At 39.3% G+C, this 72,089-nt stretch overlaps 4 protein-coding genes across 11 annotated transcripts in view; 3 read left to right on the top strand and 1 right to left on the bottom strand.

The window, feature by feature from the left end:
- Nucleotides 1-3,591, top strand: part of zgc:153675 (uncharacterized protein LOC768179 homolog) — a 6,520-nt gene extending 2,929 nt beyond the window's left edge. The window contains exons 2-3 of the mRNA XM_067586430.1: nt 11-98; nt 2,123-3,591. Coding sequence (XP_067442531.1) covers nt 11-98; nt 2,123-2,409 — 375 coding nt within the window. The 3' untranslated portion in view covers nt 2,410-3,591. The remainder of the gene's footprint in view (nt 1-10; nt 99-2,122) is intronic.
- A 2,087-nt stretch (nt 3,592-5,678) lies between these two features.
- hgh1 (HGH1 homolog (S. cerevisiae)) lies at nt 5,679-14,249 on the top strand. Its single transcript, XM_067586428.1, has 10 exons — nt 5,679-5,835; nt 7,028-7,150; nt 8,391-8,529; nt 8,740-8,877; nt 9,412-9,563; nt 9,939-10,039; nt 10,262-10,360; nt 11,581-11,672; nt 11,771-11,893; nt 12,730-14,249. The coding sequence occupies exons 2-10, from the start codon at nt 7,041-7,043 to the stop codon at nt 12,955-12,957; spliced, it is 1,182 nt and encodes a 393-aa protein (XP_067442529.1). The 5' UTR covers nt 5,679-5,835; nt 7,028-7,040; the 3' UTR covers nt 12,958-14,249.
- A 16,014-nt stretch (nt 14,250-30,263) lies between these two features.
- On the bottom strand, nt 30,264-32,062 carry wu:fb55g09 (uncharacterized). Its single transcript, XM_067586427.1, has one exon. It carries the CDS (start codon nt 31,591-31,593, stop codon nt 30,922-30,924), a length of 672 nt encoding a protein of 223 aa, XP_067442528.1. The 5' UTR covers nt 31,594-32,062; the 3' UTR covers nt 30,264-30,921.
- A 3,148-nt stretch (nt 32,063-35,210) lies between these two features.
- nisch (nischarin) lies at nt 35,211-71,595 on the top strand. 8 transcript variants are annotated; one of them, XR_010928114.1, is made up of 30 exons: nt 35,215-35,447; nt 36,935-37,018; nt 38,061-38,243; nt 40,340-40,388; nt 41,080-41,243; nt 41,337-41,432; nt 41,963-42,058; nt 42,153-42,305; nt 43,010-43,078; nt 43,407-43,592; nt 44,115-44,243; nt 44,446-44,559; nt 45,942-46,137; nt 48,026-48,144; nt 48,773-48,861; nt 50,211-50,510; nt 51,327-51,613; nt 52,110-52,321; nt 52,445-52,923; nt 53,120-53,304; nt 53,437-53,500; nt 56,061-56,199; nt 56,616-56,766; nt 57,799-57,918; nt 58,028-58,189; nt 58,372-58,544; nt 59,590-59,777; nt 61,037-66,286; nt 66,834-66,875; nt 67,300-71,595. XR_010928114.1 is itself a non-coding variant. In XM_067586425.1 (28 exons), the coding sequence occupies exons 1-28, from the start codon at nt 35,367-35,369 to the stop codon at nt 61,362-61,364; spliced, it is 4,596 nt and encodes a 1,531-aa protein (XP_067442526.1). In that variant the 5' UTR covers nt 35,215-35,366; the 3' UTR covers nt 61,365-71,595. The 8 variants fall into 8 exon arrangements, 2 of the variants coding, with proteins under 2 accessions (XP_067442527.1, XP_067442526.1); XR_010928109.1 differs by having other exon boundaries at nt 66,834-71,595; XR_010928110.1 differs by having other exon boundaries at nt 61,037-66,875.
- Nucleotides 71,596-72,089: the final 494 nt, after the last annotated feature.

Raw genomic sequence — 72,089 nt, 5'->3', positions numbered from 1 at the left:
TGTTTTCCAGAATGTGAACAGCGTTAACGTGGAGCCCCAGCCTGGGACCAGCGTGGCCTCGGACGAAGCCGAACCCGCCTACAGTCAGCCTGCAGAGGGTAAGCTGCCAGCTCCCTAGGCTGCGGCTAAACGCTGAAACATCAGCAGGGGATATCGTGCAATCTGTGCTCACATGTTGCCTGCTGCTATTTCAGAAACAGTCGGTTTGTCAGGGGAATATGCTTGTTTGTGTAAGAGCGGCTTCAGCTCCAACCTGCTATTTGTGTCCAACATTGAGACACTTTGCCCCAGTTTAGTCCCCTGCTGCTGCTCTCAATCGCTGTTGCTTTATTAGATAAAGAAGATTTCTGTTTTTAGTTTTGCTCGCTCACAAGGTGAATTGTAAAGATCAGACCAGCAGAGTGTGTGTGTGTGTGTATGTGTGTGTGTTAAGAAAAAGCCCAAACTTGCAGATACACTCCTGGTTATGTCATAGCACCAACAGCATCGCCAAATAACAAAATTTAATCTCAGTTCACTGTTTTTGTGCTCAAAACACGCTTGTATTTCACAACATTAGCCATCTGGTGAAAACATCACAGACAATATCAGAAATACAATGAATAAATCTGGTGTTATTCTAGATTTTTGTAATTTTCATGTGTTAACCCAAACCAACAATGAATTGATCCTACTAACATGTCAATGTCTGTGTATCTAAAGCCTGATATATCTGTATATATATATATATATATTCCTCTGTGCTGTAGAGCTCCATTGTTGTCCAAAAACTATAGAAAAAACATCGATAAGCTACACTGTCCCCTAAAAATGCACCATTTCCTCCTCTTTAAGTATTAATTGCTTGAAAACTACAGTGACCGGCTGCTTTAGGAAATTACTGAGCCTTTTTAAAAAATACAACTATGTATTTGTGATCTGTTTTTAAAGACTTACGTCTTCATCAGGAACCAATGGGCCTGGGCCTGAGTGCCACAGATATAGCAAAAAGAAATCAAAGTATTGGGAGATGCACTAACTTCTTATTTGTTTTGGTCTTTTTCATGAGATTTGTTGACAAAAAAATGTAACACATTGCCTTAACCTTTAAAGGACGGGTTCACAATTTTTCCAGTCTGTCTTTAAACAACAGTCAGGTGTCCATATGAACATATGAAATAGGTTTTGCTTGCTGTAACTGTTCCTCTTGTTCATACTGACTATTTAAAGATGCACTTAATAATGCAAGTGACAGGGAACAAAATCCACAGTCCTCGTTTTGTGCAAAAATGTATTTAAAAGTTTATCTGAAGATTAAAATGAGGTTTCAGCCGTCTGAGTCAGTCAGATGAAGTGGATATCCTCCACAGTTAAGAGTGTTTTTCTGTTCAACAGTGGAAGGATTGTAACAAAAGGAGGAAATTTGGCACTAAAAAGACTAATATTGAAAGCTGATCACTCCCATCTCTTACATTGTAAGTGCATTATGAAGGGATCCTCTAATGGTCAGTATGAACAGGAGGAATTATAACAGCAAGAAAATCATGTTTCACTGTTCATTTGGGCTCCTGACTGATGTTTTAAGACAGACTTTAAAAATGGTGAACCTGCCCTTTAAGTTTAAGCTTCATTATGAGTATATATTCCCTCCTCTCCTCTCTCCCTCCTTCTTTCTCTCTTAACCCAACCGGTCAAGGCAGATGGCCGCCCACCTAGAGTCCAGTTCTGCTTGAGGTTTCTGCCCGTTAAAGGGGAGTTTTTCCTTGTAGCGTTGCCAAGTGCTGCTCATGGAGGAATCGTTGGGTCTTTGTAAATTAAAGGGTACGGTCCTGACCTGCTCTATGTGAAAAGTGCCCTGAGATAACTTTTGTGACGATTTGATGCTATATAAATAAAATGGAATTGAATTCAAGAAGAAGAAAACAGCATTGTTTTTATTTATTGATCTTTCCCTGCCAGCAGTCGCTCTAAATGCTCACAGTGAAACCAGAAAGCCTTGATCCACCATTATTGATGGAGACAGTTGATCAAATCAAACATGTCTTCTATACACTGCAGGGGTTTTCATCATTGGAGTACATGTATGACAATGAAAAACCTGCCTGTTCATTGATGTTTCATGTATGTTTTGATTTGTTTTCAGACTCTGGTAAGGACCATGTGGCGCCCGCCCCTGGCATGATGTGGCGGGTGACCGGCGGCCTCTTCAACGTCACCAAGGGCGTCGTGGGTGCAGCCGTGGGCGGGGTGGCTTGGGTGGGTGGCAAGAGCCTGGAGATCACCAAGTCGGCTGTGACCACGGTGCCCTCTGTTGGGGTGGGGCTGGTGAAGGGCGGGGTGTCGGCCGTGGCCGGCGGCGTCTCCACGGTGGGTTCGACGGTAGCCAGCAAAGTCCCCTTCACAGCCAAGAGGAAAGACAAGGCTGAGTGAAGAGGAAGAAGAGGAGGAGGATGGTGAAGATGATAATGATGATGATGATGATTATGATGATGATGGACTTGCCCCACCCTGAGCCAACAAGAGAGGCTGTCAGCTGATCACTGTCTGCCAATCAGACTTTCCCACAGGGTCCACAGTTGCCTTCTGATACCTTTCTCGGTCTTGAACATAGTTTTCTCGCCACCACACCGAGATCGAGACTTTTTCATGCAAATACTATGTTCAATACCATAAAATTCAGTAGTACTGCGATACCATGGCAACCCAGAACACCAGCAAAGAAACATTAAGTCACCAAAATGCTTCATATAAAGTCCCTCATGTGACCTGGACTGGGTTTTGGATGGCTCCAGGCAGATTACATGGACTGGAATCCACATCAGCACGTGGTGGACTTGAATATTTTTATCTGTTTACGATTCAGACCGAGGCTGCTCCAGCCTTCTGTCTTCTCTCTCTTTACAATCTACACACATTTGGTGAAATGTTTCTGAATTAAAAATGCTGATTTTTAGTCTTTTTTTTTTTGTTTCTTTTTTTTTGCGATGGTATTGAAGTAATATTGAAGTCTGTGTGATAAGAATAGTGCGTGTTTGAGGAAAAATAAAACATTTCAGCGTCGGAGGCGAGGGATCAGCAGCGTTCTTCAGTCTGACCTTCTTTATCGTTTGGAAGAGCCCGAGGCGGTGTTTGTTTTTACCCAGCAGCTTTGGATCTGCATGTAGGAACAATTCTCTGAAATGCATATCTGAAGACTGTAGACACACTCACAAAAACACCAACGCTGGGCTCAGGTCTTTTCCACAGCTACATTATTGTTGAAATGTTTTGTTTTCCGTATGTATGAAATGTTAAAAAAAATGCTGTTTCGGACATTTAAAGTTGAGTTTTAAGATTTAAGAAGAACAGTTTCAGCAGCTTTTGTTTCATTGACGGTTGTGTGAGAGGGGAAAAAGTGCCCGATGTTGTCTGAACCGGTCAGTCTCTACCTGAGGGTTAACACTGAACCGGGGCGGAGGCAACATTTGTGAACGTTTATATGCAATATCAACATTTCAATGCAACATTTGGAGTGAGTGGGCGCTGTTGCTGATGGGACTTAACTATGTGAATGTCTTGTATGTGTTTTCTTTTTTTTTTCAGTACATCAATAAAGTAGTTTGGAAAGTTAAATATATCTAACATACTGACTGGAATCTGTCCTGCTGTCTGAGTGTGTGTATTATGGTTTTTTATAGATTTATTTTTAAGCATATTTGCCTTTGACAGTGTGAAGTGTCGAGACTGTAAATTGGGTAAAGAGAGAGATGACAAGCAGCAAAGACCCACAGCTGGAAATGAACCGCAGACACTGCAGTTATGTGATATGTGTCTTAACCAGTAGGCTACTGGGGCATCCTGTCAACATTAAAGGTGTCCTGTGTAGTTTTTTTTTGGAAGCAAACAAAGTTTCCAGAAGACACTGTGTGTATCCTTGATGTGTAAAAAACATGAATACGTTTTCTTCAAATCAAATCAAAACAACTTTATTGTCCACCTTTGTTGCACAAGAGTAGAAGTTTGTCTTCAGCTTGCATCATAATCAACATCAGATATCACAAAAACATTAAGTAAAAAACATTTTTCACTATATTAGATGCAACTTCTTAAAAAAGCAAGAAATAAATTGTTAAAAACAATTTAAGACCAATTTAAGAAGTAGAGTGCCAGGCACATGTAATTCAAAACAATATTAGCATGTCCATTAATTACCAGTTTAACTGATGTATAGCATGTGGGATGAAGGGTTTTTTATAGATATTTTTCTTTACACACAGACTCTGTGCCGTCCTGAAGGCAGGAGCTGAAAGTGATGATTCAAGGGATGAATCCTCCAAGATGATGTCTGTCATTCATTCAACGGCTTTGTCATAGTGATAAGATTGTTTACAGCCAAGTTTGACTATTCTAGAGAATTTGGCCTTGTTTTTGACAGTCAGGTATTTGAACCAGGACACAATGTTGAATGTAAGAACACTTTCTCAGCCCTCTTTCTAGCTGTTTCCTGGCTCTCATTTTTGCATTTATTAAACTGTCAACTAAATGCAAAAATTTCAGAAAACAAACAAATAAAACACTTGTAAAAACATGCTCCATAGCGCCCACAAGTGGTGAAAAAAACTTCATAGGGTACCTTTAATAACTAATAACGCTCCTTGTTTTTTAATTCTTACTGATTTTCACTCAAGAATAAGCTGCATAGTCTGGATATCACCTTAGTTTAAAGTAGTTTTATTGTAAACTTGTTATCAAACAGCCGCTTTCTTCCACATCTAGCAGGAGTCCTGTTTTTGTCCACCTTGTGAGTCCAATCTTCTCTTCTTTTAGCTCTCGTTTGGTCTCTACCTCATGCACCATATGTACCAGTGATACTGTCAATACCGGAGTGAAGGAGGATTACCTGAATGCTTTATTAAACAATTGAGCAGCACATGGATAGTAAGATACTGTGGCTTAATTACTGAGCTGCATATGGTCGAAACAACACAAACTGTTATTATAATCATTATTATTATTTCAAGTTTCAAACAGCACAATAAAATTCAGGTAACAACATAAAAGTAAAACATTTTCAATCTAGCAGTATACTCAAGAGTGGTGGCAAGAGTGATGGAAAATACCTCATAATAAATATAAAATAATCTAAAATAAAATAATAAGCATAAAAAGGAACAAACCGTATGTATAAAAACATCTCATTTACATTTTATTTGGTGTGTGGACACATACATTTCCTTTTGAAACAATAGCTGTGATGTTAGATTACCCACAGTTAAAATAAGTTTAATAGAGTTTTGTCATGTTTGTTTCTGCCTGTTTGTGATAGTACAACATGTCCTCAAAGTCAATTTTGGAATATTATCAACAAGCTTGACGGAGACTCATCTCTGGATGTCAAACACTGGATGGCAGTAATGTCCAGACGGAACCTTTAAAGTGATAGAAAAGGAAGAAACAGAGGCAACTAACCCGGAAGAAAGGCGGGACTAAGGGGTCGATGGTAATCCTAGTTTTGCGAAAGATCTCGCGAGAGTGATCATTTTAACCCAAACCATGATCTTTCCCTAACCCTAACCAAGTGTTTTTTGTGCCTAAATCTAATCAGACCTTAACCACAGAGTCGACACACTATAAAACATTATTATTTTGTACAATGACAAACAACGCACACACTGAATGAACAGCGGGTACAAATCTCGCGAGAGTTCCGCAAATCTAGGGTTACCATCTAGAGCGACACGACGGGATTGGTTCAGGTTGAAGTTGCAGTCCTGTAGCGTCCACATGTGCCTGAGCTGATGTGTGATGTTAGTAGAGAAATATAGAGGAGGTCTAACTGAGACATGAAAACTGGACAAACCCTATAGCTAAACTAAGGTAAGATGTTTTTTATACTGGAAAAAAAAAAGATAACTGAAGGCTAACGATTGTGTCAAACTTGTACTGTCTACCTGAAAATGTAGTTTTGTACATGTGTGAGAAGCAGGTAGCCAATAATTTAACTTTAGCTGTTGTAGCTAACATGTAGTTAGCCTGTCCAACATGACAACAAACCATGCTGAAGTAAACAACAGCGTGGACTGAGCTGCGTTAAACACACACGTTATTCTTTACAGCGTCTTTATTTAATTAATATTCAAGCAGTTATGTTGAGATAAAAGCAGAAATGATTCGCTGTTTTATGACACAGATATCAGCTGTTCACACAGATCTTTGAATGTAATGTCAGTGTAGAAAGAAAAACTAATAACAGTGTTAACAAGCTGAGTCTGTAACAAACATTTTCATAAACTAGTCTTCATATACAGAGGTAGAAAGTAACTTAAGTACTGTACTTAAGTACAATGTTGAGGTACTTGTAGCTTTACTTGAGTATTTCCATTTGATGCTACTTAATACTTCCACTCCACTACATTTCAGTGGGAAATATTGTACTTTCTACTCCACTATACTTATTTGACAGCTTTAGTTACTTCTCAGATGAAGATTTGACACAATGGATAATATAACAAGCTTTAAAAATACAACACATTGTTAAAGATGACTTACAAAAAGCAGCGTGTAGTCGGGGTCACATTTCAGGGAGGGTGGACTGAAAATTGAAATAATTTGTTTATAAGGTTTGTGATATTATGCATGTTGGTTTGATATTCCAATTATAGTGACTGTTATAAACTAATTATTACAATATTTTCTCGTATTAAGTTTTAGTTGTAGAAATATCAGGCCACAAGGTCATCAGGTTGTCTTAAATTTGAATTTATCAGTGAATTTCAACTTTACTCTTAAGTCTAAGTTTATTTTTCTCTTTGTCAAAATCAGAAGTTTTAATGGCTTATAAAACTTACCAACCTAATGCAGAATTAAACACCAAAATGCAGCTTAATACAAGCTTATGTTTGAGTTTCATATCAGACTGTAGCAGCCATGGATAATATATGGTATGTTATATTATTATGGTTTTCATTCATGCTGAGTTTGGTTTTTACTGATTTCAGTGAGGCTTGTATAAAGTATCAGTACATTAAATGTTGTCTGTGCTGATGTTGGTTTTCTTGCTGTTTATCAGACACAGTTAGAAGATGCTGAGTGATTCTGAGGCTGCAGAGCTGCTCTCCTTCCTGACCCCCAGTACACGACCTGATGTCAAAGGTCACGCCACCGAATACCTCCTGGGACTGTCTGGACACAGGTATGAGGAGGAGGAGGAGGAGGATGATGCTCTCAGCTCTGATACAAATGCTAGACTAGTCCTGAACCTCGTCTACTGCCTTACAATGTGATCCACATGATGGTTGACAGGAGAGGTGCTCAAAAGTGCATTAGGATTGTATAACTGAACTATGGGCAGGACACTCATTATGAGTGTGTGTTTTAATGTCAGAGAGTGTTTTCAAATGTGATTTTGGGCTTTCTGAGACAAAAGTTGACGATTGTGAGAGAAACATGGTAAAATCTTTGGTTGTCAATCAAAAACGGTGCTGTTAGCTCGCACCGTGAGACTCGTCCACAGACGACTGAATTGGAGTTTGGTGACCAAAAACAGCCTGAGGTCAAAATGTGACAGTGTCAGAAATTTAAGACCAAATTCTCACAATGTGACGGCTGCTATAACCCACATCTACAAACAAACCAATCAGAACACAACATGAAATGACAGAATAAACTGTCCAGCATGACATTTGTCCAAGTGCAGTTTTTTTTTTAATAAAGCTCTGGGAGAAAACACTTGTTCTCCTTAATATGTTCACAAAAACCAAAACAATGGAAGTGAAAAGGAAAACAAGTTTGTGTGCCATTGCTGCATTTTTAAAACACATGAGCGGCTCAGATGGACGACACGAACTGATGTCTCTGCTTTCATTTACTTTTTCTGTTTACATCACATCGCTATGATTCACCACACATTCAGCGCACAATCTGAAAGCCTCAAGTTATCATCGTACAGTCTGACACAGATTGTGACCAAGATTTTATTGTAGGCGTCTCACACAATGTGACATCCGATGAACTTACGTGATCGTTGTTGTCGCACAGTCTGAAGGTAAAAAATGAGACTTGAAGTAGGATCTTTTTAAGGGGGGCGGCTACTCTGCAGGTGCGCTGAACTGTAGTATAATTGAACTTAGGAGATGATTTACAGTTTTTCTCATGATTATTGGTAAAGTGTATTATTTTAAAGAACTAAATTTGTAAAGCAAACAAACATTGACTCAAATTGGCAAATCAGAGTGAACCTTGAAGACTTAATGGAAGAATAATCACTGTGGTTATTCCTGTTACTGTGGTTACATGTAAGAAAAGCTCCTCACCGATGTTTGCGGTATTTATTTGGATGGATTTACATCCTTGTACTCTGTCAGTCAGCTGATAGTGCACCACCTTAACCTTCCCTCAGTAACTCATTTGTCTTTTTGTGTGTTTGTTTTCAGAGATGGCTGCCGCTTCCTCCACTCTAAACCTGACTTACTTGCTGCCCTGTTTGCGCTGACCTCTGACCCGTCTGTTGCCATAGTGAAGGACTGTTACCACATCTTCATCAACCTGTCAGCTGACGAGACTCTGCACAAGGTGAGCAGCCTTGATTGATCAGCGTAGTTGGGTCTAAATTAACTCCTATTGATGAATTGTGAAAAACTCCACATTCCCAGTGTGATTGGTTGTTGTGATAACTGGTATTTGACAAATAAAACAGAACAAAAAGAGCCGTACAGCCTTCAGAGATGTTGCGTGTTCAGCGCTGATCTCATGTACGGTGTTTTTGTTCTCGTCTCGGTGTAGGTGCTGGTGACAGATGTCCAAGTTCTTCCAGCGTTGCTGAAGAACCTTATGGATCCAGATTACCTGTTCTCTGATCAGATCTGCACCATCCTGTCCAACCTGACCCGCCATGAGAAGACCTGCAAGACTGTGTTCAAGGTGGGTCCCAGTAATAGAGCTGTACTCCATTAATACTCCAACAAACCATAAACCCATTTATACTATTACTTTATTCAGAGCTGTCCTGTTTATTTATACCCTTTTTATCCTGCTGTAATGGCTGATTCATTCATTTTTACTTTTACTGTGAGCTTAATTACTGGTAAAGCAACAGAAATGTGCATATATAACAGTAAACCTTTACAAAATCTAGACCCTAATGGTTTATATCACAGGCAGACAACAGAAAATATGTATAACCAAGATGCTGTAACACCATCACTTTTAATTCAAAATTCCGCTGCACAATAATTAACTGAGACTCCACAGTGTTCTCATTTTACCTCAGGGCTATCTTCTCTACACTGGCTTCCTGTTAAATTTTAATTCAATCACTTTAAGGCCTGACACAGCCGGACTGCACAGTAAATCATAGTCCATGAGTCCTCCCAGGTCATCAGAACAAGGTCTCCTGGTCGCGCCCTGCTCACATTGCGGCATAATGAGAGATTAAGTGTTTTTTTCCTGTTTCAGGTCCTCCAGGAGGATGTCGGTCTGGCTCAGCTGGTGGAGATCTTCTGCACTGAAGGTTACAACAAGAAGGCGAAGCTCCACTACCTGGGTCCTCTGCTGTCCAACCTGACGCAGCTGCCCGATGCCAGAAACTACATGCTGGACAAGGACAGGTGACTGATGTACACTGCAGGAGAAGAGCTGATCATCAGACAGATGAGACAGACCTGACAGATCTGATATATTGTCGGTTATGTCTGTTTTTTTTTGCTGCAGTTAGCCAGATGTGCTCAGGTTTGAAGGCTCTGTGTGTTCCACAGGAATGCATTAGCCTCAATCAGTAGTAATATTTGGGTCATAGGGCATACTGAACCAAAGAAAGCCATAAACCAAACTGAACAGTACTGAACAGTTCAGGACAAACACACATACCGTTACACCCTTAATGTTCACAGGAAGTTTGATCGTAATCTATAAACTGGTATCATTTGGCCCTGCAGCTGCTGCAGCATGTAGTAATTATATGTGTGTGTGTGTGTGTGTTGCAGGTGTGTAGTCCAGAGGTTGTTGCCCTACACTCAGTACCAGGCATCAGCGGTGAGGAGGGGCGGAGTCATAGGCACCCTGCGCAACTGTTGCTTTGACCACGGTGAGACACACACACAGAGACTTCATGAGTGTCGGGCGGATGGGAAACTTATCTGATGTCAAAACAGCTTCGTGTAAAACATCCAAGAAGCATTCGAGACTGATTGAAATCCAAACACTTTACTCTTCCCAACCGCAACTACGTCAGCAAGTCGTCAGGGGAAGTAGCCTCTACTAAATGCGAATAAATCATGTGATCTAAACTTCTCTTCAATCTGTACAGCCCATCATGACTGGTTGCTAAGCGACGCTGTGGACATCCTGCCTTTCCTGTTGCTGCCGCTGGCAGGTCCAGAGGAGCTGAGTGAGGAAGAGAATGATGGTGAGCGTGTGTTTATAATAGTTAATTAGTTTATTCAGTCTGTCACATTTAACCCAACTGCATTCATAAAGTGTTTCTGCTGTAAAGTCACAGTCAGTAGCAAGAACACTTTGCACAACAGAAATGGAAACACTAATGTTTAAACAAACTGTCAAGTTAAAGATGTTAACTGAGTGAGTCAAAGGAAGTTTACATTTATTTTCACACTCTGCACGTGTTCATGTCTCACAAGAAAAACACACAAATATACAGTCATGTATACACATTTATGCCTTTTCCTGTATCTCTACATTCATTTGCTGTATATAAACACACACACATGCATCTATAAGTAGTATTCAGCAAGGTGATTTATTTAAGAAAGGGACAAAACTACCAAAGCAGCCCCCTCCATCTTAAAGTTCTGCATCTGTTCAGCCAGACAGAAGTAATGTGGGGAGTGATTGGTGTCATTTGCTATGTGTGTGATGAGGCAGCATTCAACATCCTCTATATCCATAGACCTTTGATTAGAATTAGAAAAAACTTCCCCAAAAGACTTTAATAGTGAAAAAATGGAAGAAACCTCAGAGCGAGGAACAGAGGAAGGATCCGTCTTCCAGAACAAACAGACATCAATCAATGTTGTATAAATAAATAAATTTGATTAGTGTTGCTCTCACATTACCTGAACTTTTATTATTCCACACGAGGAGCCACAGATTACATCATTCTTCATGTAATAAGAGTTTGGGGTTTAGAAGAATATGAATTTTTGTTTGGTTTTGTTTTGTTTTTAATATCACACTGAAACACAAGGACACATTCTTTAACATCAAAGCAATGAAATACATTTGTCAGTAATAAATATTGATTGACAAAATATATTTAAAAGAAGGAGAAAAAGACAAAATCTTTTTTTTTATCTGTCTCATGACTCCTGCATCTTTATGAAAGTGCAGCACTGAACAAACCAGAGTTATTCTTTTAAGAATGGATGATGATTTTCAGTTTTTCTTTATTTCTCCTTGAAATGATGAGCGGGACAGTTATTGAAAATTAGAGAAAACCCTCACATCTAATTGGCTCGTAGCTACTGTACGTATTAGAGGGTAAAGTCCTGCTCAGAGCTAAAGCAGAATGAAGTCGTATCATCTGTGTAGTGAAACCAGCTTCGTTTAGTTTCAACTCTAATGAGACGTTTAATTTTATCCAGTAACAAACGTTGATGTGATGTTCAGGTCTGCCTGTGGACCTGCAGTACCTCCCAGAGGACAAGGAGAGAGAAGAAGACCCCGACATCAGGAAGATGCTGCTGGAAACGCTCTTTCTGGTACGACACAATGAACGCTCACAACCAACACTCACAACAAACGCACATTTCTAGACATGTTTCCATGTTGAGCTCTTCACTGCTTGTCTCTCGTGCAGCTGACAGCGACCAAAAGTGGCCGACGGACGCTAAAAGATAAGAACGCTTATCCGATCTTGAGAGAGTTTCACCGCTGGGAGAAAGACGTCCACGTTGGAGCGGCCTGTGAGAAACTGGTCCAGGTAGGAAGGATCTAAGTTTTGAAAACAGACTGAAAATCAATTAATCTTTTCAGGTCATTATTAACATTCTCAGGTTGCAGCTCGTCCAATGTGAAGATTTGATATTTTATGTCAAACTAAATATCTTTTTAGTTTAAGAAAAGGACACATCAGGGCTTTTGACTTTTCAGACACAAAACAATAAATTGAAAAAATAATCTGCAGCTTAATTAATAATAAATATAATTGTTGCAGCCTTAATGCAATACAATAGGCCTTTTTCACTGAAGCTCCTTTGACATGTCACAGTAGAAAAAACACAGTTATAAATAATAAAATTGATAATGACTGAATTCCTTTTAGATGCTTCAGTTTCAGGGTCCAGATATTGTTCATACTGGTCTTGACTCACTGGTACACTTGATTATAACAGAGCCACTGTTAATTGGCTTTTTCGTCATTGATAGAAGTTAGTTAGTTAGTTAGTTGTGACATTCATATACAAGTTCCCAGCCCTCATCATCTTTAAGACACACAAAAAAAGAGATGAAATATTTGTCAGACAAAAACAAAACTTCTTACATTAACAACATCACACACTGCAAACAAAAAACTTTTCTGTCCCAAAATCTACAAATAAAATCTGCCACAATAAAAGTTCCCTTCCTAAAACACAACTCCATTTTTTGTAATCATCATCCAGAAGAATTAATCAGAAATTAATCACATTTTACTAGAAAGTGCAGCTCTTAAATCATCATATAATGAACAATAAAACTAATTTTCATACTATAAAAGTCAAAATGTCTGCTGCATTTGTCAAGACGTAGTCTGATCCCTCCGTCTCCTTCCTCCAGGTGCTGATAGGAGACGAGCCGGAGCAGGGGATGGAGAACCTGATGGAGGTGGAGATTCCCGACGACGTGGAAGAGAAACTGAAGGACGCCGACGCCAAAGAACAGGAGGAGCTGGATAAAGAGCAGAAGAGGATACAGGAGGAAGAGGAGGAGGAGGAGAGGAAGAAGAAGAAGAACGGTGCTCCAGAGGGGACAGACAGAGGACAACAGGAAGGACTGATACGATAAAACCAGTTTTAGACTTTGAATCTGTAACGTTTCTGACTTCAAGTGGATTTTTGTCATTCAGACATAGGATTTAATCAGACATGACGGGACATTTAGAGAAAGAGCCGCACTGCTCGGTGATGTTTGTCAGCTGGTTCACAGAAAGGAAGTGATGTCACAGCTGGAGAACAGCGGTGAGAAAAGTAAAAGTAAGTAATGATATGAAGGAAGAGGGTTTTCTGTCCTGTCAAAGGCTGCAACTGTGATGGATTTTGAATTTGTAGTGTCACTAAATCTCATGTGCAGAGCCAATTATCATACTTACAAGTGTTTTGTGTGTATTCAAACTAACATGACTGCAGTCTTAAGGGTGAAGGAACACGTCACCCAGAGCAACAGTGAGGCTCGTTGATGTGTTTTAAATAGTTTTCTGGACAACAACAGAGGTCTGCAGCACAGAGGAATGAGATATATCAGGCTTTGGATACACAAACAATACTCTGCACATGAGATTTGTTCACAATAAGAAAAATATAGAAAATGACCTTATCCTTTAAAACTTTAATGACCATCATGAGCAGGAGGGATACTCATCTCTTCTTCTCACATCGAATCCATTGATGACTTTTCTCATCACAGGGGTCGAAGTTCTCAGACAACATTAAATTCATATAATACTTAATTCAATATATTGTACACATTTCCTCCTGTGAAACTTTTCAGGCTCACAAATCTTTTCTTGCTTTAATCCCTGTTATTAGTTTCATCATCTGCCTGTTTTTATAATGTCTGACTGGGAGGAAACATACAATGATGAAGATGTTTGGACTCTTCCGTCCCACACCACAAGAGAAAAATCCTTAAAACTTAAGTTTGGCTCCTTTTATTTCATGCATTTAAAAATGATTTAATGGAAAATGTATTACAGTGCTCCCAGTTGTCAGAACAAGTTGGAAGTTACAGGTTCGTCCTTCTGTAAGGTCATGACTTTTACATAAAGATGTTTATTCAGATAAGAGCCGACATGTAAAAAACAGGATGTATTCTGCCTTCATGAGGACTGAGATCTCACCTTCTGGTTGTCAGACTGAGGGAAACGTTATTTTATTTCAGTCTGTCTGACAGTATCATATATATACTGTGTATCACGTTGTTCCAGCTCTATATATAAGTTATATCATGTTTTTGAATGGCTGCACCGTTCCATCATATCGACATATTCTACATGTCTTCTGCATCATTTTAGACACATTTTCCCAAAACTTTGAGATCTCCAGAATACGTTTAAATAAAAAAATGGCTTTTGAATTTTACCTTTTGTGTATTCTATTTACTGATGTGTCTGCCTGTCACATTTCATTTGTTCTCTGCTTTAATATTTATGATCACATTTATCACAATTTTAAGACGCCTCTCTTCTGTTTTGTCCACCTCAAAAACCTCCTAAACTTTGAAGATAATCCATTAAAAAACATTATTGTATTATTATTGTATATATTGTGTGGACGCACTGTGATTTTGGCCTCCATCACTTACGTTGAAAGCACATTTGAAGAGAATCTTTTAACAGTCAGTAGGAACAGGAAGAATGATTACAGCGAGGACAAACCTCTTTCACTGTTCATGTGGACCTGACTGTCGTTTTAAGACAGACTTGAAAAATTGTGAACCTGTCATTTAAGGTTTTAATTAAGGTAAAAATTAAAGGATACCTGTAATGTTATTTTATACATTTGAAGGACTTAAAGCCTTTAAATAACCTGAATCTGTGCAGAAAATCCTTGTTGTGTCACAATCCATTAAGTTATCCATTAATTTACTCCTGATTTAGTACCTGAATACTGAATAAGATTTCATCTGAAAATATTTCAGAGCACTGAAAGAACTGAAAGTGTGGCCTGATGTGGGTTCATCTTAAGTATAAATAAAAATGTTAATGCTGAATTACTCTTTAATTAAAGTGAAACAGACATGTTTTCTTGTTTCTATTAGTTTCCTTAGCAGATGAGTTACAAGTCATAAATAAAAGAGTAAAATAATCTATTCTCTGTCTTTCATCCTCTTCAGTCCTTCTGCTCAGATCTTCACCAGATGTCAGGAGAGGAGGACAGCTGTTGCTCCTTTTAGGCAGTTTTTAAATGACTCTGATTGACCAGAGGAGGGCGCCAGAGTGTTTACAGTTTCTGTCTTTTCTCTCCGAACGGACGTTGATCTAAAACGAGCCAACAATTTCACCACTGCTCTCTTCTGCGGAAGTTTATTCTTAACTTGAAAATAAACAGACGAATTTTTAAGTGTCACATGTTAAAGTCATCAGCATCTCATATTATGACTCAATAGTACGTCAAAATGCGTAAAGTCAAACCATTTTGACTTAAGTGGAAGTTATGTAATAATTTCGTAGCTCAGAATTCTGACTGAGATCATCTGTCAGTAAAAGCTGAGTAGACAGATAACCGCAGTAAACTCTTGATATGTAGATGAACTGAATGAGACTCACGAGATAAAACCAGGAACTGACCACAACTGCCCTAAACTCTGTGTGTGTGTGTATGTTTGGACATGTGTGTGTGTGTTTGGACACCATAGTGGTGAGAACATTTCTACATTGTGAGGACATGTTGGCCGGTCTCGACAACCTCAAAGGGCTGTTTGACTTGTTTCAGGTTAGAATTAGGTTCAGGTTCAGTTTAAGGTACATGTTGAGCGTTTAGCTGTGATGATCAGGGTCCTCACAAGTATAGAAGTACAAAAGTGTGTGTGTGTTCACTCTCTGTGTGAGGACCAGTTTGAATTTTAGACCCTCAGTTTGAAGACATTTTTGAAAAGTGAGGACATTTTTGGAAAAGTGAAGACCTCTTTTGGAAAATGAGAAGATTTTTCTGAACATTGAAGACAATTTTGAACATTGAGGACAAATGTTGGAGATTTTTAGATAATTAGGACATTTTGTTCGGTCCTCACTTCTACAAAAAGGGTTATTTGAGGGCTCAGATTTGGTTTGGGAGTTCAGGTTAGAAATAGGTTTAGGTTCAGTTTAGGGTTAGAGAATGGATTACTGTGTGTCGGTAAGGGTCCTCACAGGTGTAGAGATGATAATCTGCATGTCAGTAGATTATCATTGCTGCAGCCCGTAGAGGAAGTGTTTGCAGTTGCTAATCTACTTTATGTAAAGTTTGGGTTAGAATAGGGGATACACTGTGTTATTTCTTCTAGGGTCATTACATAAGTACAGAAGTTGAACTGTATGTGTGTATATATATGTGTGTGTGTGTGTGTGTGTGTGTGTGTGCTGACCAGGTGTTTCTTTATCAGCATCTCTGTGAGTTTTTCCACCTCAACAAGGTCAGAGACAAACAGTCCAGAAAATCTTCTCGTTTCACGCTGAAACATGTCGGTCATCACTTACGCGGAGAAGAAAAAAGGACGTTAAACTCTGCTCTTTGAAATAATATTCTGATGTTCAGAGTCAATAACCTCAGTAGGACTTTATCAAAGTTTATATAGAAAGAATAGAAACATGCTTAGTTAACTATGATTCATTCATTGTCACCAAACAGAACTATGTTGGAATAATGGCTTGTAATGGTGTAATGCATTCAATCCACATTGGCAGGATGTACTGTAAATTTAGCTTTTTGTACTGAGCATGTCAGTTTCTACAGTACATCCTGACATTAGTCAAGTGAATCTCAGAAAACACTCTCAACTCTTCCAACAAAATTCTCTCCAAAAAGCTGAGATTCTTAGTTTTGTTTAGATGTTTGCAGTAGAGCCACCGTCTGGAGAGCTGCTCCCAAACCGGAGTACATGTTGAGACGGAACAGACTGCTGCATTTTGGAAAAAGAAAAAGAAAAGAAAGACAGTCTTGTATTGAAGGAAGTTGAGAAACTAGGCAGGTCTCAGGTCTGGTGTCTAAGACAACCAATCAGATACTGAGGTTTCCGGTTTCACTTGCATGTGTCTATCCTCAAAGTACACACAACACACACACACAACACACACACACATATGCAGTACGTGTCAGACGAGTCCTACACACCACCGGTTGTGTTTGTGTTGTCAGATGGTACATATGACGCACTTTATCACAGCGGGAAATTAAATTTTATTTCTATATATATATATATTCTCTCAAGTCTCTCAAGATAGTAGCGCTGCCAGTAGTGGAGGATGCAAAGTCGATGATAAATAATAAAATAAAGTTAAATTTGCATCGTATCTCATGAGCCTCTGCAACAACTACAATGACTTCATTTCCATACTGTTCACACTGTTATCTGATCTGCGGACACAAGACACTCTACTCATCACCCAACTTCCATGTCTCAAGTGACATTTTGTATTTATTTAGTGGATTTACCACTTTATCGATGTGGTATGGTGTTTTTTTGTACGTAATACCATGATGATTTTGTGCTGCTTCCTGTACATAGTGCATCTCAGAGTGTATCTAGTGCATCTCGGAGTGTATAAAGTGCATCTCGGAGTGTACAAAGTGCATGTCAGTCACATGACTTGGACTTGAATCAGACTCAAGTCATGACAGTGACGTTTTTAGACTTGACAAAATCAATCACTCATAACTTCATTTGGCTTGATATCCATCCCCCAAGCCCCCAATTTTAAAGTGATGGTATGAAAACAACAGATATATTTTGCTTTGGGGAATTTGACTCAGTGCTTGTTGTTCTTAACTTGGAACTTGATGGTCTTGACTTTAGGACTTATTGTTCTTGACTCAGGACATGTTGGTCTACTTGAATGTAGGACTTTTAGTTGAGTATTTCTACACTTTGGTATTGATACTTTTAGTTGAGTAAAGGACCTGAATGCTCCGTTCAACTCTGAATATGTAAAATATAACTTTGTTTGGAGTTAATAAGTATGTCTGTGTAAAATATTTTTTCATGTATTCATTCACTGCCTCATTTGTTTTAGGATGGTTCTTAGAAAAGGAATATAAAAGTAAAGGGTTACTTATTCACTGGCTTACCTCAACAGACTCAGCAGATTTCATAACTGGATTATTCAGCTGCTATCACGTCCACTTGCCATTGATCATTGTGTGTTGTCAGGATCTTTGTGAAGCTTGTGAATGATTATACTGTAAAGCTGCAACAGGCAGGAGGAACCGTGATCTCTTAACGGCTGGTATGTGAACGGCAGCCGTTCACATACCAGGGTTCATTTAGAAAACAGATGAAAAAAATACAAACAATAACCAACCAATCAGCAGTGAGTATTCGCTCTCCGTCTATGATACAACAGTAGATCTCCAATCCAACATGGATCTTACAGTCTGAGCTTCTTGCCCTGCTCTCTCTCTCTCACTCTCTCTCTCTCTCTCTCGGAGCTAATCACACACAGCCAGTGGAATGTGTGTGTGTACCTCGAGGAGATTGTCAGTCCTGTGAAACATTCACCACACGGCTGAAAGAGAGAGCAAGGGGGGGGGGGGGGGTAGAAAGATTGAGTTCATGCTACCAGAATAACAACTCCCCCCACCCTCTCTCTCTTCTTGAATAGAGCTCTTCTATGTGTGCATGTGTGTGTGTGTGTGAGTGTGTGTGTGTGTGTGTGTGTGTGTAGTGAGAGCTGCCAGGTCAGTGGAGCAGCAGGAAACAGATCACATACTGGTCAGCCTCACAGACTGTATGTGAAAACACGGCCGACATGTTGAAGCCTGGAGGCTGGTTTATTAAAAATGTGCGTAGACCACATTCAGATCTGTGAGTGAGTAAGAACTGTGTGTTCTCTTTCCTCTGTGGTTAGCCTAGCTTAGCGTTAAGACTGGAAGCAGGGGGGGGGGGGGGGGGGGGGGACAGCTAGCCTGGCTCTGTCTGAAGTTTCAGAGTACAGGTCATGAATTAACCATGTATGTCATTTGTTTAATTCAAACACAAACGACACAAAAAATATGTTTCTCTTCTTGTTCCTACAGTTAGATGTTTGAGCAGAGTTTGACACCGGAAGACTGTTTTTACATTCATCTGCTGAAAGTGGAAAGTTTCTCTGTGCTCACTGAAAATCTGATTTTTTTTTAGGGGGCAGGTCTAAAAGCAGGTTTCGTACCATGACAACCGGTTTGGAAGCCAATCATGGTTCAATATTTAACTTACACATGCGTGATGTGGACATTTGAAGCCTCAAGTACACAAACACTGAGAATAGACTTCAGTTAAGTAGGAGACATTGTGTCCAGTAGTTAAACTTGTGAAATGAAATGGATTTTTTAACGATTGAGAAGGACTAGATGCCATTTTAAGGATTTTAATGTGGTAATTCTTTTTTTTTTTTTGTAGAAAAACCATATCAGATACAAATTATTGTTCCAAGCAGAGTATTTTTATATTTCTTAGTACATGTCTGGAGGCCAATGACGTTGCCAATTGTGAACTGTGATATGAGTAACAAGTGGTAAAAAAAAATGGTAACAAGGCATATGACTATTTAAATGCTATTTAAAAGAAATATTGTCAACATTTACATCTTAGTGAAGCCTAACCGGTTCTACTCAAGGTTTCTTCCCGATAAAGTGGTTGCTCATGGGAAAATGTTGGGTCTCTGTAAATTAAAGAGGAAGTGTCCTGAGATAACTTCTGTTATAATTTGGCGCTATATAAATAAAATTGACTAAACTGACTTAAGAATTCAGTCAACTCTAAATTGACCCTTCTGAGATACACCTGTCAAGCTTCCTGTTCTAGCACTGCGGTTTACGATGATAACAGAGGCAGATTTACCATCGAAATTCATAGTCATTTCTGAAATAATGGGTCCTTGACTTCAAACAGAAGTAGACAAATGCAACTTCTAATTTTTAGTCAGTGAAACCTTTATTTTGCTGTAGCGCTAAATATATCTTGACTTAACCAATCAGAACATGTCCTCCAACCATGTTGTAAATCATACAGGCCTATAGTTGTTCTGAACGGCTTCATTCAAAGGCAAAGTGAAAAGCCGACTGTCAGAGAGAGGGGAGGGGGACGCGGAATGACCCGCTGCCTCAATCTGCCTCTGATTGGCTAGTTCTCATTGCCTTCATTGGTTAGGTTGGGCATGTTTAGACATAAACTTAGACATAGACTGTATAAAAAAAATGGAAGTAGCCACGTGACATCACCTATTGGTTTTTGGACGCGTGTTTTAAAGCCTTGAATTTGCATTTTGGCCGTCGCCATCTTGGATTTTTGGAGCCACAAGTGATGAGAAGCGACCATATTTGGAGAAGAGGGTGGAGTTGACCCTAATGCTAGTCGCTAGCTTGGTTAGCATGGTGCATTTACAGTCTATGGTTAACTTTGATAATGCTAATGCTAATTTTTGCTCGTAAAAACAGGCTTAAAATCATCAAAACAAAATGTACTTACTGGAAAAACTGAACATCTGACCCTTAGAGGGACTTTGAGTGCAACCAAATGTTGAACAAGACTTTGTTAGGTGACCAAAGTGTTACAACTAACTTTCATGAACTGAAAACACACTGAAATAGCGACGGCTACGCCTATACTCTGTCGATCTCTGTTTATGACATGTTTACATTACCTAACCAACGTTGTTGCCGTGGTAGCAACTTATCAATCACAAGGTAGCCACACCTTAAAGCATGCCCTGCTTTATCATCAAATATAAATTAAATGGGACCATAAATTACAGAATGAACATCATGCTGTATTAAGGAAGACTTGAAACTAGTGATTGAGGCCATAAACTCATTAGGAAAGTGATTACTGAGGTAATAAATCAAGTGAGAAGTAGGGTCATTTTCCCATAGACTTCTATACAATTGGACTTCTTTTTGGAGCCAGTGGAATTGCCCCCTGATGACCATTAGAGAGAATGCAGGTTTAAGGCATTTCCGCATTGGCTTCCCGCTTGAGCATGAGGAGTGACATGGTTAGGGTAAGAATATCAGGGTCAGAGCCAATCAGAGGCAGAGTCGGGGCGGGTCTTCGCAGAAAATTCTGTCACCATCCTAGAAAAAAAAGTATTGTGAGGTCAATGGAGGAGACGCAGTGTCGTTTAAATACTGGGGTAATGGCGCATATTTTCAGACAGTCTCTCCTGGAAGGCAGTCATAGTTGTACTTGGTTGTTCAAAAAGTGACATAAATAGTTGTGTCATGAATGAAAATGGAGGACTAGAGAGAGAAGTTCAAATCCTGACTCCTTTCTCACCTCCACACAGCTGACTTATCACTGCATGAAGAGAGTGTGGATGTCAGCTTGTCCATTTCAGAAAGCTACAGAAATGGCCCTACACAGCAACCCCTTATCCGCTGTTGGAAAAGGTGCAGGGCAGGGGGTTTAAGGGGCATTTCTACCATCTGACAAGCATGTCTGAAAGACTATACAGCCACTTATACATTAAAGGTACTCTATGGTGTTTCTTTTACTTTTAGTGGCACTAAAGAGTAGGTATTTTTTAAGTGGGTCCCCCCAAAGTTTACGAAAACTCGTCTAGTTTGCAAATGTTTTATGAGGAGAAATGCATTCAACAGGTTGGTTTGACCTTAAGGATACAGGCAATGCATTTTAGTGAGTAACACTCTGTCAGTCACCTCTAGCTGACTGTTTGGTGTTGAATAAAATATGCATAAATTATTAATTTGAAGGCTACGTACATGATATCATGCTAATTCAGCACCATGTAATGACACAAAAAAGACTGAGGGTAAAAGCTAACAGGCCCCAGGCAAAAAGTCAACATCGTCACCAGTGGAAGATCCATGTAGAAGATGTTGAGATAAAGGAGAAGCTTTCTTCATGTATTGTAGGGTAGTTAGCCATAATAATATACAGTAGAACTGTAACATGGAGGTTAGATTTATGCTGTAGGTCTACTGTTAGTAAGTTACTAGTAAGGACTAACCAATGAGTTTAGACAGTGTATCTCTGAACTCTCCAAAATCGAATGAAGGGCAGAGCAGATTACACTGGCCCAAATTCACTGCTACACTATCTCCAGGACTGGCTCACACACAGTAGATCTTCCAGTCCTAAACAGGATTTTTCCAACCCCCCCCCCTAATGCAGTTAGCTATATGCTAAGTCTTGGTCTTAAAGCTAGGTTACTACTGTGGGAGGTAAGCTAATTAGCTGGGCATGCTAACGTTACCAGCTTACTTTACGGCAGACAAACACACTGTTTCATCCGTTCCTTACACTTCTGTGCTTGTGCTTTTAGTTTCATAAATGTGAGTTAAAAATACACCACCCTCTCAACTCTTTGTATAAAGTATCTCTCTTACTACAGCTCCATGTACTCCACTTCATCATTTGGAGAATCCAAAGACTGACAGTCCTGTTGTTCCTATTTATGGTTGCCCAACTATGACTGGATAATCACTGTTTGGGGGAGGAGTTTAGGGAACACTCAATTCAGTTTCCATTGATTTCATCATGAGAAGACTAAAATCGCCATAAATGTGTGAAAAATGTACCTTCAAGTACTAGTTACTGAATAACATAAAACAATCCTTCAAAAAAAAGAAATATCAGCCAATACTTCTGGTATCTACAGATCTGCTGATGTAAATGTCATATTAACTTTTTTAAACAACTGTTAAAACAACAGTCAGGAGCCCAAATTAACATAGAAATAGGTTTTTCTTGCCATAATCATTCCTCCTGTTCATACTGACCATGAGAGGATCCTCTCATAATGCACTTACAATGTAAGTGATGGGGGACAAAATCCACAGTCCTCCTGTGCAAAACTGTATTTAAAATTTTATCTGAAGCCAATATGAAGCTTCAAAATTAGTCAAACTAAGTAGATATCTTTCAACGTTACAATCTTTTTAGTGCCAAAGTCCCTCTTTTTGTTACTATACTTCCACTCCTCAACAGGGAAACGCTCTCCGGGGAAACACAAAGAGGGAATTTGATGCTAAAAAGACTGTAAATGTGGCAGATACCACTTGATTTGACTAACTCAGACTGCTGAAGCCTTATATAAGCTTCACATCAACTTTTCAATGCATTTTTGCACAAAAAGGATTTTGTCCCTCATCACTTACATTGAAAGCTTATTTGAAGGGGCTCTTTTAATAGTCAGTATGACCAGGAGGAATGATTACAGCGAGGAAAACCTCTTTCAGTGTTCATATGGGCGCTTGACTGTTTTGATCCTGTCCTTTGATCCTTTCTAAAATTACTGTTTCACTTTAAAGGAGAATCTTTGTGACTGAAGCTTCTTATCACATTCATAAAACTTAAGAAGAAGACAGAGTTGAGAGCTAGAAGCTCACTGATGGTCTGTCATGCTGCTGAACACTGGTGTCAATCAATGTGTTTTTCTGTGTTCTGATTGGCTGTTTTTTGTACTCAACAGTGAAGTGTCCGCCTCCGGAGAAGACAGCTGTACTTTTCCACTCCAAACTGAGTTTAGCATCCAACTCCGTCAGCTCCTCCCGCTCCTCCCTCCTTCACTCCATCTATTCATAACACACACACACACCCTCCCCAATAACACACACCGAGGTAACCATGGTTTCTTCCAGGGTTTTTGGTTGTGTGCAGAACCACAACGACTGAGGTTTGTCTCTGATTGGTTAAGATTCCTGAAAGGGAAAACAATCCAAAATGCTCCATTTCAATGTGGTTTCACCGCAGATGTTCTGAAATGTAACAGTAATTCATCATTTGCATTTGTTTTTGTTATCTTGAAGTTTTTCATGTCATGTGATCTGTGAGCAAACACCAGGCATAACCAAACATCATTATTTCTATCCATCCCGAAAGGATTCAAGGCAGCATTAGAGTTCTTTTTTTTTTTTTTTTTTACAAGTAATCAAGACCCAACCCAGGACCCGAGTATGGTCAAAGTTTTCTCTTTAACTAGTGTTTCACATAGCATTGACCCCTGTGGTTATAGGCTTAGGTCTACAGTTATATTAGGTGTTGCAGAGATAACTGGTTCGGGTTACAGGTAAGGCTGCTTTCAGGTTCAAAGTAAAGAGAAACACAAATTAATGTGAAAACAGACTTCAACACGTCACCAGGTCCAAATGATATTCAGTCCAATCAAGTCTGGACTGCTGTACTGTTGCAGGTCTCAGGTCTATGTGTCAATATAAAGATATTAATAAACTTTATTTGTATAGCATCACACATGAAATGCAGCTCAAGGTATTTCACATAAAGTTTCTAAAAATATTTAAGGTACAGCTAATGTTGCATCTACATTTACTGAAGTAGAGTACTTAAGTACAAATGTGAAGTACTCCACATTATATGCTACTTTGTACTTCTATATTTCAGAAAGAAATGTTGTACTTTTTACTCCATTACATTTATTTACCACTTATAGTTACTAGTTACTTTTCAGATTAAGATTATTAGATTATTTTACATAAAATAATATATTTTAATATTCTAACTGCAGTTTATGTTAAATAAATAATATATGATATAAATAAAGTGTATTATTATTTTAAAAAACGTGTGATACACTTAAATAAAATGATGCAGTACTATTACTAGTAATCTACCTAAAGTATCTGAAATTGGCTCCACTTTGATTAACTACAACATTAAAATGCTCTTACATGTATTTGTTAATAATAAAAACAAACAATCTAATATACTATAATAATATAACATGTACTTTTACTAAAGTAACATTTTGAATTCAGGACTTTTACTTGTAATGAAGTACTTTTAGACTACAGTATTTTTACTTTTACTTAAGTAAAGGATCTGAATACTTCCTCCACCACTGTTGAGTGTATATATATATATAGAGAGAGAGAGACAAAGTATGGAGGTGTTCAACCATTCAGGGCCTTGTGAACTAGTAGCACAATTTTAAAATCGATAAAAGAGACAGGAAGCCGGTGTAGAGAAGCTAAAATGGGTGTGATGTTTTCTCTTTTACTTTTGTATCAGCTGAAGTCTGTTTATTGATTTCTGGGGAAGTCCAGTTAAAAGAGCATTGCACTAGTCTAGACAAGAAAAGACATGAATTCATTTCTTTGCATCATCAAGTGTCAGGTATGTTCTGACATTGCCAATATTTCTTAGGTGGAAAAGTGTGGTCTTATTTTATATGGTGACTAGTACCATATAAAATATGTCTAAGACAAGCTAGGATCCAAGCAGACTTTCTGTCAGCTCTAATCACATGATCCTTCATCATCATCACAGGAGATTTTTTATGTATTTTCGCCTTTATTGGACAGCTGATAGTAGAAACAGACAGGAAACCAGAGAAGAAAGAGAAAGAGAGAGAGGAATGTCATCCATGAAAGGTCACAGACACCCCAAAGAGTGTTTTTTTTTTTAGTTTTTTTGTAGAGTGAAGGAAAAATGACATGTATTGCTCCCAGTGTTACTCCTCTCTCTCTCTGATTGGGTCTTTTCAGATCAACCGCATTCTTGATCAGGTCTAATTATCCTCGGGTCTCTTACCACAGGTCAGTTTTTGGATCAGTACCAAAATTTTGGGAGGTGAAGAATGCTTGACAGCACTGTCAGGCTTTGAAGTCTTTCTACCATCAAGGTTTGTTCATGTAAAACTTATTTTGAACATCTTAAGAGTTGTTTTATGCTTCAGGTGCCTTGTGTGTATGGAAAAAAATGTTCAGCTCTGAGTGGAAAAAGGCTAACGCGTCTTCCAAATTAAACCACAAGATATGTTATTTGTAACCGGCCTCCAGACCGACACACGTAAGAGTTTTCTGATCTGACGCCCTAGAATGAATTGATGACATAACGATCAGTGCCTCTCAAAACCGTCACAAATCAGTTCGAGCTTGCTTGTTCAGGTTTAGGCACAAACATAATTTGGTTCGGGTCAGAGCAGGGTTTGGGTGAAAATGAGTACTTATTAGAGAAATTCTAAAACTTACTGGAAGCCAGTGTAAAGAGGTTAAAACCAGGGTGATGTGTTCAAACCTGTTTACGCTGGCTGAGTTCTGTACTGTCTGCAGCCGCTCTACAGTTGTTTTTTTTTTAGGCATGTAATAAGGCTGTTACAGTAATCCAGGCGTGATCAGATAAAAGCATGTAAAATGGTTTCTGTATCTTTAAAACTTAAAATAGGCCAAATTCTGGCAATGTTCCTTAGTTGATGAAAAAAAAACATGTTTATACAAGTTTCGTAATGTGCTGCTCAAAGATTTCTGGCAACAAGCTTAATGAATCAGTGATCTACGACCTTTCAGTGACTAATCCGCATGATCGTTAAATACATATTAATATAAGTATTCTATTTATAATGTTATGTTCTATATGTATGTTACATGATATATTCCTCAATACATTGAAAAAGTATTTTGGGGTGCCCCCGTGGCCTGTTTCCTGTCATCTCTACACTGTCATTATTTAGTGAAGACATAAAATGGCCAAAAAATAACAGAAAAAAAAGAGAAGTATTTCAAAATGTACTCAGAGTTGAAAATCATGTGGAAAGCCTTCCCAGAAGAGACGAGGCTGTTAGCAGCAGATTAACACCCATGGTTTTGCAATCATGTGTTTTAACTATCACACATGGGTTAGATATTCAGCTGTCCACATACTTTTGGCCATGTAGTGTATATCTCAACATATTTCTGTTCTGTTTAGATGTTTTATTTGCAAAACTGTTCATGTGAACATCACCAAAACACAGCTGAAACCCACCTGCCACCCCTGGAAAAAAAAAAAAGTTTCCATATTTACACACAGTGACATGATTGAAGATTATAAAAAAAAGATAATAATTCACACCTATAATGTCAAACTGTATCCGAACACACAACATAGAGTCTTGCAGATGTCAACAACTAGGGCATAAGAGTGTGTGTGTGGGTGAGTCAGTGATTTTTCTAACCGTCGTTCAAACTCTAACTCTGTCTGTACATGTTTGGTGGTTGCCCCTTCACCAACAATTCACACTTCTCAATATGAGTGTGTGTGTGTGTGTGTGTGTGTGTGTTTGTGTGCTCTTGTACACATTTGTGAGGACCAGTTTGGTTATTTTTCTAAATGTCTGGCCACTTTTAGAAAGTCTAGACATATTTTTAAGAGGGAACATTTTTGGAAAGTGAGGACATTTTGTCTGGTCTTCACCTTTTCAAAGAGTTGTTTGGGGGTTACGACTTTGTTTTAGGTTAGTATTAAGTTCAGATTAACATTTGGGTTTGTAAATGTATTATATCAGCGAGGGTTCTCACAAGTATAGACGCACCAACGTGTTTGTGTGGGTCAGCAGATTAGCATTAGTGTAGCTAGCAAAGGAAATGTGTGCAGGTTACTGATCTACTCTTTGTAATCTGACACACACACCACCTTACTGCCATGTTCTGTGTGTGTGTGTGTGTGTGTGTGTGTGTGTGTGTGTGTGTGCGCGTGCGTGTGTGTACGTGTGTGTTTGTGTGCGTACCAGCCAGCTCACTCTCTTTTCCTGTTTGGCACTGTCAGCTGACCCATCAGAGCCAGCATTGCATAACAGCTCAGACTTTAAAGTAGAAGCTGCTGCTGACTGATGAAAACAGCAGAAACAGTAGAAACAGGAACCACAGTAGAGACAGTAGAGAAATAAACAAGCGATGAAAACATAGTGTTTGATAAGATAAAAAGTGCAAACACACTTTCGGTCGATGTGACTGTCTCTTTTTGTGCATGTTCTGGGTTAACATAACTGCAATGAGAGTTTCACTCAGTGCTAATCGAGCCGGTCAGCTGATCTACAAGCCAAAGGTCAGACTGAGGAGGTGAACTGACTGCTGGCATGAAGTCCCTTTTTTACCACAGATGATAACAATAAGGCAGGTCTCTATGGTGACATTTACGTTTTTTATTTGCATAAGGTTGTAGGAGTTACCCTCTGTAGAGATAAGAATGGATTAAATCATCCTAATTGAAGGTCACCAACCACACAAAAGTTACTGCATATAAAGGAATGTCATATAGGATGTGTAAAGAGACATGCTTTTGTACTTTCTTTCTGTATTGTTTCTTTTTTATCTTTATTTTATTTTATGTTGGTTGATAACTCTTGTTTCTGTCTTTGGGTTCTTTTGTGAAGAGAGTCCCGGTGCACACAACCAAACAAGCAAATCAGTCAAAAACAGTTAAAAGAAGCATAAATAAGCCCAGAACAGTATTTAAATAGCTCTCATAATTAAAAGGCGTGTTAAAATCTAAAAGGTCATAAAGCTCATGTTATAAGTTTGGAAACAGGCTGTATCTTCTTTCCAGTTTATAGTGTTGATTAATCAGTTGTTAAGTCTCGAGGCCCTGTCGTAGCACCTCAAATTACAATTTATTTTTAATGCCTTCATTATCTCATTTTACACTGTGCTAAAAGGATATATATTCCTAAATGATATTGTGCTTGATCAAATTTCCACAAACTAATAACTAAAACAAACAGTCAGGGGTCTACAACTAATTTTACCAGGTTATTCCAGATGAGGTCTTTTTTTTGCTTTATAACCTTTTAACAGCTCCTCACACTTTCAAAATGAAGTATTATTGTACTCTGTGAAGTCATTCAGTGTAAATATGGTTTGGAAGAGAAAAAAAAAAACCTGAACTGAAACCAGCTCAACTGTCCGATCATCCTATGAAGTCACACACAGTAAAGTTAGTAAATTCAAAATTGGGTTAATTTATTTTTTTTAACAAGTTTGAAATTATTATGCAAAGAAACATATAATTCAATTGAAAACAAAAAACATGTCAAATTGTAAGTAATTACAAACCAAACTGAACTCTCTGCTACAGAGAAAAAACTAAACAGCTACAACAAGTGAGCTGTATCAAGTTAAGCTAACTGAAGAGACTGCCATAGCTAGCTTTAGCTTAAGCTAAAGATCAATTTACTTTCTCCTCTACGCTTTAATATGTTGCAACATATCAATGTTGATGAACCAACATCTTACTAATTCAGTTTGTTATCCCATATTACTCGAGACATTATCTTTATTCATGATGGAGACAAACTAACTGCTAAAAGCTAACTAGCCAGCTTAGCAGAGTAGCAGTAACTGGCATTTCAGATTCTGACTCATTCATCTGATTTGGTGAAGTTCAGCTGACTCTAAATCACACATTTACATATATTAAACGGTAGATGAATGTATTATTTAGATTTCGATCATATTATTTTCTTATATACAGTAGTTCAAAAGGACAAACATGCTAAAGGCACAAAAATATTGTTTGTTTTATCTGTTGTGCAACCTGAAAACTTTACTTTTTCTCCTTTTCACAATTGCTCTCTAACTTTGATTCATATAATAATAGATCTTATAAATCAGAACATGTATAACCTGCCTGTTCCCCACACTATGACCCTTTACCATTATTAGTTTATGACACACCAACACAAAGAGGCTTACACCTCCCTGCCTGTCCTGAGTGGGTGTGACCAGCCCACTTCACTTTATGTAATCCACTTTAACTGCTCCGCATTCGGGAGCACAAAGCTTATCCATATACTTCCTGCTTTAATTCCAGTGTAAAATGTATGAATAGATTCATAAAAAAAACAATAGTAGTGCCAGTAACAAGAAGATGTTACATATAAGAACTGATTACATGTAATTTCTATTACAACAGCCTTTCTAAGCAGGAGCTTCTCACTGGTTGTATAAGAAAACGTGATAGCCTACATTACATTTTAATAGGGTTACTGTAAGTCTGTAGCAGCAGAGCATGTGTATGAATGCCTAAATGACTCTGCAACAAACTAGAGACCAACATACAGATGATTTAATGATAGTAAAAAGAGGATGTTTGCATGTTTTAACATCTACTAATCTGCATGTCATTGTCACAGACATCAGTAGTCTTTTACTGTCATGATTTTGGATGGCCGGGACCACTATCAAAATCAGTTACATAGTAACATATTAACTTTTGTGTCATGTCTCAGTTTTATTTATATATGCACGTCCATGTCGGATTTTATCTGTTTTTGGTTTTCTTCACTTCTTTTTTCCTATTTTGTGAATATCAGGGCAAGTGTGTTATGTGTGTGATGTTTTATGGCAAAATAAAATCAAACATCATCTTTTAACTTATGCATCATCCAAACCAAAAAAGTTTTTAGATGCTTATTTCTGTGCTTGTATATTTATTATTTCTTTAATGTTTTTCTTGAGTGCCCTTCTCTGTTCCTGCTGCTCCTCTCACGTATTGTCATGTGACCTGTTATTATTAAAATGCATTTGAAAAACACTATTTACTTTACATATTTTAACTGTGTGCATTATTCACTCTGAACTATCCTGATGACTCAGTGACACACTGACCCTGCTGACTCAAACACTTGAATGAAAAAGTAATTCAGACTCATTTATATCCACACAAAAACAATCAGTCAGCCCATATTACACCAATCAGATATTTATTTCCATTTTTTCTTCTTATTGTGTACATAAAATGTTTTTTTGTTAATGACAGTCTGCATCAACCAATCATCTGCAGCCTAATCTGGCCAGCTCGATGCTGATTGGCTGTTTGGACTCACTCCCACTACCCAGCCCATTTCCCTTTGTGTGCATAACAACAACAGAAAAGCAGCACTTTATAGCACCGTGACACACTGAACATGACCAAACATGACCTGTTAAAAAAACATCCGTCTTAATAATGTCATTTAATCTTACATTCTTGTAGCTTAAGTTTTATTTTCTTAAACCTAGAAAAATACCAACAAGTCTTCCACTTATTCTCAGTGCAGTTCCCCTTGTTGTTCCCTAAACAGCAGAGTCAGAATCTTGAAAAAAGACTGAATAAGGCAGATTGCACAAAATAACATTTGATTTTAAAAAAAGTAGTCTTTTTAAAAACTTAATACTGCTGGAAACTGGTGGAGTTATCTCACCTTGCATGGCAGATTGTTAAAATCTGAAGTCTAAATGACTTGATAAGACGGAGATGTTCTTATTTACTGTGAACGTGAAGCAGAACAAACCTGTTTCCGTTCAGTCTGAGGTTTTGACTTTTACACTGATGAGAACAAAATAGTTCCCTGAAAGTTTCCCTTCAGGACGTCAGGATGTCACAGAACTCAACAAAGTCCCTCTGCATGAAATTTTGACTCTGCATGAGGTCGTCCTCTGAGGGGAAATACTGCATGCTGTCCTCCTGCAGGCGCAGACTGTCCTCCTGCAGACGCAGACGGTCTTCGTGCAGTACCAGGACTTGTCCTGGTGGCGTTGTTGAGCCGTGTGGGTTAGGACTGTCCAGGAGGGCTCCTCTGGCATTCTCCAGGACACCCAGGTATGAGTCCATGTCAGTGAGCTCCACGTCACTGTCTGAACAACTACCACTGTCACTCCCCACTGAGTCGGAGCGCATGTGCAGCATCTGGTACTTCTCGTGCATCAGAAACTGGTTAGTGTTCTTGGGGGCCCGCATCCCCCTCGCTCTGTTTCCCTTAACATTGATGGGACGGAGGGACATCGCCGGCCTCCGAAGGTGTCGGGGATGATTATGAGGATGATGACGTTGAGGGTGTTGGTGGTGGTGGTGATGATGATGGTTGCGCCCTCTTGGCCACCCTCCCCCTCCTGTCCTCCGCCCCTGCAGGCGCCCCCTGCAGCTCTTGGACCAGCCTTGCTTCCTGCGGCTGGCAGCGTCCTTCTGTGGTGCCGCTTTACCAGCCTGCTGCTGCTGCTGCTGGCAGCTCTTCGTGCATATCATCTCTGAAAGCATTTTCTTGTCTTTCTTGCAGTCGCCTCCCTTCCTCCCTGCTGCTCTCCTTCACATCCTCCTCCCCGCACGGTTGCCCACACAACAACAAAGAGAGGCTGGTCTCTATTTTATGGCTCAGATCACAAATGACCTCTCTCTCGCTCAGAGTCTACCTTTTTACTATTCTTGAGCTTTTTTTCTTGACTTCTGGCTTTGGCTGGTGCATAGCCTGCTCTTCCTCCCCTGGCAGCAGCAGCTTGCCTGCTCGGCTATCTCTCTGTCACGCCCTCTTCTGTCTCTGAAATCTCTCTTCTTTACCTCTCTAAAACTCAAATTAGCTCCTTACCGCTCTGATTAGTTATTTGAAAAGAGCTGCTGGAGGGTTTTTAATGTCTTCTAGCTGATTTAAAGCAGTTTTTTTCTCAGTTTTGGACCAGCCTGTGTGACACTTAGCTCTGATCAGCACTGACTGTGGCTCTGCCTTCTCCTCAGAGCCAGGATAAAGAGCTGGAAGGATCCATTCACAGGTTTAGCAGGGGAGGGGGGTCAGTGCTGGCAGGTTTCCCCACTGATGGTTAATAACATTGTAATATGACAGATTTTTATAAGATATTACTTCTACATATGAGTATGGGATATTATAACATATTTACCTGCCTACGGATGCCTCATTTGCATGCTTTGGTTGTGAAAAGTAGAAAGCTGCTCCCTGCTGCAGGATGGTTCATTCCGCTTCAGTTTTAGCAGCTGAAATCTGATCCACAGCTGCTGCTGTTACTGCCCCCCTGTTACTGCCCGCCCTCTGACAACAGACACACTGTACAGAAACAACCATCAGCACTGCAGCAGGACAACTGTTGTAGCCGTGGTAACACTGGATAGTTAGCTAGTTAGTTATGCTATGTCTTGTGTCATTTATATACAAGTACCCAGAACACATGAAGGCATAGGACACCAAAAATACCATTGCACAGGTGAAACAATTGTCAGACAATAACATAACATTTCTTACATAACATATTACATTGGAAACAAAAGCACTTTGTCTTCTGTCCCAAGCCTTACACATTAAGTCTGCCAGTGAAAAAGTTTCTTACCAAAACACATACTTTTTATCTTGTTTCTAGCTAGTTTTTTAGCTAGTTTTTAGCTTATCTTGATGGTCACCAGAGGATGAATAGCAATAGACTTTAGTGACCAACAGCAGGTTAATGTTTTCATATATCCAGTGAAATATCTATTAGATCTACTAGAGGGCACTGATATGGTTCCTAGATGACAAATGCTAATCGCTTTGGTGAGGTTGACGTCGATGATGATGAAGATGAAGATGATGATGCATCTAGCGCCTTCATCAGGTCAAAATTGTAACTTGTTACTTCTTTTTTTTTTGACCAGATACTTGCAAAACAAACATTCCCATCAGCCTCAGCTTTATTAGCATGCCAACAACGACATGGTAAACATTATACTTGCTAAACATCATCATGTTATGTTTTCATTGTGGGCATGTTGCTGAAGTTAGCATTTAGCTCAAAACACCACTGTGGCTAACCACAGTCTCTCAGAGCCTCTTGGCTATAAACTTCTTGTTTATAGTCATCCAACCAGAAACCATCAGAAATGAAAGACGTTTTACTAAAACATACATTCTCTAAATCATGTAATTAGCAATAAAACATGAACTTCCATCTTAAATGTCACCACACAAAGCCTTCCTCTTCAGGGAGACCGAGCTGCTTCCTACAGTCCTATCAGTACAACTGTCCCCACTGTTTCAATTCAATTCAGCTCAAATATATTGAAACCTATTCAGTTCAACAAAACACAGACCATAAAGACAATAACAAGCCTACAAGTCTGCAGCTGCACTAGTGACCCCACATGGCTGTGATGTATATTACACAGCTGATGGTTTGGCTTTTAAAATTACTGACAGCTCATACTGTAAATCAAAGCCAACTTTTTTGGGTTTTTTTTGATGAGATTGTTGTTTGTTTGCAATTCTACATCAATCTTATGATACTTGTGAATACACCAAGAGTAAAAGCTCAAATCTAAATACAAAGTCAGATGTGAGATGAAATCACAAATTTCCAAAAATGTGCGACTCATAGTTTCTAAATGATAACAAAAGGTGCACCTGGTGCCCGCAGAGCTCTTAAATTTCTCAAATAGAAGATTAAGATGGAGATGAGTAACATGGAGTGACATGTATGAAGTATTTATATGACAACACTCCTGCTTTGTATCAGCTGATTACCATATTGGTCAAATAAAATATATTTTTTCAAGTATATCTTAAAACAGTAAGACAGAAAAAAATCCAGCCCTCAATTTTTTCTCCCATCACTTATTAAAATCCCTGTAGGAAGGGGTCCATTTACTGCCAGTATATGAACAGCAACTATACTATTTCAGTGTACATGTGGGTATGTCAGTATGTTTTAAGATAGTTCTTGTGAACCTATCCTTATTTCGCAGACACATATAAAACTAGTCTCAGTTGGTGTTTGTGACTTAATGCTACTGGAATGGCTCTGTTGATCCAAGGGCTGGTCCTTTTCTGGTCGACAGGCCATAAACACCACACCTCATCAAACATGGATGTATTAAGTCTGTGACCTCATACTACATCTATGTTTACCACTGTCACGGTTGCTACTGAGCTGCTGTCAAGATAAAGATTTAAAAGATGAGGCATTGTTCTATTATCAGACAAAGATGGAGGGATGAGACGATGCTGAAATCAGCTTCTGATTCGAGGTTAAGGGAAAAGTTAAGGGGAAAGATATAAATAATGATATTTAACGGCTGATTCTCCGTTTTTTCACCACCTACACTTATGAAAGAGTGTTAGACATCATAGCAAAAGCCTTAACACTGTTTAAACCCACTTTCAGATTTGTAAAACCTTTATTTTGCTTATCAAAACAGAAAAAATGGCGATTTCACTGCTTTTTTCCCTATCCATACCACATCAGACCAGGTCCAGATCAAAAAACACTATATTTAGACCTGTCAAATCTGGACTAGATTAACAAGAAGACTCTAGAGACTCATTTAAACATGGTTTCAGATTTGTGAAACCTTTGTTCTATTTCTGAAAACAGAAAAAACGGTTATTTAATTTATATTTTAAACCGTGTTTTAATGAGTCTCTGGAGTCTCCTTGTTAATCTAGTCCAGATTTGACAAATCTAAGAATAAGGTTTTTTTAATTTTTTTTTTTTTTATCTGGACCTAGTCTAATGTGGTCTGGATGGGGTGGAAAAAGCAGTGAAATCGCCCTTTTTCTGTTTTCATTAGTAAAATATCTGAAAGTTAAGGCTTCCCTACATTTTCTAACAGCTATTTCACAAGTGTAAATGATACAAAAACGAAGGATCATCCGCTAAATATTATTATTTATGTTTCCCTTAACTTTTACCTTAACCCTGAATCTGAAGCTAACTGCAGCGTAGTTTAATTTTTTTTTGGTTATCTTCGGTTTTATTTGGGCTTTTTCGTTCGACTTGTCCACTACCTATGTCCTGACTGCTCATACAATGCTCGCATATCTGATAAACGTTTAACAAAACTGAAATAAAAACGCAGTCACAGAAAAATGTCTCGGAACAACTGTAAATAAAGTTCGGCCGTTTTGAAGCAGTCAGCTGCTCCCGTACCACAACAAATATGGCGTCGGGTGGCGGCTAACTGAGTGGTAGAAACGCTGGACATTCTCCAAAGCTTGTTTTACTTAACAGTTGTATAGTTATTAACAGATTATATTTGCTCGTGTTGCTCTAAAGATGGAGTCCTCCCCTTTTCCAGAGGAGGTTTCGGAGAGGAAAGTGTGTGTTGTCGGCTCGGAGCTGGTGGAAAACTACACTGTAAGCTACGTCCGGGTTCAACGGCATTTAGCTTAGCTTGTAGCTAGCCTAGCTTCAGATCTGTCAAAGTGACAGCGAGTTAATGTCGGTGAAGTCCTTCTGATAGTGCATGTTACATCTAGTCCGTTATTGTATATATATATATATTTGCGCCAGCTGTTATGTCTTTATTGTCAAGAGGCTGGACTAAATTAGCCCCTTACCCCACAAGCTAACCGCTAACTGTCGAGCTAAATGAGCTGTCACAGTTTCAGAGCGACATTTCAACATTTCCTCTGATGTTTATAGACCTGACAGCCCTCTACAGATTCTGTTTTCTCTAACAGGAATGATATTTCGTTTATATATCGTGTTAGTTCAGTACAGTTAAGTTTGACAGACAGTAGTTACTCACATAGCTCATAAAATCACGATTGCTCACTAGAAGCAGAGCAAAGCAGCTGCTACAGTCTTATTTTGTTCTCTCAAATTTAAACAGTTGTCTTGTTTGTTTGTTTTTTTGTGTGGATTTCTTCTTTTTTTAGATACCGTGTATTTATTTATTTTTTCTTCTTTGTATTTTATTGTACTATGGACCCCCAATGAGCTGTGTCCTTAATAAAGTCTGAATTGAATTTAATTAAAATCTAATGGAAACACATTTCTGCAAGGAAAGGAACAGTTGAATTATAAATGATAATATCGAAGACAGTCCAGGTCAAAATTATGAGAAAATAAGACCTAAAAATAAGACTCTCTAGTTAAAAATCTAGTCATCACTGACTATGCACATAGTTTGACAAAAAGAATCTTAGCACAAGGTCCACTTACTGGAATATACTTAGGAGCTTTCAGCCACATCTCATGGCCTTCCTCAGCAGATGGAGTTGCCATGGAGATGGGTCAAGTGTTATCACATGACCTAAGTATGGAATTTGTTGGTCGAACTTGATGATCAGACCAGATGGTCTCTGGTGTTGGATGTGAACATCCTTCTTGATCTGGTCATATGTTTAGGGCTGCAAATGTCTTGTTTTGTCCACAACCCAAAGATATTCAGTTTACTGTCATAGAAGACTAAAGAAACTAGAAAATGTTCACTTTTGAGAAACTGGAGGCAGAGAATTTGGATTTTTTTTTCTAGAAAAATTACTCAAAATTATTAATTGATTATCAAAATAGATGGCAACCAATCAATTAACTGACTAATTGTTGCAGCTCTATGTTTTCTCTTTTCTATGACTGATGTCTTATGATGTGTGCCACTGTTTTTTTTTTTTGTTATGTGTGTTCTTACTGCCTGTGTTGTTGCTCTGTTTGTTTATTAATTTATTGTGGAACTGTTGTGCGAACTCCAAAACAAATTTCTCCATCAGGACAAATACAGTAGATCTTTATCTTCCTCCATTTATTATTGGAGCATCTATTCAGCTCAGGAACTGTTTTGACTCCAGCAGATCCAAAGCAGTCAGGTTGTAATGACTGTGCGTCCTGCTCTGGTGTTTCAGGTCTACATCATCGAGGTGACGGATGGAGAGCACAGATGGACGGTGAAGCACCGATACAGTGACTTCCACGACCTCCACGAGAAGGTAAGAGACAGAAACAGGTCAGCAAGCAGCCATTTGCCCCCATGAGGGATTTCTGTTCAGGTAAACAAACAGCAGGACAAAAGTGTTTTTATTTTGAATTCTGTTTGGTTCTGTGATGCATGAAGTAGTGTTTTTTTACTGATGGCGTTTTTAAACAGTCTTGTTTTTATGCTGAACTACAGCATGTTAGACGTTCTTCTTTATCCTGCCTTTGCTAACAAGCAGGAATGCAGTTAAATAAAGTCATTTATTTGCCTTTGTGAAATTCTTTTAAGAGCAACACTCACAGCTGTTATAATAAACAGATTATCTGAAATTCCATGATTTGTACAATAATTAAAAATTCAAATTTCGCATTTATCAGAGGATAATATATCAGCCACCAATATATTTTGCATCCCTATGCTACTCGTTATAAGCATAATATTTTGTCAGTGATGCATCACTTCTGTTCTTGGTCATAATATCCAACTTTGACCATAAACAGTGTTGACAAAATGTTTATTATGTATATCTGTCATGATTGATTAGCAGGCTGCTATCAGAAAAATGTTTGGCAATAATGGAAAGTAAATTTAATTTGTATTTAATGTGCTAAAACATAAAAATGCCAGTTTGGCCTTTTTAAAAACTACAGGAGTCTCTGAGTTCAAACCTGCAATAGAACAGAGAGCGGGAGCATCTCATGAACAGAAATGGAGAGAGAACAAACCAGACTAGGGCTGCAACTAATGATTATTTTTAGTTTTGATTCATCTGTCCATTATGTTTTGAATGAATCATTTAATGTCTATGTGGTTAAAAATGTCCATTACAATTTCCCATGAGCCCAAAGTGACATCCTTAAATGTCTTGTTTTTCCAACCAACAATCCAAAACCCAAAGAAAACTGGTTTATCATGATAAAAACAGAGAAAAGCAGCAAGTCCTCACATTGGAGAAGCTACAACCAAAGAATGTTTGACATATTTGCTTGACAAATGATGCTTAACTTATTGTGATTGTAGTTGTTTGTTTTATCCTGATGTTTGTTTCCCTCCAGCTGACAGCAGAGAAGAAGGTTGACCGACGGCTGCTCCCTCCGAAGAAGATGTTGGGGAAGAACTCGAAGAGTCTGGTGGAGCGGCGGCAGAAGGAGCTGGAGCTTTACCTGCAGACGCTGCTACTGCAGTTCCCACAGGCCACACCCTCTCCGCTCGCCTGCTTCCTGCACTTTCACCTATATGTGAGTACACCTGAGGCTAACACAACCTACGACCTTTGCACATGTACTGCAGCCTCTTCAGGTGCTACAGCTGATAGTATTTTGCCAGCCCATACTTCAGTTGTAATAGAATATAACGTGCTTCAGTATACACTCAAATACTGCAACCAGCAGGTACACTAAATGGCCAAAAGTATGTGGACACCTGAACATGGCAGCTGCATTAATCTGCTGCTGTAACAGTCTCCACTATTTTAGGAAGACTTTCCACCAGATTTTGGAACCTCGCTGCAGGGATTTGCTCCCATTCAGCCACAACAAAACTGATGTTGAGTGATAAGACTTGGCTCACAATCGATGTTCCAGTTTGTCCGGAATGTGATAGATGGGTTGTTGGGGTCAAGTTCATCCACACCAAACTGGGAAAACCCGTTCTTTATGGCTCTTGCTTTGTGCAGAATTGCATTGTGATGTTGAAACAGAAGAGCCTTCTCCAAACTGTTGACACAAAGGAGGCAAACACATTTCTGAAATATCATTGTATACTGTAGCACTAAGATTTCCTTTCATTTGAACTAAGGAGCCCAAACCAGGAAAAACAGACAAACATGAAACAAAACATGAAACTAAATTGCAACATTGTTATTGTTTTTTCACAGAATTATGTCTATGTCAAATCAGATGTGCATGCGTCGGTGTTTGTGTTTGCCCGCCAGAAGTTGTGTCTAGCCAGTTGCTGTGTTAGAAATCGCCTTTCAGCCAGTTTTTAACCAGTTTTATGCCATATCTATTCAATAACTCTTTTAGATATTGGTCGTTTTAACCCTACATGCTAACTGGATAAGGTTTTTCAATCATCGGACGCAGTTCTTAAGCAGTTTTAGGACCTGATTTCTACAGTAAATTCAGCCGTAATGGCTGTGTGTGTGGGCTGCAATCATCAGTACTCCCAGTTGAAGGAGGATATCCACCACCTAAAGACAGAACTTCGAAAAAACAATCAGCTGATTGACAGCTTTATCTCCATCGCCGCTGCCCAGGCAAAGCATATCTCCCATATACAATCCTCCAGCCTTATCGCCCCGGCGGCCCGGTCGCTCTCCTCCCCGATGTCACAGCTGATCTCGGCCTCTGCCGCCACCCTTCCTTGGCTGCCTTCAGTGCACACCGGCACAGCCCACCCGGAGAGTCCTGCAGCGGAAGCGGGTGGCCATTCCTAGAAAAATCCTATTATTCAATTAAAAAGTTTATGACTAATTAAAGATCAGTTTACTGAGCAACACACATTGGAAACACAAAGAGGGATCTTTTAATGGCCAGTATTAACTGAATGATTACACCAAACAAAAACTGTTCAGACATTTTATAGATGGTTCAATTAGTCGGTTAATCGAAATAATAATTTACAGATTAAATATTTGTGTCTGTATAAATGTGTGTTGCTGGGCTCTATCATAGGATGGAGTGTAAATGAGGGAACAATGACATGATTGTATTTTTTTTCCTTCTGTTCAGTAACTGATGTTTATTTCCCAGGCTGAGAAGCAGTGCTTCTGTTAGCAGTATTTAAAGGCGTTGTGATCACATGATGATGTCAGCACAATGACAGACCAGTGTTGGCTGAGTCCTCAGGACTCTACAGAGTAAACAGCCGATAGAAAAACCTTTTCATGTGATGTGAGATGATCAACACGTGACTGTCACAGACGAGTTAAGTCTCAATCACAAAAAACTCAGCTGCAATTAATGCGTCATCACTGCATAACTATAATGTAACTGTGATGAAAACAACTGATAATATGATGTTCATTGTCTGAGGTGAGGATCAGGCGTCTGCAGGTGTTGCACTGGTCCCTGTTCACATGTGGTTTAAGTAATCCCGGCTAACACAATGCTATGTGGTTTAAGATTATTCTTTTAATTCTCAACTGTAACAGAAAGTTTATCCTGAAAACAGTTTGTTAAAATCATTTTTCAAGAAAAGATCGGCAGAGAGTTGAAACCATGATCAGCTGTCTGTTGAGCAGTGAAGAAATGACATTAGTTAAATGAGTCTACAAGCTAAACTGTTATTTTGAAGTGAATCCAGTTTGAACAAACTGTTTGTTGTCTTTCAGGAGATCAACGGCATCACAGCAGCACTGGCTGAGGAGTTGTTTCATAAAGGTCAGCTTCTTTTCTCACCTTCGACCTGTTTCCTCTCATCTAGTTTCTACAACTGTTATGATAATGAAACTCCCTCTGTGCAGTGGTTTGTTTCTCTCTGTGTTTCTGGAGAGAATTTCTCCCTGCAGCTGTTTTTTAGCTGTTAGAAAAAAAAACAACTGTTTTAGTTTAAGAGCTAAAGTTCAATGAGCCAGAACGCTCTGACCCTTTGTATCCACTGTACTTTATTTATAAGGGACGATGCACATTATTTACACAATTAGGATGTAAATATGTCAGATTTAGTCAAGCGACTCTTTTATTGGATAACGACATGATGTGATATTTAATATTTTTCTCCATATTAGACTCTTTGCTCTGTGTTTTATTGAAAATACCAGTTTCAGTAGCTTTTGAAGGCATCACACTTATGATCTGCTGCAACTGAAACATGTTACTGTCAGCTGCTGCATCAATCCAGTTTCCCCAAAAGAATCCTCGGTGGCCTAAAGTTCATGTGTATACAAACAGATATAAACAGACTACCGTGTTAGAACAAAGCTGAATGTTTCAGTTATCGTCAACATCTGGTTTATAGATGTTGACCTGTAACAGTTCGGACTAACTGACTAGCATGTTAAAACTGATAATTGTTCAGATCAATTGTTGTACAGTGATCAATATCAAACCACTCTGTGTTTGTGTTCTGTAGGTGAACAGTTGCTGCAGGCCGGCGAGGTCTTTTCTCTCCATCCTCTGCAGCTTTACTCCGTCTCCCAGCAGCTCCGTCTGGCCAAACCCACCTGCTGTAACGGAGACGCCAAGACCGACCTGGGACACATCCTCGACTTCACCTGCAGGCTGCGATACCTGAAGGTGACACAACTCTTTATTTAACTTAAATCCTAAATGTACAGTTTACTATACTGATGGTATATGTTCTCACTGCTTTTTGTCTCTGTTGGTCAGATCTCTGGTACCACAGGTCCAGTAGGAACCAGCAACATCCAGGAGAGCAGTCTCCCCTTCGACCTGTCTGTTTTCAAATCGCTGCTGCAGATAGAGGTAACTGTCTTTCCTCAAAATACTGTTCTCTTATCTGTACACATTTAGGATTCCTGCCTTGTTTTATGTGGGTTAATGAAAACCAATAACAGGTTAGTGCCAGGTTACAGGAGAGACTAACCACCCGTTCTGCTTATTCACATAAACAGGTTGTGCTGGAAACTTTGTGGTGTAGAGATGACTTGTGGGTCCTACAGTGGCCAAAATATAAAGAGACTAAAAAAAAAGAATAAAGGGGGTGGTGTCCGGTGGTCTAGGTTATACCATAACTGTAATGTTCCTAAAAAGAGACAAAATAATTGATATGATCACACAAATGCCAGCTAATGTGAGCAGCAGCAATCAAATGCCATGATGTACCTGAGATGTTGGTGCTTAATTAATTATGTAACTATGATCTCTTGAGTATATTTCTATAACAGTAGTTGATGGGAACACACTGATGGAGATTTTCTTTTGAGTTTTCAGACTTAAAATCCACCAAAATTTGGATAAAAGTGTAACTTCTCTCTCTCTCTCTCTGTCCTCAGATCAGTGAGTGCAGCTCTCAGCAGATTCAAGGTTTGTCGTCTCTGAGGTCGAGTCTGGCAACTCTGAGTATCCACCACTCCACAGAAACTATGATGGTACCGTTTAAATTAAATACTACTCTATAATATACATGTTTATTTGTAACTTGTGTACTGATATGTGTACTGTGATGCTGATGGCGTCCTCCAGTCGATCCTGGTCCCGGAGGCGAGCGAGTTCTCTCAGTGGGAAGTTGAGGGGGCGGAGTCTGGCTGTGCCGTCACCGCCGTCATCCCCGTGTGGAGAAACCTGACCACGCTGGACATGAGCCGCAACTGCATCAGTACCATCGACAGCTCAGTGGTGAGATACGTCCACCAAACCTAAACAGAGACGGAAAGTTTGAGCTTCACCGAGAGTTCGGTCAATTAATGTTTAAAAGTTTCCATTATTTATTTATTTATTTATTTTCCCCCACAGTGAAATCAGAGGAGGAAATACTGACTGACTCTAGTCTGTCTGTTCATTTCACACAATATCTCAGATGTTGTTATTATTATCTTTAATAATATGTTAGATTTTATTTTAATTATTTCTTGGAGGTTTTGTGTCACTGCTTTGTTCTGTTTAGTTCCCATGGTCACAAAAATCCTGTAAAAGCTGCATGAAAATAAGAATAATATATAGAAATTAATAGAAATACAGATTAAATAATGATACATATTTATATTATGTGTAAAACTTTAATTTGGAGTAATTTACTTCTTAGAGGCAGCTGTGCATCTCAAACAAAACACATTTTGAGTTCTGGCATTTTGTATCACAGTGATAACAGTAAAACAGTCTTCAGAATTAAAAGTTGAATGTCATGTGATCAGTTTCTGACCTTGTCTGAAATCTTGAGATCCAGATGATTTAACAACATTTGGTTGTGGTGATTCAATTAAAGATGCATCATGAGTCAGTCGGCTGTTGTATCAGGGCAGGCTGGGTAAGTGAATAAAAGACAGTTAAGGCTCCATAGATCAGTTTCTGTTTGCTGACACTTGAGTTTTTCTCTGTTGTAGAAACTGATTCCTAAGGTGGAGTTTCTGGATCTGAGTCACAACCAGCTGTCCTCAGTGGAAAACCTCCAGGTATGTTGATTAATTTGATGATAATGATCTATATTAATCAATTATTTGCTCGGACAATACTGGACCAATGTCAGAAAATAATAAAAAAATGTCCACTTCAGTAAGTCGAGCTTATTCTCAGGAAATTCTGTTTCATAAAGGAGATTTAAATAAGTGCTGCGTTTAGTGTGACACAGGTTAGAAACACCGTAACAGTTAGTATTGACTCAAATTTAGGACTAAACTAAACACTCAGCTGCAACAGACAACTAGTCCTGACAAGTGCTGTTGGACTGGTGTGTTGTTTGGTGTTAATAATAGTACTGACGTAGTTGTCCTGTGGTTGCAGCACCTGTACAATCTGGTCCACGTGGATCTGTCCTACAACAGCCTGCGGGTCCTGGAAGCTGCTCACACCCGTTTAGGCAACATCAAAACCCTCAGCCTGGCCGGCAACCAGCTGGACCAACTGACCGGCCTCACCAAGCTCTACTCGCTGGTCAATCTGGACCTCAGCCACAACCAGCTGGCTCAGGTAACCACAGCGAGGCCGCCCTCGCTTATAATTTATTGTAAGAGTGCAAAAAACTACTCCATAGCTTTTGCATTCTTATAATTATATATATATATATATATATATATATATATATATATATATATATATATATATATATATATATATATATATATATATATATATATATATATATATATATATATATATATATATATATATATATATATAATCTTTGTATTCAAAGAAAGAAAAGAAAATATGTAGAAAATGATCATTTACAAAAGGTGTTAAATATGCTATTAACATAAAAATAAATAAATGTGACCAAACTGTCGATTTTAATTAATGTCTTTCTTCATTTTCTGTCATCTGTCTAGTATCAACTCTCCAATAAAGGCATAAAATACCCCCTTTTATTTTGAAGAAACATATATCAGACACACTCTTGAAAAATAACTTTAGACTGTGAACGAGGGAGTCAGTGGAGGTTGATTTGGGTTGTTGGTGATAATGGTGATGATGGTGTTTGTATGTTTCCAGTTGGAGGAGATCAGGAACATCGGCTCTCTGCCCTGTTTGGAGAAACTCAACCTGTCCAATAACCCCATGTGCATCATCCCTGACTACAGAACCAAAGTCCTGGCCCAGTTTGGAGACCGTGCAGCAGAGGTACATGACCGAAAACCACCTCACTGTTAATATTACTACTGCACTGCTACTGTGTTACCACTGTTACTACTTCAGCGGAGGTACATGACCTTCTACTACTATAGAAACTGCTCATACTACTACTGCTACAACATCTTTATCAATACTACTGCTCCCACCAGAGCACACATCTATGTTTGTTTATCCTCTGTGTCTTCGTCAGGTTTGTCTGGACGGTAAAGTGACGACAGAGAAGGAGCTGGACACAGTGGAAGTGTTGAAAGCCATTCAGAAAGCCAAAGAAGTCAAAGATAGGATGAGCAGCGGTGACAAGAAGGTACACTCTGTCACACTGAATCATGCAGCACGAGTCAGTATTAGTTAGATTATATGGTCAGGTACTGTATATTCGCACAGCCTGCACGTTAAAGGTTATTAAATAGTTAAAAATGGTGAGGAGTTTCATTGTAATTAGTCATTTAAATATCTGGTATTTGTGTTGTTGCAGTCGGGTAGAAACCTGGAAACTCTTTCTTTGGGGTTTATATGTTTTAAAAGATAATTCTCGTTACTTAAGTGTGGTTTTAAATATGGGTAAACTTTTAACATGATCAAACTCATTTTACATCTTTCTTGGTCGTTTTCTATAATCGTTGCTTTTAGATTAATTCATTCTGAAACCTGCTGTAGTAGTTTTGTAATTCTGATGCAATTATAGACCAATCAGAAACCATCACAAGACAAAATCCACCAATTACATGTGACTATTATTGATCCAGATATCTAAAGCCTCTGATCAATCACTGTTTTTAAAATACACCTTCCACTAACAAGACCTTTTTAGATTAGAGAGATTGTGCACATCAGCAGCAGAGTTTAGATGTAATAACAACATCTTGTATATAACCAATAAATTATACAAGTATGGGCATAAAACAGGTATGATTAGGTGTGTGTGCTCTGATCTGTGAAGTTCTTGAGCTAAACCTTTGTGTGTTTAAACAGTTACAGCTTTCAAAATTGTGTTAGTCTTGTATATTTCCTGTAAATGTTCAGAACACATTCAGACTTTTATTCATTATTCGTGCATCGTTCTGTAGACACACATATATAGAGATGGAGACATATTTCAAGGCCTGATTATTCTTGCTTTTGTAACAAAACAAAAGAAAAGGTTTTTCTTTTTAGGCCTTGAAGCCACATGTTGGTCAGTCTTTTGAGAAAAAATGTTTAAAACTAAATGTGCATTCATTCTCAAGGCTGGACACCCACACAGGAAGTGATTCTGAGCAGTTTAACAATATCCACTGAATACAAATGTTTACAAGGTCGATGCGCAGGAGGAAAATGTTGACCGTGAATGTTTTATCAGCTTCACAAAAGCAAAAAAATATCGATGGGCGGCTTGTTGACGGATTTCTGCACATTTACAGATTGAAAGGAAGCTATGAAACCCGTCACAAGTCAGCAGGTTTCAACTTTCAGCACAGATTTAGCTCTTCAACTTCACAGTTTGGTTTTTACATTTTCACACAACCTCATACATGTAATTACACAACTAAGAGCCATACTAGAGTACTGGATTGCTGAAACCAGTACTAAGAGCAGTGACTGTTTCTCTGCTGCTGATGGAGCTGCTGGTGGCACATTTAGGATCTGGATGATGATGTAGGTGACTTCTGCTCTCTGAAGGCTTCCTCCTCTCTGTCCTCTCGTCAGATCAGTGAGGAGACCAGGCTGTCTGCTGCTGCACCTCCTCCCCTCTCCTCTTCCTCTCCCCCTTCCTCTTCCTCCACCACCTCCTCCTCATGCTGCTCCTCTGCTGTCGCTCCTCCTGCTGTCTCCTCTTCCTCTTCTTCCTCTTCCTCTTCCTCCTCTTCCTGTCCGGCCCAGCAGGCTGCCTGCCCCAGCCAAGGTAATCATGTATGTATCAGGCTGTGCAGGGCTGAGGGAGGGATGGAGGGGAAGGGGGGGCGATGGTTTTTATTTCTGCTGAAAGGCAGCGGCCAAAAAAATCTGGAATGTCAGGAATGTGAAAGAGTCTGTTTCCAAAACTAGCAGCTGGATAAAACAACAAACAGTGAAATACAGACATTTCTAGCTCCCAGAGTCTCAAGATGATGTCTTCAACTGTCTTTTGTCAGTCCAAAACCCCAAACCGCCAAAATAAACAGTTTATAATGATATAAAACAGAGAAAAGGGCAAATTCTCACAATATTTTACTGGATTAATGACTTGAGCAGTTAATCAATTATCAAAATTTAAAATATTCTCAAGTTTCAGTTGATTGACTGATTAATTGACTAATCACTTCAGCTCTAGCATCATCTATTCAGACAGAATTATTAGGATTTACAGTTTTAATAACATGATTTCGCCCTGAATGTGTGTTCCTGGTCGACAGATACAGTAGGTAACACTGTTTTTTCTTTCTATAAATGTGAAACAAACAGAGATACAATCGCTGGTTACACAATGTTCTGAAAATAAAGAATACATTAAATAATTATCCCTCTCACATCAGGTCAGACACATAGTTTCTGAAGCATCTCGTGTCACAACAGCCACACTTGTGTGAAATAATGCCTCTATTCTTTGTCCCTGAAGGTTAATGTTAGAGGAGATGGTCTTTGTTTCAGACGAGATGATCCACCTCCGCTATAAACCATGGCAGGAAACCCTGAATATCATGAGTCAAGAAGAAATATGTCCAGTACAGAGATAGGTCCGGGATGTGTTTAGCCTAGCTTAGCACACAGACTGGAAGCAGGAGGAAACTGCTAGCCTAGCTCCATCAAATGGAAAAAAAAACCACCCTCTAAATCCGTCTGATTTATATGTTTCATCTTGTTAATCAAACAGAAATGTAAAAACATCAAAACATGAAATCTGTCTGGCTGTTGCCTTCAGTGAAGATCAAATTTAATTTAATTCTCTCTGATTTTGTATATTTTCTTTTCTAATCTGACAGTAATTAGCCTCGTGGATGTAAACATGACTTAAAATGTTGTCTACAGATAATGAAGATAGAGATCATCTCTTAATAGACTCTAAACTAGATCTCCTCAGCGTTATATTTCTTCCTGCTCAGAGTGAGAGGAAATCACTCATCGGTTATCTGATGCTTCATAAGTTCATAAGTTCAAACTCAGTCTTATATCACAAGTGTTTACAGAGTTGACATTTATTCATCACACAGGTTGCACCAGCCTGATTGATTCTTAATAAAACTTAGCTGTAACTATATTTACACCACTGACAACTTTATTTATATGCTAACCTCCCTCTCTGACTCTAGTAAACGGTTTTTTGTGGCTTAGTGCAGGCTGCATACTGGGTGTCTGAATGAATGCATGTGTATTTTTTTTTTTATGCATGTCTAGTGAAACAAGGTTTAAGTGTTTTTTTGATTGTTGTTTTTTTATCGTATTTCTTTCATAACTAAATATGCATGAATATATTACCACAGAAACTTAGAGCATCCACTGTTGTAAATAATTTTAAGGTCCACTATGATCTGTTTTAGTTTAATTTAAAATTTTGTAGATTATTATTTATTTTAGTGTGGATATTTAGTTTCCCATGACGACCTGTTTACCCTGAAAAGGGAAACAGTGAACGCTTAAAATGATTCTGCACAGAACAAGTGAAATTAAAGACATCAAGTTGTGGCACAAAATGTCAGAATCAATCCAAACATAGCGGCTCGAGCACTGAACAGACTCACATCAGTCAAACAAACAAGTCTGCAGATGTTTTCCTCGGCATCAGCATCGCTGATCTGTTTGGTTTCCTGTTTCAGAAGTGACGAGCAGAGAAGAAGCCGCAGTTCCCCCCAGCGTTCTCCCTCCTGTGGACGCTGCACCTCCCCCCGCAAGCTTTAACACCAACACACACCTCCTGTCTGCTGACACCACCCAGGTTTGACACACACCTGAAACACCGGGGAGGGCTGGTGTCTGTTACTGTGACAACCAACAGGATGTCAGTTAGAAAGAGAAAGGAATTTTGATTGGATGAAGGGCTGGGGGGATGTTTAGAAGTCTTTTAAAGATTTTCTGCGGTGGAATTATGTAACCAAAATGACCCAAAATTAAACTAATCTAGATGAGGGGGTGTAAAGTGAAGAATGCCAGAGGATGTAACTTAATGTCAGAAATTTGCAGAGTGAACTTTCTGAGGTCTCAAACGCAGCCTGAAATACTGACAAGTTAACAGTCTTAATTTTAGAGATCTAAATCTGCACAGTTAGTTGTTTGTAGATGAGAATTTAGCTTTTTTTTAGCCAATATTGGAGTGCTATTCCACCACTTTGGTGTAGACTAAAATATCTTGACAAATACTAGAGGTATTATCATGAAATTTGGTACAGATTCATTTTCCCTGCAGGATGAATTGTAACTTTGGACTTTTCTTGCTCCAGCAGCAGCTCAACGTTTAGTTTACATGAGCTACATGAGGTGCACAGACGGAGGTAGAATTTGTTCAGATGTTTGTGTTTGTTTACAGTCAGCTGGGTTGTCATGTTTCTTCATGTGTTTGTCTGCAGGTACAACAACCTGCTGTCAGTCTGTCTGAACACACATACTGTGGAGCTCCTACAAGCATTACTACGACTGTAACTACTACTACTGTCTGGTCAGTATCAGATTACAGTGCTTCCACCTTAATATAAATGAACAACTCTAAATAAAGTTCAGGCACTTTTACTTTAAAGGCTTTTAATAGCTGACATGACAATGACATTTTTTTTTTTTTAAAAAGTGCAAGGAGTGTTGCATTGACTATAGCTTAACAGCAAAAAAGCAGCAAAGTAGAGGCGTCTGAAAATTGTGAATGAATGAAAACAGCGTTTGTTTGTGAATATAACACAACTTTGCGGTTAAACTGATTGAATTTGCTCTGTGGAAATGTGCATTATACTGAATTTATGAAGACAACATGACCACAAGGAGGAAGTGTTGAGATTACATTAACAGCAAATTCAAACTACAGAGAACAGAAAAACTTTTTACAACAATGTGACCGAATAAACTTCTAAAACAGGGAAATTAGAAATAAAGTACAGTTTCCAAACATGAGACTTTCTCAAATAGAAGTGTCTCTGCAGTCGAGGTTCATAAAGACCCCAGCAACTATTTGAACATTTACTGCACTACTACTACTGCGACTACTAATACTACTAATACTATGACCTGGGGCGTCCTGGGGCTGAATGGTTGAGACATCAACCACAACATCCTCCGTTCAATTCCAGCCGGGGACCTTTGTTGCATGCCATAGCCCCCCTCGTTCTTCATTGGTTTCCTTTCTGTCTCTATACTGTCAGCTGTTCAATACAGGCAAAAAATTCAAAAAAACATTATAGTAGTGCCTGATAAACACCAGCTAACACTGCTGTAAACTGGTGCAGGTGAAAACAGCTGTACATCTACAACCACCCCCACAACATCAGAAAAGACTAATGATGCTCCTGCTACTCTTTAGATTTACTGCTGCTTCTGAAACTGTTAACCCAAGTACTACTATCAATTGCACTACTACTCCCACAGCTGCTACAGTCACTTTTATTAATGTTATTTATTCAGTCAGGCTTATCTCCTGCTAACAGAAACCTGCTGGAAGTCAAGATGGAGGCAGCTGTAGGTCTTTATGTGTCCAGTAGGAGGTGCTGCTGCTCCTCCCTCCTCCACTGGAGAACAGCTTCAGGAGAAGTCAGCCTTGATAACACAATTTTACTTTAATACTTCCAAATCTCTAATGCTCTCAGTTTTTCTCTGTCAGTTTAATTGAGCTGCATCGAGCTACAACCGTAAAGCAAAAGAACAGATGAAAAGGAATTAGTAATGTGGGACAGTTGGTGAAATAACTGTGAATAGGAGTATTTATGAAAGTAAATAGCTAATAGGACAAGTGTTAAATAATTTGAACTGATGTTTCTTATGTAGAAAACTTAGAAATCTCTGCTCTTCCTGTTTCTCCTCCAGTTGTGTCTGCTCTTCTTCCTCCTCCACACAAATTGAAACCAGTTGCTCCACCTGCAGCGCCACTTGGTGTCCTCTTCTTCCCACTCGCCTGCTCTCCCTCTCCTCCTCCTCCTCCGACAAAGACTTCATTATCCAGCTCTCCCAGCGTCTCGGCTCTACCTGGAAGGAGCAGAAGAAGATGGATGAGGACGAGGAAGAGGAGGTGGAGGAGGAGGAAGAGGAGGTGGAGAGAAAAGAGAGGAGGTCTGAATCCAGAGAGGTTCACTCCCATGTGGAGGGCACAGAAGTGGGAAGTCCCAGGTAATTCAACCAGCAACGTTCTCGTCTTGGTTTCAGGGATTTCTAGATGTCCCCCCTGGGATTCTTAATGGTTCTCAGATCCCCAAAAATTCAAATTGGCATCAGAGATCCCTTCATTTCTTGGATTTCCAATGGTTTCTGAGATCCCCAAATGTTCTGAGATTCCTAAAGGTTTCTGAGATTCCTAGAGGTTTGTGCTGGTTTCCTGGATTCCTAAAGGTTTCTGAGGTTCCCTTAATTTCTTGCTTGCTTGTGGGGTTCCCAAATCGTTTCTAAGATTCCCTAAAATTCACGTTGGTTTCTGGCACTCCCAATGAATTTCAGTGGTTTCTAGCATCCTCTAAAGGTCCCACTGGTCTTGCCTAGTTTCTATGATTTCCAGACATTCCTCTTGGTTTCTGGGATCTAACTGGTTTCTGCAATCCCTTAACAGCTCCTGCTGGGTTCAGGGTTTCCCAATGGGCTCTCCAATCCTCTAAATGTCCCACAGGTTTCTGGGATTCCGAAAAGGTTCTGAGAGCTTAAAATTTTTACCGGTGTCTGAGATCCCTTAAAAACTGGGTTCTGGGATTCCTGGCAGGTTGATGAGATCCCTTAAACCTCCTGCTGGTTTTTGTGATTCCCATACTTCCATGTTTCCACAGCTGTTGCAGCCAGGAGAGAAGGACTGTGTAGATGACTATTTATAATCATGGACGTCATGAACATTGTACACAAATAATAATAAACTGACATTTGCATATAATCATAAAGAGTCATTTAAAGTATTAAACAATGATTCTCATTTTATCCGCTATTTTATACTCATTATTCCAGTCCAGGTTCCAGGGACGGCTACTTTGAGATGGGTCTGGATGATTCGGTCGAGGAGTCGGTCTGCTCCTCCTCCACGTCGCTCGCTGCTCCTCCTCCAGGGCCCAGCGACCAGGGGGAGCTGCGTGAAGAGGAAGAGGAGGAGGTGCAGGTCCGCAGGGTTCTCTGGTGCTACTGTCTTCAGGTGAAGGAGGAGGTGGAGCAGAAGGAGGCGTGTCTGGTGCTGACGGACCGGCTGTTGGGCCTCTTGTACCTATCAGAGGATTTCACATGGACCAATCAGGACGCAGGTAAACACACAATCAGCTTCAGGCAGACTTTGTTTAGATACTTCTTGTAAACAAATATGGAAGCTGTGGTTGCTGTTCTTGTTAATATGTTTTAGAATAAACACAACTGAAAAAAAATATCGTAATCCAGATATATACAATAGAGCCAAAATAATCAATCAGTTAATTGAGTAGTGGATTGTCAGAAAATTAATCGGAAACCATTTAGATAATTTGAGCAATCGTTTAAGTAATTTTTTCTGTACAAACATTCCTTAGTTTCAGCTTCTTAAATGTTAGGATTTGATGCTTTTCTTTGTTTTATATTATTGTAAACTGACCTGTGTTTTAAACCAAATCATATTAATTGATCGATTTAATCAGCAGTTTAATTGATAATAAAAACAATTGTTACTTGGAGCCACAACATGCAGTAAATTAAATGATGTGTGGTAGACCTGTTGTGCTGTAATGATTCTGGTGAAATATTAACAGCGATCTTTTCTCCTGTTCTCAGACCAGCAGCAGAGTCCGACCACAGAGGAGGTGCTGTCTGGCCTGCAGGTGAACCTCCTGCTGTCCTACTCCCAGCTCCTGCTCTCCTCTCGAGACGAGCTCCCCGACTCCTGTCTCGCCTTCGGGCTCCAGGACGGTCCGACCCGCTGGTACATCTTTTCCGAGGCCGAGGAGCTGCGGCAGACCAGGACTGAGCTGACAGCGCTGATCCAGGTCAGAGAGAAGCACATGAGCCATTTTGGATCCCTAAACAGCCTCAGATCAGTTTTCTGTCACTGTAGATTTTTTTTTCAGCATTTATCAAGCTAAAGTCTTTCTGTCATTGTGTTCATGCAGGCAGGAGAGTTTCAGACCAATCCGGAGCCTCTCAACACTCCTCAGCTCCTCCCCCGCTTGCTCCTAAACTCGTGGGAGCTGGAGGAGAGTCAGGCAGCCCGGGGAGGCTACCCTGCCCACCTCCTCCCCTCTTCTTACTCCTCCTCTTCCTCCTCCTCCTCCTCCTCTGCCTCAGACACCCACTCCCTCCTGTCAGACATCTTACCCAAGAATGAAGAGCCCACACTCCCTTCTCTCCTCTTCCTCACCCACCGACACCTCTGGGTGCTGAAGATGGACTTCAGAGAGCTGGCAGAAAGAGAGAGGAGCAGCACTGACCTTCATCACCCCTCCTCCTCCTCCTCCTCCTCCTCCTCATCCTGGTGCAGGCTGGTCCGTGTGCCCCTCGGCTCTGTGGTGCTTCACCCCAGAGAGAGAGCTCATCATGTCGGGGATAAAACCAGCAACACGTCCTGCCCCGACCCAAAACACCACCACAGGTACAGAGGCTGTGATTGGTCCAAATCAATGGACTCGATGTATTCGTCCTATTCTGGTGTCACACAAAGATTAATTCCATGTCTTTGAAAACAGACCATTAAAATTGACACTCGTCTCATATGTTGTTCCTACTCTTTAGTTTCCTTGCTTTTAAATGTTGTCATATCTGTATTTTAACCACCATGTTGTGTCCAGGAGGAGTCACACTGTGGAGCTGCTGCTGGGAGGTCAGAGGCTGCTGCTGCTCTTCCCTCTGGCCCGGGACAGAAACTCTTTCCTGGGGGAGCTGAGCCAGCAGAGAGCCTCTCTGGAGGGGCTGAAGATGGTGGCTCTGCCCCGACCCTGCAGACCCTGTCCACATCAGGGACAACACACACAAGGTGAAGACAAAACTACCTGTTCATACACTCAGACCAACGAAGGAATTTTCCTCATGATGGTGTGGTTTTGTTTGAACTCTCCTGGTTTCTTCTCCCAATTTCTTTGACACCTGTTTGTTGATGTGTTGTCAGGCCGTCACAGATCCAGAGACCAGTGCTGCTGCACCCATACCAAGAAATCACACGGCTCCAGCAGGTAGAATTCTTAAACATTTCTGTTTAGTCCAATATAGATTACTTTCTCTCCACATTACTGCAGAATTATTCCTCTTGTGGCTGTGCCTGCATTTACTGCTGCATGATAATATCACGGTTTTACTTTAACACTAGAACCGCCACAGGTAATTTTATGTTAGTATGTTTTAATACAATATTCATGTCCTTCAGTCTTTGACTTTTCCTAAGATACTGTTGTGAAGCACCCCACATTGTTGGCTCCAGATTAAAAACATGAGTATTTATACCTATAACCTCCACCGGTTAAAATTTACCCGTTTATGAAATGCATTTATTTTTGTGAGGTTCATGTTTTAAAATTCTATGTTGCTAAGCAACTACTTCAAGTCATAATTAAATTATAACAAGAGCAGGAGAATGACCTGCAAAAAAAAAAACTTCACCAAACGCATGAAGAGCAGGAAAGCTGAAAGTGTGTTTGAGGGACACGTTTAATCACGTGTTCAAATGAAGACGGCTCGGGTTACTCACAAACGTTCATTTTGTATAAAACTTATTTTCAGTTGATTGATTATTCATTCACTTTGCCAGTTGCCTTGTTCTGTTTTCATGAACGGAACACCAAAAAAAGAAATATATAATCATATTTATGTTGCTATATAAATTTAAAAAAGCTTTAATCGTTACCTCAAGTTTCTTGTTGATGTTCTCTTATTCACACATTGTTGAAATGCCTAGATTATAATTGATTAGGTGAAATTGTGTGCTTGACTTTATCATGTCGATTACGTTGCAACATTAAATCACCCATAAGTGCGATGGTTGTTTATTGTTATTATTATGACACATTATTGTCCATTTGGGGTATTTAGGCTACTTTGGTAATTTAAATAACATGAGGTTATCTCATTATGTGATGAATATCATTTTGTAATAATATCACACCACCCAAATATGCAAATATTTCTTTCTAATACCCATTTTCAGTGTAATTTTAGACTGAATTATACTGACAACCATGCAAAGCAATCAGTGCTCTTAAAGATACTTAGATTATAAAACAAACCAAAACACAGGTGATGATTAAACAAACTAATTTCATGACTTTATACATTCCTTTGTGAAGACAAAGCTTTAATACAATGACGGAGCACATTTTTTAGTTTTAGAAATAATTTTACCTGTTGGCGGTTTAAAGTATATAGCGACCCCTGGTGGTTTTAGCGTTAAGGCCGTATGTTATCAGGTCACTGATGCAGATGGACGTCAATGAATCTGTGATTTAAGCTCTTAATCACTAGAATCTGACCTATACATCGACATCATCAATATTATTGGCTGATTTGATGTTAATAATTATCTTAATTTTATTTGTACAGCACAAATGTCATAGATATGTTTAAGGTAACAGTGTCTTCATTACAGTTGGTCCACCAGAGAACACTGAGTTTTATTTTTACACTGTAAAATGTCCTGCTCAGTACATCTTGGTCACATTTTTTAAGAATTAAGGGATCCTTATCAAAAATGTTTATGTAATGTTTTTACATTAAAAAAAAAAAAATTTTAAACACTTGAAATAAAAATAGCTGTATTGGTCAGACTCTAATGATCACTAGTATCAAATTTCATAAAATCGCATCGTTATTTTTTTAGAATTAATTAAATTATTTTTGTTGTCCAAACTGTCAGTGAAGTCATCACACTGCTGCCTGGTGTTTTATCACTTATCATTTATTATTCCAGCCAGGAGTTACACCTTTGTTCCCATTAAATATTGAATTGTGGAACTGTATTATTCATCAACACCACACTTAAAATAAAAATGAAGTAATTATAGTAGCTGGATCACTGTGACTGATTTAAATTGTTTCCTTGATTGAACAACCTGACAATCAGCATAGTGATGAAAGAGACACAGCTTTCACTCAAGGCTAAATGGATTCTGTTGATACATTTACATTCAACACATACAGATGATCCTTAGAGGAGTCTGACGGGTCCAAATTATCTTTAGTCTAATCAGGTCTGTGTCAATATATAAGTGTGTCTAATACCCAGGTGGACATAAGTGTGACCAGCCCTGATCAGGTGATGCATCGTCATTGTCACCGGAGAAAAAATTGTTTTTTGATTCAGACAAAGAGAGAGAGAGAATTGTGAAGTGCAGGAAAAATTACACGTGCAGCTGCTTGTTGATTGGTGGAGCATCGTGCTGCTTTTAGTGCTGCTGTTCTCTCTCTCTGTGTGGGTCTGTTCCGGTCTACCACATTTCAGATCAGACCTGTGAAGACCTCTGTGCAGGACTACTAAAAATATACATTACATCAACCCCCTGGACTCATCAGCTGATCTGATTTTCACAAACTCAACTGAGTTCACTACACATCACATGTGCCACTGTCCTGTTTTCCAGCATCAACTTTCCAGAAAAGCAGCAGTTTTATTACATTTGCTCCCTGAAGAAACAGTGTATCGTCTTCTTCCACAGCAGCGATCATGAGAGATGACTTATTAACTTATTACTCATATCTTTATATTTTCCTAACTTCTCCTCTCTCCTCCCTCCTCTTCCTCAGCTGGGACTCCTCCTGTCTCCAGGTGGAGGAGAACCAGCCTTCCCCCCATCTCACCCCGGGTCTCTCCCCAGGATTGAAGCTCCTGGCTGGGCTCGGAGGACAACAGCTGCTGCCTTACTTCCACAGATATATAGCACTGGTAGGACACAGACACACACACACATTTCTGTTTTAGCCCCAAACTTACTAACAACTGTTTCCTGAAATAAATGATAGCTGTTTAAGGTTTTAATTTTTTTTTTTTTAAACCCTGCCTGTAGGCCGAGCCCAGGGCACAGTCAGCATGTAGAGTTTAGAGTCAGGCTCAAACTAGAAACAGATAGAGGAATGTTAAATTGCTCTCCTTCCTTGATTTCTATAGAGAAATTGACAGTCAGGTGACTTAAGTCACTTCTCTGATTATTTTAGACCCGTGATGAAGCCCAGTTGGTTCATTTACTGTCCCAGCTTTAAGATTGTTCTCCCACAGCATCAATCCTGTTTTTTTTTTTTTTTTTTAAATTCCAACTTCATATCTAGTTTTCTTTTCTACTTTTTATGTGCCCCTGACATCAGTCTGAGGCGGAGGAGGTGAGACAGGTCTTGTGGCTGTCTGTGGTTCTCTACAAGTCTCCAGAGACTGAGCTCACCTGCTATCTGCTGCTCTCCACCGATACGATCTACTTCCTGTTGGAAGACGCCGCCTCCACACTTGGTCATCACTCAGGTAAGATGAACTGACATGATTGGTTCAGTCAGAATATGAGTCACTGCTATTTTACTGCCACTGCTACAATTTTATAAAAAAAATAAAAAAATTTCAGGACAATTTTGAGGTACTTATTTCAGAGGAAATATTATATTTTTAACTTCACTACATTTATCTAATGCTTGGAGAAATAAACAGTACTCATAATGTACTGCTACTCCTTTCTTTCCTGCTACTACCACTACTTGTAACTGCTCCTGCTACTTTTACCACTAATCCATCTTATTTTTACTTCTACTGCTACGAACCGTGTACAACTACTATCATAGCTGCTCCTGAAACAACAGCTCCTAATTCTTTTGCCAGTACTGTTTCTTAGTTTCTAAGTTAAGTCAACTTTACATTTTTATGCCTCCATGCTGGCGACCGCTGTGGCTTTCTGTTTTTGGGTTGCATGTCCGTCCCATTCTTGTGAACTCGATATCTCAGGAATGCCTTCGGAGAATTTTCTTCAAATTTCGCACAAACGTCCACTTGGACTCAAGGATGAACTGATTTAGATTTTGGTGACCTCACAAAACATGTTTTTGGTCATAACTCAAGAATTCACACGCTAATCATTACAAAGTTTCACACGAATGTCTAATAGGATAAAACAATGAAGTGATAACATTTTATATCCAAAAGGTCAAAGGTCAACTTCTCTACAAAAACAGTTTTCTGGCCGTTATTCAACACTGTAACTCAGGAACAGAAGAGAAGATTGTGACCATATTTCACATTTGCTCAGATACTGAATTGGTGACACTAATCTTAGGTCTCCACCTTGAAAGTGTGGTGATTGTTTTATGAAATTCCTTCAAAGTCACTACAAAAAATTGTATGTATTGAAGAACAGCAGAGGTTTATTTTTATTTATCAGTCATCCCACAGTTTGTTTTCTGGTGTGCAGTGAACATTACGGCCTCAGAGGGGCATTAAGTGCCTCTGTAGACTTTCAGTTTTGTTAAATCTTTTCTCTCTTTGTATATCTCTTCATCTCTCCATCAGTGTTGGATATAACGGACTCTGGAGATCCAGACGTCTGTCTGTGCTGCTGTCTGTCCATCAGACTCTCTGAGCTGCTGTCTGTCAATGTGGGACTGTTCGACCAGTACTTCAGAGTTGTAGGTCAGTGAATGTCGACACATCCGTTGTCTGTAGAGGTCATGTATATTTAAATACTGAGCTTAATGCTAATATTCTGTGTTGCTAATATTCATTCTCTCTGTATCTGCAGGTCGTTCGGCCGATCACATCGTCTGCTGTCTCAGCAGGGACAGTTACGGGACGGGCGTCTTCCTGCAGGAGCTGATGTCAGCTCTCAGTCTGCAGCAGCAGCTTCCTCCTCCAGAGCCATCAGATCAGGACTTCTACTCCCAGTTCACCAACACAAACACAGGTAACCATGTTGGGATACTGTCCCTCAGAGGAAATTTAATGTCAAATCCTACTTTAATAATCTGATTGGCCATCGATCATCCATACGATGCTCTTCCCGCTACACTAGAAACTCATCGTCCTCGGCGGCTCATAGCGTTAAGCTGATGATGATGACAGATATGAATTTGTCTCCCCCTGCAGGTAAGATGCAGAACTATGAGCTGGTCCACAGCAGCAGGGTGAAGTTTATTTATCCCAGTGAGGAGGAGATGGGAGACCTGACCTTCATCGTGGCAGAGAGGAAGACTCCGGCCAGTGCAGCGTCTTCATCCTCACGCTCCTTCAACGTCCTGCTGTACCTGCTGGTCTTCCAGGTTTGAATCCTTCCTTTTGTCATTTGTGATTTTTAGGAGGAGTTAATATGCTGGAACTGTTTGAACAAGAGTGTATCCGTCCCTCCAGCGTTTCTGTTCAGCGTCTCCGGCTGTAGTGTGAATTGCCAGAAACAGTCGGTAAGCGCAGGTTTTGGTTTTGATCTCTGTATAGACACGATGGTATCAAACCTGGCAACTTGACTGAGACAGCAAGATTTCAGGAAGCTTCACATGTTCACTGCACCCAACTGTTGTTCATCAACAAATAATTCTAGCACATAACTCCTCTTGAAACCACAACCTGTAGTTTTTACATTCCTGTTTGTGTACAAACTAAATAAACAAGATACAGTGATAATAAGTGAGCGTTAAAGATGTGTATTTTTTAACTTTGCACAGTGCATATAAGCATATGTTTCAAAATGTTTAACTATCTATCTATCTATCTATCAGCCATAATCAGTGATTTTACATTGTATTAAATGACTACTTGGATGTAAACAGAGAATCATGTGACTGTACAGTTCCCCTCAGCTCTGTGGAGCATTTCAGCATCTTTCAGTGCATTGTTTTGGTTTTACAACTTTACTGTTTTGGTTCACTTGCAGTGCTCTCATTTTTTGCCACAGCATGCAGCTGTTTTCAGGGGAAAAACCTCAAATAAACCCACCACACGTTACTTGCTCTGCACCAAACGGTAGACAGAAAAAGTTAGAGACTGGCAGGTGAAGAAAGTGGAACAGCTAAAGAGCCAGCTCCTTTGTGATGTGTGAGATGTGACAATAAGCAACTGTTTGCTGACAAGTTTTCCATATCAGTGTAAAAGGTGTCAGTAATATGTTAGTGTTATGGTCACGGCTTGTTTCCTCTGCCCACAAGTGTCCAAAAATGATTTCAGGCTTAAAAATCCTGTAATTGACTTAGTAGGTAATGATGATTTCTTAGCTGGTTTTTCATTGCTGTTTTTCCAGAATTTGAATTTGTTATTTTAAACTCATAAAATAATTATTATACTTTTTACTTGCCTTTCGTTCCTCTCCTCCAGGTCCAGATCCCCAGCACTCTGTCCAGCCAAGGCTCCACCCTCTCAGGCTCCTCCTCCTTTACTGGCCCCGCCCCCTCACCTGTACTCCAGCCCAGGACTCTGATCTTGACCAGCACAGATGTGTTCCTATTGGACGAGGACTACGTTAACTATCCGCTGCCGGACTTTGCCAAAGAACCTCCCTCCAGGTGAGTAAACAGGAACTCTGCCCCCTCGTACAGGTGGGTCAGTTAAGAGAAGAGTCATTTCCAGTGGCGGCCTTTAGATCAGGAGGCGGGTCAGACTTAAAATGATGAATGAAATCAGTGAAACATGTCGCCTCCTCTGAATGCAGCAGAGTCGGAAGTAACAGAAAATAAACCGTCGTGTTTGTTTTCGTCTGCAGCAGGAAAAGAGGAAGAAGAAGAGACACTGACTGGCAGGCGAGATGCTGTGTGTGACATGTAGACAGCTCTGTCACAGAGAACATGGTGGTGATAACTTGACTGACTAAATAGCCGTTTCATTATTCAGTCTGACATCATGTTCATGAAAGCTGTTGTGGGGTTATTTTGCTCTAACAAACAGTAGTGAGTTATGTAGATTATTTCTCCCATAGATGTCATTTCCAACTGCTGGGAGTCTTTTCAATCAAAAATTTGACGATACAAAAGTTGTTTAAAATTCAACATTTGAAATTAACCAACAGCAGCACTTCAGAGGACTGATCCACCTCAGAGAAATGATGCTGAAACAGAAGAAGCATCAGTTCTTTGAGCCCAGAAGCAGAGCAGATCTGCTGCTGTTTTTTGGGGTTTTTTTGTGTGTGTTGCTTTGCAGTTTACAAACTCAAACTGTTCCAGTGTTTTAACTGAGTTTACAATCCAAAAATGATATGAAATTGAGTTTCAAACAGCAGATACAGACTCATTTCGAAATGTCTTGAACAGCCTGAATAATAGTCTATAATATAAACTTCAAAATGAAAACAAACTGAGCTTTTAAAGATAATGTTTAATAAGAATCAGGGATCAGACGGGTGAATGTGAAGAAATCAATGAAGATGCGCTGAAATTTTGAACCAATTTCAAATTTCGTTTTATTTGTTTATTTTTTGCGAGCCTGATCATGCAGATGCAGAAGCTCTGCTCTCTCTTCCACTTCAAGATAACACTTTTACAAGGTTTTAACTAAGGCTGGAGCTGCTTTTGTTGGGTGGCAAGCTCTTTATTCTATTGAATTTTTATTTATTTATTTTTTGAAAATATCAAATTACAAATGAAGTCGAGTACATATATCCGAGGCCTAGTTTATAGATTCTGAGAAATGATTTAGTTGAACTTCCACAGAATAAATCTCAGTTGAGGACTGTTGTGTGTTGAACTGAAGTGACATCTGTCAGCTTATTATAAAACAGTATAGTAAAAGTCATCATCCTCCTTATCATCTTCCTCATGTCTTCCCTCAGGGAGCGGTACCAGCTGCGTGAGGCTCGGAGGATCCGGGACCTAGACCGGGTCCTGCTGGGCTACCAGACGTACCCTCAGGCTCTGACCCTGGTGTTCGACGACCTGCCCGGCCCCGACCTGCTCTGCCACCTCACCATGGACCATTTCGCTGCCGGAGGGGAGGAGTCCTCGCTCAGGGCGGGTGGAGCCAGCGGGGGCGCTGAGGGCGAAGTCCAGTGGTGCGTCTTCGTCCCGGGAGCCGACAGCAGAGAGAGACTGATTTCACTCCTCGCTCGCCAGTGGGAGGCGCTGTGCAGCCGGGAGCTTCCTGTTGAGCTCACCGGCTGATTGATCGACGGGGGAAAGACGGACAGATGGATGACTGTTCAGCACCTTGTATGTTAGTGGGAGCTGATTGTTTACAGACGGATTCAGTCCTGATTTACTTTTGAAAGGCCTCAATATGCTTCAAGTGAAGTTACAAAGTGTCATCTGCTGTCATAGAGAAGGTCGGTGAACCATTCAAACAGGGATAGATGAGCACCTTTTCAGACAATCCAGTCAAAAGGATTCATCATGTGCTATTCAGTTGTTCACATGAAAATAAAAGTAGTTGTGTGAAGAGCGCCATCTTGCCATCTACGAAGATAGCAACAAATACTTAGTATGAGATATGAGATGAGAAAAATACTTTGAGTTGTGTCTTTACGCTCTTGTGATTGGCAGTGTCGATGCGGATTTTTGTGATCAAAAAGTGATCAAAATGCCCAAGAAACATTTCACTAAACACTGCCAGTGTGGATTACCCTTTAAAACTCAACATATGCCAGTTAAACAGTAGAATTACAGTGTTTGTATTAAGGAGTGCTTGATCGACTATGTGTCTTTCGCACGTCGTGGCATTGAGACGACAAGCGGTGCACACTTTAAGTCTCTTCTCAAAGACGTTCATGGTGTTGAACACGGTTGGTCACATGAAAAGGGACAGATGTAGTTGTGTGAGGAATGAAAAAAGAGGGTGTGAGAGAGTTGAAACCCCACCTACGTTCACACCTCCACACACCTGGCCAATCACTGCGTAAAGTGGACATGATTGACACATCCGCAATTACAGAAAGTTACAAAAGTTGACAGACGCAGACCCCCCATTTCTGCTGTTGGAAGGATGTGTGGGAGGGGGGGGAGTGGCACTTTCTTTGAAGCATACTGAGGCCTTTAGTCTTACTTTTACAGATTGAAAGGGATGTGGCTCTGCCCACACACCATTTGGTGTCTACCATCGGAAAAAAACTGAGGGTAGCGATACCCAGCAGACACCAGACTGCCATTACAGACAGTAGGATGAGCCTGTGACCTCAGGAGGAGCCGATATAGTGGGAGTTTCTGGCTCAACTTCATCCTCTTGCGAAGCGTCTCACATAGAGGAGATTTACAGATTTAGTGGGTGACTTGACAGACAGACAGACAGACAGACAGGTGTTGCTCAGCAGGGGGCGCTGCAGACAGTCCACAGGAGTTCTACTGGATTTTACTCATCATCATCTTAAAGAAACAGTTTGTCATTTTTTGGTAAATCCTCTTGTTGTGTCCTCTTCAGAGTCAGATGAGCAGATGGATATCAGTTTGGAAGCAGGGGGAAACTGTTAGCCTAGCTCAATCAAAAAAAAAAAAAAAAAAAAAAGCAACTCCAAAGCTGCCCGATTTACATTTTGTTATTTATGTAAAGTTGCTCTTAAAACCAAAAAATACTTTTATATATTTCCATTTCTACATGTGTTCAGTCTGATTCTGGGTGAGCTGACGAGAGGATTTCCCAAAATATTGTTTTAATTAACACACACACACACACACACACACACACACACACACACACACACACACACACACACACACACACACACACACTGCAGCTCGGCACAATCTGCTCTCTGAACATTTTATTCCTTGCACATTCTAATTGATGAAGCAGTATTAATGAACTGTATATTAAAGCTTTTTATTAATATTATATTAATATAATTGTTGCTTTGGGACAGACGGATGTTTTCCATCCTGGAGCTGATTTTGTAATAATCATGAAGGTCCTGATGATATTTCCAACACGAACTCTGAAATGTCATATTTAGTATTATCAAGTATTATTTTTTTATAATTTCTTTGTGTTTTATCTTATTGTATCTCATGTTTTTCGTACATTATTATCGACAAATGGGAAGCCAACCAGTGTTGGACCCCCCCACCCTTCACCACTGTTGTCTATGTGTGTGTTGTCTTGTTAAAGGGGAATGCCACTGAATTAAAGTGAAAATGAAATTTCCATATTTACAACAATTCCTGTTTGGTTAAGCAATGGCGGTTTGGTTCTTTCGAAAATCAGCAGGATTTAACCACAGTCTGCGCTTTTTTCAGCTGATTCAGTTAATAAACCAGAAAACCAGTCTGACTGCTGGAACAGCAAGGTGTGAGTCAATCCATCAAGCACACAGTGACACAGTCACTGCAAAAGTCTAATTTGAAATGTATTAGTAAGTCCTGAAATTTTAGAACACGGTTTGTGAGCATTTTGAGATTGTGCTGTTGTGGTGACTTCGGCTCATGACCTCAGCCTTTTTAAACTCCTGGCTACGGACCTGTCGTAAACTATGTTTAGACAGAGGAGACAAAAAAACATCTCAAAAACATGTAAAAGAAAGAATTCAACAAATGTTCTCGTCAGCACTTTATCGCTCTCGCCACTCACAGAGGTTTTGATGACTTAGCAATTCAGCAGAACGAAAAGCACCGCCACCTTTCAACTCGTTCAACTTCCTCTGTTTCCTGTCTGTCAGAGCTGCTCGCCATGAAGTTCGGCTGATTTCCTCTTCAGGGACACTTAAACAGACCAAGGGCAGAGATACTGTACAAGGAAGTGTCTGATCAGCAAAACTAGCTACCTGACCTCTGATTGGCATTACACTAGGTCAACTGACCAATTTCAGTTCCAGTCTTTGCTTTCATGTGAAGAAAAACTGTAATAAATGTAAGTCATATTCCATTTATCAAATCTTCATCACATGGAAATTTTGCATTAAGACAGAATTTGTGTTTGGAACGAAGTGACAAGATGTTGGTGCTTTTTGGGTTAGTAGTCAGGCTGGGAAACTACTCTGGAAAACCTGTTTATTACCTCTACTGCAGGGCTGCAACCAATGATTATTTTCTCTATCGATTAAGTTGTTGGTTATTTTCTCAATCAATTAGTTGTTTGGTCCATTAAATGTCAGAACATGTTAAAAAAAAAATGTTGATCACTGTTTTCCAAAGCCTAAGGTGATGTCTTCAAATATTTTGTCCACAGCATTCAACAACCCAAAGATATTCAGTTCACTATCAGAGAAGACTAAAGAAACCAGAAACTATTCGCATTTGAGAAGCTGGAATCAGATAATTTGGACATCTTTTCTTAAAAAATGGCTCAAAACGATTAATTGAATATCAAAATAGTGGGTGATTATTGTAGTAGTATTAGTGTTACTAATCGATTAATCGACTCATCGTTGAAATTCTACCCTACTGTACCAGGGAGGTACAGTAAAGTAATTGTTCTTGGTACAATTACTTGATATCCATTAAACTTGTCTTTTCAAAATATTTCAGTGAAATTTGGTGGAAAATTCCAAAAGATATGGCGATTTCTCCACATCACAAAATGGACTTTTGGCTTTTCGTGAAAAACTGCATTTATACTTGAATCTGGTATATAGCATGTATAGTGATTGCCCATCACTATTTGTATAATTTGTCTTGTGCCATTACTTCAGTGCATCACTGATGCCTCCACATAAAGTTATGGAAACTATAGGGGTCAGGAAATTTACACCCAGTCTGAAAATGACCTCTCACTTTGGTTCAGGTTATAAAACAGTTCTGTTGAGCAGCTAAAATGGTTTGGTTCAGGTTAGCTAACAATTAAGTAGCAAAAGCTTTGGTTCGGGTTAGCAGCAAATACTTTTGTTCAGGTTAGTTAACATGCCAGCTTAGCAGCAAATGTTTGATTTAGGTTAGACAACAGTTTGGTTCAGCAGCTAAAACTGGCTGGGTTTGTTAAAAGCTCAGCTGTGAAACTTTGGTTCAGGTTACAGTTCAGTATAGCAATCTTATTTCTCACGGTTTTAATCTCTCATTTTCACAAAAGCCCTTCTAGGGATGGGTGTTGCAAATTAGCATCTGCTATAAACATTCTGATACTTACATGGGATAGCTATCTTCATTTTGTCTTTGTACATTGTATCTGTCCCTATAAAATAAACCATAAATAAAATAATAATAAACCTTTTGGTTCACATTAGGTAATGATCCAGTTTAGCAGCTAAAGCATTAAAGTTAGCTAACGAGTCACATTTTCAGTTAAAATTCGGTGTAGCTTCGTAACCTAAGCTAATAGTTAAGATAAGCACCTAAAACTTTGGCTGTGGTTGTTAGAAGCTTGGTTTTACAGCTGTAAAACTTTGGTTACAGTTTGAAATAGCAACTAAAACTTTTTGGTTCATAATTGTTAATATTTTAGTTTGGTAGACTCCTACAAGTTAGTTAATGCATGCAATGGTTGAATTTAGAAGCAAAAACTTTGGTTCAGGTTAGCTAACAGTTCAGATTGACAGCAATAACAGTTTCAGGTTAGCTAGTGTTAACTGTTCAGCAGCTAAAATAGTCTGGTTCAGGTTAGCTAACAGTTCAGATTGACAGCAATAACTGTTTCAGGTTAGCAAGTGTTAACTGTTCAGCAGCTAAAACAGTCTGGTTCAGGTTAGCTAACAGCTCAGATTGACAGCTATAAATCTTTCAGGTTAGCTATGAGTCAGATTTTCTGTTAAAATTTGGTGCACCTAAGCTAAGACTTCAGTTTAGCACCTAAAACTTTGGTTCAGGTTTGTTCAAAGTTTTACAGCTGTAACAGTTTGGTTCATTAGCTACCGTTAACAGTTCAGTTTGGACTGTTTGGTTCCATGGTTTGGTTCAGGTTAGTTAATGCTAATTGTAAAAAAAGGCCATTAAATGAAAAGGCAGGATTGTTCTATGGTTCTGATTGGTTGTTTTATTTAGTTTGTTCCACCGATCTTGTACAGCTAAGGTGACGCAAGACAGGGCAGCTCTAATTTCTGTTAATTAAGAGAGTGTTAGCAAAGATATAGGCAGAGAAAGGTAACATTAGATAGCTTGGCTTTGGTTGTTAAGTTGACTTATTTTGTTGGTGTACTGTCCATTGTGTGCGTACAACAAGAGTAAGTGAGGTAAGTAAGGTACTTCTATTCTTTCTGTCTATAGAGAAATTGTTAGTTACCAATTTAGATAAAATAAGATGCTTTAAGTTTTTAATTGCCTTTTAAATCATAGCTTTTTTGTTATTTACAGTTTTGGAAGTATTATGTTCAGTGTTATGTAGAGGTAGAATGCATTAGAATTCATTTGCTGTTATTTGCCATGATTGCAGGTGTTACCAATTAAGTCTTGGTGTGCAGTAATTAGTGAAGTTAATTACCATGCTGTTAAGGCTCATAGTTATAACACATCACAATTCATCATTATGATGTGCATAGTAGTGATGACGGTTGAGTTTAAGGCAGATTCTTTGGTTCAGGATAGCTAATGGTCTAGTCTAGCAGCAAAAACAGTTTGATTTAGGTTAATTAGCTCCAGTTCAGTTTATCAGATAGAAATGGGTTTAGGTTAGCAGTTAAGTTTAAGAGCTAACTGTTTGCTTCATGTTAGCTGATCATTTTAACAGCTAAAACTAGTTGTAGTTCAATCAATGAAAAGTACATCTCTACTTTCCACTAGAAACATGGAGTTGAAAAATTAAACATGGTCATGGAGTTAAGGGTAAGTCATTTCCTTTTTGTACAAAATGGTACAGTGCTTCAGTCTGTCATGTGCAACAACATAATATAGTACAAATAAGTGCACTGCATTTAATAAAATATTTTAACAAATATTTGACAAAAATTACATGTAAACTAGCATAAGGTGAATGAATGATAATACAACCATTATCAGCAGACCTAATATCCAACGCAGACTCATACTGTGTCCTTATTTTTACCCAGGGAGGTTAAAACCCAGCATTAAAGTATTTATGGTGCTGCAGGTTCCACTGGATGTTCTGTTGAATCATGTTAAATTTTCGATAAACAGCTGGAGCAGAAAGACACCAGGGAACACCAGAGGGATGTGACACTGATAGTAAATCCTCTCTCACTTCCTCTTATCTTTCATGGTTTTTCTTGTCTGCTCGACTGTTTTCCAGCTCAGAGTGCTGATTGGAGGCATTTTCTGAGGTTGAGATAGTCACCAGGACGTGAGCAGAGAGAAATCCACGACCTCTGGCTCAGGTCTCTCTTACACCTTGATTCATGTTGTTCTCAGTTTTTCAGCAGTCAGCAGCGAGTGACGGTACGTGTGTGTTTGTTGGTGCCATTTAGTTGTTATCCTGACAGCCAAGGATAACAATTATCATGCGTCCGTCACAAAATGTTTTCTTTTGTTTCTTGTATTTAATCAAGCAAGTCTCAAGGCAACACAAAGCTGAGAGACCACAACACAGAAGTCATATCTAGAGTTATTCACTTTATCAGCCAGGCAGCAGCCCACAGGGACAGACATGATCTCAAACTATTGACAAAACATAAACATCATATACGTGATATAATTTTGTGAAGATGGTTTGCAGTCGTGTCCTTCGGTAACGCGTGAAGTAGCTCTGCTGTAGTGTTTGGGGCACTGTAGGATACATCCATCTTTCTGTCTGTACTGTGTAAAATACAGACCTCATGTAGAACTGTCAACATTGTACCCCTTTCAAAGCTGTTGTCTTTGCATGACACAGATTTGGGCCCACCAAGGTTTTGTTTTTTTCTATAGTTTTTAGCGGCATGGCTCTGTGAGGTTGACATTCTTGGTTCTGAGTGAAATCTCAACAAATATTTGATGAAATTAATATAAATGATATGAAAATGAATATGCCATGAAATTTGGTGCACACATTCATGTCCTCCCAGCATCCTGAGTTGTACTTTGTGTTTATTGGCATTTGGGTAGTATGTGCCATTTTATATATTAATTTGTCTATTTTATATGCTCTCCTTGTATATTTTATCTGGTGTCTTTGTTTTTATTTATTCTGATTGCATTTGATTTTGTTTCTTTGACTGTGAAGCACTTTGTGACTGGTGTTTGTGAAAGGTGCTATATAAATAAAATTTGCTTGCTTGCTTTATTGCTAATTAGCAAATGTTAGCACCACGCTAAACTAAGATGGTGAATGCGGTAAACATTATGTTAGCATTTAGCTCAAAGCACCGCTTTACTTAAAGATCCTCTCCAGACATGTTTTAAGATGTATATAAAATAATCTACTTTGAATAATAATTTGTGTCCTGATATGGTTTTCCCACAAAATAAAGTCAAATTATCTTATTAAAATCATGAAAATTATATCTCCTCCTTCTCTCTCATTAAAAATTCCAGAATCTATAAATATGCAAACAAATTTCATTTCAGAAGTTTAACTACTTTACAGTGAAGTGGGAAACATCTGTCATGTCCGTTCTCACTGTTTGTACACTGGAGGCTTCAAGTTTCTACATCACACTTGTGTAAGTTTAAATATCGAACCAGGATTGGCTGCCACTATTTGTGATGATATTTGTGATTTATGAGCATGATTTGATGTCACAAATCATGCTCATAGGCCCGCCCCTTAAAACTGGATTTCCAATGAGCTCAGAGAAACTTTCCTCCTTCAGCAGATGAATGTGAAAACAGCCTTTTTGTGTCAAACTCAAAAAAAGCATATTTTTGAGTGGAGGGAGACTTTAAGAACAGCCTCTCAGAGCTGCTAGCATGGCTGCAGACTTTAGTTTTGTTAGGGTTGTAATTCTTTAGGACAGAATCTCCTTGTTAGCAATTTCTTTTTATGGGACACTCCTGTAGCTTGGGAGTTAAGATACTGACCATGAACTGCAATGTTCCTGGTTCAAGTCCATCTGGTGACATTTGTTGAAAGAAAAAATCCATATGGTAAATTGTTGAGACTTTGATTTTATCATCAAAAATCTTTAATATAATGTCTTAATGAGAAATAGTCTCAATTAGCCACATAAGTATCACCAAATAAAATGTTTAGTTAAATGACATTTTACACCTTTTCATGGCCTTAAAGGACCAATATGTAAGATTTAGTGGCTCCTATTGGAACAGATTTGGCAGAAATGGGATATAATATTCATAAGTATGTTTTAATTAGTGTCTGATGTGAGAGGAAATTGAATAAATACCTACATGCTTTGTCTATTCTAAACTTAGTTCCTTGCTCTGTAAAATGAGACAGTTGAGTGCTTAACTGTTAGTTTATTTTGTTGTACTGTTGTCTGAGCCAGCGGTAAGACAAATCATAGTTATGCAGATTTCTATGTGTCATTCTGCCTTTAGACGGCAGGGTTGTTTGTTTTCAGCTGATTCTGATTTAATATCATTGTCATTCTGGTATACATGTTGGTGTGGAAATCGTACTCCTAGGCTAGTTGAACTCTTGAACTTGTTTCTATCTGAGGGTTATTGACCATGAGGTCTCTGTAGGATCATCATGACCATTCTTGTTTGTAAGAAGGTGTAACAGTTTGTGGAAGTGTCCTTCTAGGGACTTGACTGTTTTCCACGACATTAATCACCTGAAAATAAGAATCGCTGTGTTTTTGTTACCTTAGAATGAGCCCTTTATATCTAAACAGGGAGCAGGTCCTCTTTCACGGAGCCCGCCATGTTTCACTGCCATGTTTCTACAGTAGCCCAGAACGGACAAACCAAACACTGACACTAGAGACGGCCTTTACGAGTTTTGTGGCCACCGTAGGTTCTCCTACACGCTTGGAGGGGGAATTCAGTTGGTATTAGTAGTCGTAGGGAATTAGTGAGGAACTGAAGAGCTGATATAAACGGTTTTGTATAATTGTTTTGTTTTTGCGTTGCAAGGTTAAACATGATGTGTGTTAAGAGGGTCGACATTACAAGCTGTAGCTTCAGCCCACACCTGTTTCAGCTGTCTTTAAGTTGTGTTTCAACTGTGATGTCATTATTAATTAACTGTGTTTGAGTTTAGGACAGTTTGGTTGGACAAATGGGACTGTTGAAGACGTCATTGAGTGTCAAGCCATTTTGAAAGGTTTTGTGGGACAGAGTGAGCAGAGAGGCCTACATGCACAGGCAAGGTCTAAAATAACCCTGCTCAGCAGTTCCCCCAACTCCTTTGCATGAAGGCTTGTGATCATGAGCGACATTGAACTGCATTTGGACAACAAAACTGAAGTTGCTTCGGGGCATCATGGCTGTGAGGAGGCCACAGGAAGGACCGGGAGGGTTGTGTGGACAAGTCTGGAGTGATGCGAAGACAGAAGGACTTGATTCAGCGCTCGCTATAAGCTAAGTGAGGGGAAGTGTTGAAGCAACCCAACTTTGTGTGTGTGTGTGAGGCTGCATTCAGTATGAACCTGTGATTTAGGGATGCTCTTTCTCTCCCAGCAGCTGCAAGAGTCTGAGTGAGACTGGTTCTATGAGAAAAGCCTGCTTGAACTCCAACTGCAAGAGTTGGTCTCACAAGGCTATTGACAAACAAATTCAAGTTTCTGGGACAGTATTTAAAGGTTTGGTAATAGTGTTATCGAACCAAGGTATGTTACTCTGGGACAAGAAGAAACATCACAGCAAGGGACATTGTTCATCACCACAGGATACTTTTCATCTAGTTATTGTACACTGAGTGTTGTATAATACATGCAGCTTCATGTTTGAGAATGTCTTACTGTAAGAAGAGTCTAGGATTTTTGGATGTCATGTTTACCTTTTTGCGGATGTGTTGAAAGAGATTTAATCTTACATCAGATGGAGTGTTTTGTTGCAATGTAATAATGGTTGAGTGTTTTGGTGCTTTCGTTTTAAAAAAGACAATGTATTGAGTTTGGGGTCTCTTGAGTGAAGAATTATCAAATGATAAAAGGAGGGAATGTGAGAGAAAATTGAATAATAGGTTATCATTTGATGTATTTCTTGAATATATCATACATGTTACAAATAGCTGTGCAGATTTCTATGTGTAAATCTGATAAGTCTTTAGAGGACAGTGTTTGTTTTCAACTGATGTGATGTATCATTCTGGTATACATGTTGGTGAAGAAATCCTACTCATAGGCTATTTGAACTCTTGAATTTGTTTCTATCTGAGGGTTATTGACCATGAGGTCTCTGTGGGATCATTGTATGACCATTCTTGTTTATAAGAAGGTGTAACAGTTTGTGGAAGTGTCCCCTTGAGGACCTGACTGTTTTTAGCTTTGCTTCCGAAGAAATATAAAACACATACTTCCGGGGAAGTATTCACAGTCTTTAGAGAAAGGGCCAGCTGAACAACATGCTTTCTCTCCAAAAATACAACATGATTGTATTATTGTTTTGTGTTTTTGTATTTGGACATTTGTATGATTGTTACTGATGATGTGATGGATTGTACAGTGTCTACAACTGCTTCAATAAATTACAATGTTTAATACTTTCTTTATGTCTCTGTGTGGTTTTTGAGCATCAATGAAAAATCTCCATGACAATAATCACCTGAAAATAAGAATCATTGTGTTTTCGTTGGCTTAGAATGAGCCTTTTATATCTATATAGGGAGTGGGTCTTCTTTCACAGAGCCCGCCATGTTGCACTGCCATGTTTCTACAGTAGCCCAGAACAGACAAACCAAACACTGGCTTTAGAGAGAGCCTTTCATGTTTTTTGTGGCCACCTACATGCTAAATACTGGTCCTTTAACTTTGTCAACCATCAGATTTGTGTAGATTTTATGTACTGCAGGTAGAATTTTTTTCAGTGGACCATTATATTCCAACAATGATTTATTTTAATCTTATTTAAAAAGCATATTTTTACTAAAGATGAAGCAGCACTGAATATAAAGTCAATGCAGACATGCAAGTTTTACCAGGGTGGCATGAATTGTGGCAAAGATGTGACTGTGCATAACTAGAGTTTGTTGGTGGTTTT

Source organism: Thunnus thynnus, chromosome 4, assembly GCF_963924715.1.
Source record: "Thunnus thynnus chromosome 4, fThuThy2.1, whole genome shotgun sequence".
Taxonomy (NCBI): Eukaryota; Metazoa; Chordata; class Actinopteri; order Scombriformes; family Scombridae; genus Thunnus; species Thunnus thynnus.
The sequence above is the reverse complement of the archived record's forward strand: the minus strand, read 5'-3'. Positions and strand labels throughout refer to the sequence as shown.

Coding starts and splice junctions, on each gene's coding strand:
- hgh1 (XM_067586428.1), top strand. CDS start 7,041: ATGCTGAGTGATTCTGAGGCTGCAGAGCTGCTCTCCTTCCTGACCCCC. Junction 7,151..8,390: donor CTGGGACTGTCTGGACACAG/GTATGAGGAGGA, acceptor GTTTGTTTTCAG/AGATGGCTGCCGCTTCCTCC. Junction 11,894..12,729: donor CCTGTGAGAAACTGGTCCAG/GTAGGAAGGATC, acceptor TCCTTCCTCCAG/GTGCTGATAGGAGACGAGCC.
- wu:fb55g09 (XM_067586427.1), bottom strand. CDS start 31,593: ATGCTTTCAGAGATGATATGCACGAAGAGCTGCCAGCAGCAGCAGCAG.
- nisch (XM_067586425.1), top strand. CDS start 35,367: ATGGAGTCCTCCCCTTTTCCAGAGGAGGTTTCGGAGAGGAAAGTGTGT. Junction 43,593..44,114: donor GCCACAACCAGCTGGCTCAG/GTAACCACAGCG, acceptor GTATGTTTCCAG/TTGGAGGAGATCAGGAACAT. Junction 57,919..58,027: donor CCAGTACTTCAGAGTTGTAG/GTCAGTGAATGT, acceptor CTGTATCTGCAG/GTCGTTCGGCCGATCACATC.